The following is a 72,089-nucleotide window of genomic DNA, read 5'->3' on the forward strand; positions in this document are numbered from 1 at the left end:
GTTAAGTTTATCTAAATTATATATTTTAATTTATTTATTTTTTATACATATTTTTACATTCTACATGTAAAAATATAACATTTTAAATGTGATCATATTTATAGGATAAATAAGTAAACTACTGTTAAAGTGAATTATCGCAGTGCTTGAAGTGTGCTTACTTTTTACTGTACAGTGTTTTAGCTTATTACACATTAAAGATGTGCGCATTATGCCATAAAATGAAAACGATAGAAAGGTGGATTAGCATCATTAGCTAACTAAGGTCGCAAGCTCCGTCGTTACCAACATTATTCAGTGATTCTGTCTTTACGAGAACCACGGTTCCAACAAACATTTACAAACGGCATCGCAAACTAGGAAAGCTCTCCAGTCGTGGCTAGAAGCATGTAATGCGTCCCAGTGTGTGTACTTATGCTCCATTCAAAGACATTTTTAATGTAAATAATAGTGCAAGTAGTGTGTTCACACTGAAAATCTCTACAAGAAAAAGTGCACTTTAAATTCCCAGATGATGCACTAATTTAACCATAAAAACTAAGTATGTATTGTTGGACACTTCATGCACTCGAGAGTCCCAGCGGCCTCATATATGTGTTACTGGTTCAGGACGTCCCTTCATAGTGTAGTCGTAGTGGAGTTCACATGAGTATATATCATTATATTATAACTTCTGATGACTGAGATATAGAGTCTGTTGAATCAACAGAGATGACAGGAGTGGCTTCTGCTTCTTTCTCAGTATCACTCGCTCATCGTTTGGGATGCTGTTTATACTCTGGTAAAATCTCAGCACTCCCGTTTTAAGTTCTGTGTAGAGTAAGAGTTCTCCCACATTAATGTCATCCTCCAGCACTGATCCTTGAAAATTATAAACGTCATGAATAAAGTTCTCCCATGGTCCTTTCTCAAACACAGCTCTTGGGAAGAACAGTTCCTCGGCTTGACTTAAAACGTCAGATTTCTTTGCATTTTTAGAGATTTCAACGCTTCTAGTTCCTCCACCTGAGCACTTCCTTATTTGTTTACCCTGGTGAAACCATCCTCTCTCTTTTCCTTGTTTTCTCTAACATCTTGTTGTTCTTCATATGCCGTCTGTGTTTCGGTTCATAGACCTCAGCCTTCGTCAGCTCTGTCTAGTATCATGTTGTAACAATCAGCCTAATCGGTTTAGTTACATGAGCAAAACATGGGGTCAGATTAAACTGTGTGAGGTTGGGAAGTGTTTTAAAAGATGGGACGACAACAGAAATAAAGTGAATAAATGAAGTGTATTTACAATTTCTACAAGGAACTTAAACCAACACAATACAACATAGAAGCCTTAGGCTGTTAAAAGCATAGAGTCCATTGGTCCCATACCATAAAACAGCCCTCAAGAGTCCTTGTGTGCTGTAAGTCCCAATGTGTAAGTGTCCAGCGGTGTATATACAGTCCAGCTGTAGTGATAATCCAGTGAAAGTGATGGGGTTTGCTGGAAAGGAAAGTCCTTAAAAGAAACTCCTTGATCCAGCTTTGGTCGTCTTGACAGAGACCCTGTTTGTTTGCCATGCTGCTTCCTTTATGTTGGCTATTTCCTGTCATGTGATCAGTCACATTTTTGACAATACTTTTTTTTTTTTATCTTGGTTTTAACATGGTTAAGCAACAGTTAGCTGGACAACAGTTTTTACAATAACCACCACCTATCCCTAGTGTTGTGTTAGTTACTCTAAAATATAATTACTACTGCTACTTGGGCGGAGTGATTTGCTCGCAGCGCCAGAGAACAGGGCTGGACTGGCCAACATACACAGTAAACAATGACTCTTTTAGCAGCCATTAGCAATCATGGGATTCTCCAAGCACATGCAACCCTGGGGCCATACAATACTGAACATCTTCTCACATTTCTGGATGCACTGGATGCTAGCATTGCCTGTGACGTAGATGAAGTCTTCTGGCAGAACCCAGCTCTAAGACATGATCCTGAGGCAGAATAAACGTCCTCATTTTTAATTATTTATTTTTTGAGAGTAACATGGTTTCAGTATATTCACCATACTTGGGTGTGATTTTATTTAGTTTTACGTGGTAAAATGTGTTTACTATACACAATAAAGATTTTTCTTTGTAACTACATGCTCTGGACACTGTGTTCTCCATTTCTTGATGTAGTGTCTATTGCATGATCTGTAGTGTTTATATATTGACCGGCTGTGTATATGATTTGAAAGCACAGAGTAAAATGGTTTTGAGGCAATTGGTTAAATGTAGTTGTTACGATCTGCTCCAAGACACGAGAGTAGAGGATCCAAATGCAGCTTTTATTAAGAGGCAATCCAGACACGTAATTCAATAACAGGCAGTGGGTCAAAACACAGGTAGGCAGTCCAAACAAACAAACAAAACAAGACAGGCAGGGGTCAGAGGCAAGAGAATAGTCCATGGAACAGACAATAAATCCAAAAACCAAGAAACAGGAAACCAGGGAAAACACTCAGAGATGCAGTGCAACAACATACAAAACTTCACAGTGAGTGAAGGGGTGAACCAGGCTTATATGGGGTGAACTAAACAAGAAGATGAGCTACAGGTGAATGTGATAATGAGTGTTGATGAGTACAGGCAGAGAATGATGGGAGATGTAGTCTGTGAGTGAACATGAGTCTGGTGTGGAGTGCCCTCTGGTGGCTCTCAAGGGCACTCCAGCTGGTGACCGTTACAGTAGTTTAAAGATTTGGTTTTGTGTTTAAGGTTTTGAGAAAGTTGGTGAAGCTTTCAAGAAATGTGTTTTAACAATTCAGAAAAATTGTTCTACAAAAAATAAATATTTTAAGTTCAAGTAAAAGCTTGTTAGCAATTGTAAAAAACGGTATTTTTTTCTCAGTACTTTGGCTGATTTTTAAAAAGAGTCTTAACATTCTCTAAACTGTAAGTGTACGACTGATCAATGGGACATCAGAACTCTGTCTGCAGAATGTAGAAACACACACAAAACATTTAAAATATCATTCACACAGAAAACATTTTCAGTCACTTTGGTACATTTCTCAAATCAATTCAATTTTTTCAACTTTTACCATTTCCTTCTCATGAATCTTGTTTTGTGTGGTCAAGTGTAGCGAGATGGGATGTTTTTTTGTTTTTTAGCACAGCTGACTGTAATAGTGATGTTACATTTGACACTGAAGCTTCAAAAGTGCGTATCAAGTACGCAGCGCAATCTCTCATGAAGCTCCGTGCCGGAGCACGTATTGTTTTCAGAGAAACACGAGATCAACGAAAAACGAAGCCTCACTTTCTTTCCAGTCACGTGAACGCTTCACTTTGCGTGTCGGACTGTTCAGTGACATCAGTGCTTCATGAGGCTTCATTTGCCCATCCCTAGACTGTAATATAAGCCCACTGGAGGCAAGTTTGAAGTGAGAACCCAAGTGCAGCTTTATTCCCAAAATGTGATCAAACATAAAACAATGGCATTGCATGAACTCGAGACCAAACCAAGAACATTGACATGGTGCTCACCAACAGTGGTTACATGTAAGACTACTTGACAAAGACACATGGCAAACATGAGGGCTTAAATACACAAGACTAATGACTAGACAAGGGACACCTGTGAACAATGAACCAATGACAACAGAACACATGGCAGGATCACATGACTAGAACAGGGGATCACATGACAGACACGAAACAAGAACATGAAACCAAACCAAAACGTGACACTGACATTTGCTTCTTCTGTTTCAGTCTTTGCTTAAGTGTCCTTCCACTAAGTATCCAAAGCTAAATCCATTCTTTCTTATCCAAATCCAAGTCTAATTTGTCTTTATATGTCTTATCACCAAAACTGATAACATCGCTCCAAGGTTTGGCCTTTCTCACAGAACGCACAAGGTTAAGTGAAAGCACTGGTAACTGGTGCTCTGTTGTTCTTCATCATTGTCAAGTCTTTTTGAGTTTCACCAGCCTGTTTGACGTCAGTTGCAAAACTTCTTTTTCCTTCTCTTTTCAGCTTGGTTCCTTGAAGACTTGTTGGTGTGTTTTTCAGCCTCTGCCAAAGCATCCAAATCTCCAAAAAGTGGGTTTGATATTACCTTTGCTTGGCGATCAACAAACTCCACCGACTGAATGAACTTGGCTCTTCTTCTGTTGTGCTCCTCACACTCGTAAGCATGAGCTCTACATCTTTCACACGACTTGTAGGGCAGCTTTGAGATAATAATCCTCTTGTTGGTAGGATTTTCCAACTCTGTAACCGACCACTTTTCCAACCATATTCAATGTCCTCCATTACGCTGCGCCAAGTGACCAAGAACAATGAAAATGCACTTCAAGATTTTCCATCCTCTAGGATATATTATGATAAACGATCAAAAGCTTTGTGTTCTCCCTCTGTGCGTCTGCACTTATTACATGTGTGTCAAACTCTTTTACATGCGCTACAAAATAGACGTCACTGAACATGCTCAAAATATAAATCAAAGAAATATATTCAACAGTAAATTAATAATTAACAACAATAATTATTATACCAAATTTGTGTAATAAAAATATGAAAATATACATTTTGAAATTTGAAATATGGCTCTTACATCAACTATATTTAATGTACACAACTAAGAACAGTGTGAAAAGAGTTTCCTTATTATATCTGTCTGAATTCATAGACAAATCAGGTTATATGTGACTTTTTGGAGGGCTTTTATTTTTATTTTTATTTTTATTTTGTTCTGACATTGTGTGAGTGATTTCTACTATCATTGTACTTTCATTCTGAAGTGAAATTGATGTTTGGAAACAGGGAGTTTCCTTTTATATAACTTTTCATGAATGAGCAAAAAGGCAAAGAAATACACATTCTCTCATACAGTACATATGCGCATATACATCCACATACATATTTACACAAGGCACACATTAGAGATAATGAGACAAAACATTATTGTTATTGAGTTTAGCAGGAAATATTATATCAGCTTCAAGCTCACCGCTTACCAGGGCCTGAAATTAACACCCGACCACACGCCAAATGCGGGTGAATTCTGCAATTGGCGGGTAACACTGTCAATCTACCTGCCACATTGGCAGGTAGCCAATGAGAATCAACCGAAGGGGAGTTTGATTGACAGGCGATCTGGCCAATCATAATCCGCCGAATCCGCCTTTTTTGTCCGACAAAGCAGTCAGGAGAGTTCAACGTTGGAGGATTTGAACTTGAAAAAACGGAGTGTACTGAGTAGGCCTACTGACATCTTTCCGCAGTTAAAACTACATTCCTTCTTATGTTCATTCATGTTTATTTGATGCTACTAGAAGGAAGAGATGATCGGTTCACGAGCAGCTTTAACGGAGGCACCACAGCGATCTGTCATGACACATTACAGAGCCACAAAACGGTATTGCCTAAATTTCTTTAAAAATGACCATATTTTAGCGTTGAGACTTTGTTTAATATCAAAAGTAACCACTGTCTGTCAGCGTGTTGTCAGTGTCTCTGCTGCGCGATGTGTTTTTCATTGCGTGAGATCATGGTTTGGCGTGAGCGCGGTGTAGCTTGTGGGACATAGCAACAGTAACTAAAGGGGCCGGGTCTTTGCAAAGTTTTTTTTTTTTTTTTTTGCAACTGTTGTTCTTTGACATTTAAACGAAGTCAGCCATTTCGTTGGATTTTAGCTAAAAAATGTGGCGGCACATTACTGAAGTAAAGAAAGCATCTGTGAAAGCAGCGCAGTTTGAGTGTTTCGGAACGTATATGTGATCGGAGAGAAAGATGAGGCCCTTCTCTGACTACGTTTGAATGTGTGAGTTAAGTATTAAACTGTTGTAGGTGAGATGAGATGAGATAATGCAACGCTGACATAGGCTACAGTACAATGACAGTTGCACAGATGTTGGGAGTTGGGAACCGGTGAGAAAATGTCTGGTAGCCTACCCTGTAGCTTTACCAGTAATAACAATATTAATTTAGTTCTGCTTAACGGTTCCTGAACGCTGTAACTAACAGCTGCCCAGCCATCAACACAGCCGCGTGTGATTTGTTTACGAGCTGCACTAGGTCTATATCTGTATTCTAAGACTTATTATTACTTGTATGGATCTCGTTAATAACTTGACAGCACTTAAATGTGTATTCTTACAAGTTAAAGAACAAATGTTTGTGCAAATCCTTTTTTTCACCTTTTATGAGGCCAAAAAAAAAAAAAAAAAACTCTGGTAAAAAGTCACTGTGGCGGGTGGATTTTTAAATCCACCTGCCACAGTGGCTGGTGGTCAAAAAAGTTAACTTCAGGCCCTGCCGCTTACTCAACCATAATCTGAACATGTTATTAACGTAATAAAGAGAAAGTAAGAGACTTGATTTATCATGCAGCTCAAAGCATTATGGGTAGAGTCTCTCTACAATCTATCCTGATTCATCAACACAGTTTCACTGATGATCCAATACGATAAACACTAAACCCAGGATAGAGCGGTTGAGTGAATGTGGTCTGGACTGTGTGGATGAGGCTCATCATGTCAGAGACTCTGTAGAAGGACAGAGTTCCTGCACTGTGATCCACACACACTCCTGTTCTACGTCTGATGGACTCTACAGGGAGTTTAGTCTCTATGTTATTGTGTCTGAATGAGTATCTGGAGGAAGAGCAGAACAAACTCCAGGACTGATCATTAGATCCAAACACACACTCGTTACCCGATCCCTTCCTGCTGATGCTCTTATATGACACTGATATACACACACCATATTCTCCACTCCACTCAATCTCCCAGTAACAGCGTCCACACACACTCTCTCTACACAACACCTGACGATACACATCAAATCTGTCTGGATGATCAGGATACGACTGAATCTCTGGGAAAGTGTAAGTAATCACTCTGTTCTTCTCAGACAGACGGAGGTATTTATTCACTGTGTTCAGATCCAGATTGAGTTGATGAGAATCTGATGGAGATAAAACACATCAGAATCAGGAATTATGAATCTGTCTGATCTTTTAATGTATCTGAACTCTTCATGTTCAATATATCATCAGTGTCTCCGTGCAGTTTACCAGATATCCTGAGCAAATCATCATTTACATGATCAACTCTAAAACTCTTCTGTCATGTTTTCTTTCACTTCTCCAGGAAGAACATGAACACACTCAGTGAGTTTTTCTGCTTGTTTTCTCAGTGACTTACATTGTAGGAAGTCCTTCCTGGTCCTGGGAACAATGTTGGAGAAAGTGACTGTGGAAATCAACAGACATGAAGAGTGTGATTATCATGTCAAGAGAAAATGATCCCTGCATCCGTTTCTAAGACATTTCTAATATGATCTTCTACATGATCTGAGATGATGGAGGATCATTTCTGAGAGCAGAATCTCCAGGACTTTACCTCTGTCAGAGATCTTCTTCAGCTCCTCTTTGCAGAAATCCTCCAGTTTGTCTCTCAGCTGACGGACAGATTCTCTCACACCATCAAAAGAGGAGAGAGAACTGAAGGGATTGTCATTTACGTCTGTAGATTCAGGAGGAGCTGAGAGAGACTGGAAACTCTAGAGAAAACAGAAATCAAAGCTCATCACCTCCACACTTCATCAATAACCTGCTCTACTGTCAGATTTGTGCGGCTCTTGTTGATCTTTAGTAACTCTCCTCAATCCAGCACTTTCACAGCATCAGCTTCATTCTTCTCTAGGGATGGGTACCGAAACCCGGTATTAAACGGGCCCCGGTGCTGAATTTTGAAAGACCGCTGGATCGATAAGCTCGGACGTTATCGGTTCTGCTGTCGGTACTGGAGGAATTAAGAAAGTACACGTGCCATTTATTATTGCTATTAAGAAATTATTATCTTGCAAATGTAATCTCGCCAGTCACTTCTATATATAATAATATTGAACCATTTGTCTGTGATGCATTTTTGCTAAAGAGAGAGAGAGTGTGTGTGTGTGTGTGTGTGTGTGTGTGTGTGTGTGTGTGTGTGAGAGAGAGAGCGATCTTTCACGCGGAGCCACGGCGCGCACAACACAACAGCCCTGCTTAATGAGTGACGAATCATGAGGACAGAACATTCAAACGGTTACACTTTAGATCTTTGATATTAAATTAATTTTATTTTAGATTTAGATTTTGGCTTCCAATGATTATAAAAAAGATGATATTTGAGGCATTAAAAACTAAGCCGCATTCTCTCCAACGCAACTTCCTTCCCCTCACAGCGGTGCGCTGTCATTTCTCCCTAAAACCCAAACGTAACGTCAGAATCTGCACGATCTGTGATTGTTGTAAAATGTAGTCTATACTGTTGCTAAACTGCGGGACGCGTTTGATAATAAAAGGCTATTAAAAGTACAAAAATTGATGCAATAGATGCTGTTCCAAATGCGACGCGCGCTCCGAAACACACCGCAACGAGACAAGCAACGTATATTTTGGGCTTTGTGTGCGCATCTAAACGATCAAATATACACACAAATATGTCAAAAAGGCCGTCTTGGAGATTCACGTAAACCGTTTATTTACTTAAATACAGTTTATGTCTTAAATGGGCGTAAAAGGTTTTGAGAAAATATATGGTATGATTAGATCTGCATTTGGTCTTAAAGAGGCATCAGTCTAATAAACCTGCTGACGATTGCTCCATTAATGTGAATCAAACAACAAAAGGCAAAGAGAAAATCAGTCGCAGCTCTTGAATGAATAATTTAGGCTTTTATAAGCTTTAATCTATCTATGATAAACTATGCATTGTTATTTTACATCTGACTTTATTAGATGTCTTTTTAGCCCATTTTAGGCTATCCTGAAAACTCACTGAAAATTAAAGCACTGGGTATATAATTTGTATATTTGTTTTATTGTATACTTTTTTTTTGTTTGAACATGTGTTTGTACTTTGTTTTTGGTGTCCTATGTCTTCTGTATAAAACACAAAAGCCTGCACCCTTCTACATAACATGTTTTATTTGTTTTGTTAAAGCATTGCTTTTATATATATTTAACATTTCAGAATATAAAGCAATATTAATTATGTTCTAAATATTTTTTTCCCCTTTTTTAATATAACAAAAAGAACCGATAAGAATACCGTTAAAGTACCGGATCGATAAGGAGTATCGGTAAGAGTAGTAATACCGTTAAAACCTTAACAATACCCATCCCTATTCTTCTCATATTCATTGTGACATTAGAGACACAAGTTCTAGCGTTTGCCTTTTACACTATATGTGAACTTCCTAGGAAATCAATTTAAGCTCAATATTAGCTTGAGAAATACAGTGGGGAGAACAAGTATTTGATACACTGTCGATTTCTCAGGTTTTCCCACTTACAAAGCATGTAGAAGTCTGTAACGACTACAAGAATGAACCAAATGCAATTGAAGCTTTTAGGTGATTTTGTTCATACATAATCCCACAAAGAGTCTTCACATTCCAAACTCAAATCAGCAACCCAGAGCCATAAAATCAGGCTCCAGCCAGTCTCCGCCAGCCAACGAAAACCCCCAACTAAGAACTTTATATGGCCAAACGAACAGGAAGGACTTGTCAATGTGAGGGGGTTTTTAAAAGAATGATTGGTTTCAGAGATGGCACAACTCAGGGCCCTACCGAGAGGTCACCTGACCCCTGCGACTAACAGACCCCATCTTTCTTAAGGACCTCTGAATGACCTCAGGGTGTAAAATCTTTTCAAACCACAGAACTGAGATTTTACCTATATCTATACATAAAATCATTCAAGAACAATTTTCGGTGGACTTATAATCAAACATCGTTTCAACAACATAATTCTTTGTTGTCTACTGTTGCCTCTTTCGAATGCGCATGCGTCGTGTCTGAACGCGTTGTTGTCTTTGGAGCTCCATCGATTGATTTATAATTCTTGATTTCTCTTTAAACTCACTTACAACGAACATTTTCTACTTTTCCTCACCTCATAGTTACAACGCGGACTGTTGAGCAGACGCGTCTCAAGCCTAGTGATCCAATGCTGGATACTCCTATAGGTTACGTCCGTGGATCACGGCTGAACGCGTCTTCTCCGCACTCATTTACAAACAAACATTTTTTCGCCTATCGTGCGTCTACTCTACACCCGTACCACTAAAAAGACGGATTATATCCAAGACTTCAGCCATAAATTAGTATTAATATTGATAGCATCACTGGTAGCGTCGTTGCTAACTTAACGTACTGTCCATCTGTTAAAATGGCGAATATATCAGATGTAAGTAGTCTACCTTTTGGTGCAGGTGAGGACACATTTGAGCTGCACGTGGTGCAGTCCGAGCTGGAAGCTGTTGAGAACCAGATCCACGACCTTTTAGTGAGAAAAGCCGAGCTGATAGATCGGCGTTTGGCTCTTGAAACATCACGCGCCGATGCACACAAATCAGAGATTAACGTTACTAACCCGCTGATTCCGACCTCGTCTACTCCGTGCGTTACTCAGCATCGGTCCCGAGCGTCGAGGTCGCGATCAGCCATGGTCTCGTTCACTCCGGCTCCAACACGCCACCACGAAGCCTGGATATTTCCGCAGCGGAAGACGCGAGTCAGGTCTAGACCAAGAAAACTCTCTCCGACCCTCCCGGTTTTCGAGATATCCACACAAAACCGCTTCTCCCCTCTTCGCGAAACAGAACGCGATGCTGTGATCATCGGCGATTCCATCGTTCGACACGTACACGCTACGTTAAATAAAAGTAAGGTGCATAGTCACTGCTTTCCCGGTGCTCGTGTTTTTGAAATCGCCGCTCGCGTTCCCGAGATTCTGAACGAGCGCGTCGGAACTGTGGTCCTGCACACGGGAGTGAACGACATCAGGCTGCGCCAGACGGAAGTTCTGAAGAAAGACTTCAGGAATCTGATCGATACGGTACGCAGCACATCGCCTGAAATAACGATCATTGTGTCAGGACCGCTTCCCACGTACCGACTAGGTCATGAAAAGTTTAGTAGATTATTCACGCTAAATGAATGGTTAATGTCATGGTGCAATGAGCAGAAACTGCTCTTTGTAAATAATTGGAATCTGTTTTGGGAGCGTCCTAGGCTTTACCGTGCTGATGGCTTACACCCAAGCAGATTCGGATCGGATCTTCTGTCAGATAACATCTCCAAAATGTTAAATACCTTTTGACTAGTAACCAAAAGTCCAAATCATAGTCTCTGCTGCACCAATTTAACTGATATAAATAGTGTTGAACATTGCATAGAAACTGTGTCTATTCCTCGTTTAGTGAGATCAAATAATAAATCTACTGCAGGATCTAGAAAAAATCTAATTGTTATTAAACCAGAAAATGTTGCTATTAGTAATCAAAAACAATTTCTAAAGCTAGGTCTTCTAAACATTAGATCACTCACACCTAAGGCAGTTATTGTAAATGAAATAGTCACAGATAATAGCTTCGATGTACTTTGCCTTACTGAAACCTGGCTTAAACCAAATGATTATTTCGGTCTAAATGAGTCTACTCCATCAGGATACTCCTATAAGCACGAGCCCCGTCTGATTGGTCGTGGCGGCGGTGTTGCAACAATCTATAGAGATATTCTCAATGTTACTCAGAAAACGGGCTATAAGTTTATTTAGTTTGAAGTACTTGTACTAAATGTTACGCTCTTAGATGTTCGAAAAACATCCCTATTATCTCTAGCCTTGGCTACCGTATATAGACCGCCTGGGCCTTACGCTGATTTCCTAAAAGAGTTTGCAGATTTTCTCTCAGACCTATTAGTTAATTTCGATAAAGCATTAATTGTTGGAGACTTTAATATCCACATAGATAATTCAAATGATGCGCTAGGGGCTGCGTTTACAGATTTATTAAACTCCTTTGGGGTCAAGCAAAACGTTACAGGACCAACTCATCGTTTTAATCATACACTCGATTTAATTATATCGCATGGAACCGATGCAACCGATATAGATATCATTCCACAAAGTGACGATGTCACTGACCATTACATGGTAACTTGCATATTACGTACTCCTGTAATATATCATGCTGCGCCGCGTTATCGATTAGGCAGAACAATCCTTCCATCCACCATAGATAATTTTTCAAATAGCTTATCTTATCTGTCTCAGCTGCTCAGTGAACCCAAACAAACAGATGAACTTGAGGAGTTAACTAGCACTATGAGCACCATTCTCTCTGGAACATTGGATATTGTTGCACCCATTAGATTAAAAAAGGTCAGAGAGAAAAGTAAAGCACCATGGTACAACAATACTACGCATGTTCTAAAGAGAGAAACCCGTAATTTAGAGCGTAAATGGAAAAAAACTAACTTAGAGGTCTTTAGAATCGCATGGAAAGACGGTATGTCACGTTATAAAAAGGCCCTAAAAGAGGCCAGGGCTGAGCATCTCCGCAAACTAATAGAAAACAACCAAAACAATCCTAGGTTCTTATTTAACACCGTGGCTAGACTAACAAATAAACAGATGTCTCATGAACAAAATATTCCGTTACAGTTTAGTAGTAATGATTTCATGAAGTTCTTCACTGAGAAAATAGAAAACATCAGAACCACAATTGTAAACGTTCAATCCTCAATCGCGCCTTATAATTCAGCCTCAATTATCACCCCACAAGAACAATTACAGTGCTTTACAACTATATAACAAAAAGAGTTAAATAAACGTATCACTTCATCTAAAACAACAACATGTTTACTAGATCCTATACCAACTAAAATATTGAAAGAAGTGTTACCTATGGTGGAAGAGCCTCTCCTCAATATTATTAACTCGTCTTTATCTTTAGGTTATGTTCCAAGAACATTTAAACTGGCAGTTATAAAACCTCTCATTAAGAAACCACAATTAGATCCACATAATCTAGCAAATTATAGACCCATTTCAAATCTACCTTTTATGTCTAAAATACTAGAAAAAGTTGTGTCCGCTCAACTGGGCTCTTTCTTGCAAGAAAATGACACCTATGAAAAGTTTCAGTCTGGGTTCAGGCCGCATCATAGCACTGAAACTGCGCTCGTTAAAATCACAAATGATTTACTTTTAGCTTCTGACCAAGGCTGTATCTCAATATTAGTTTTACTTGATCTTAGTGCTGCGTTCGATACTATAGATCATACAATACTCTTAGATCGACTACAAAATTATACTGGTGTTCAAGGACAAGCATTAAGCTGGTTTAGGTCATATTTATCTGACCGCTACCATTTTGTCTATTTAAATGGAGATCATAACTCCAGTAAACTATGGAGTGCCGCAGGGATCTGTGTTAGGCCCTCTATTATTCTCAATATATATGTTGCCACTTGGAAATATTATAAGGAAATATGGAATTCGTTTCCATTGTTATGCTGATGACACTCAAATCTATATTTCATCACGGCCAGATGAAAACGCTAAATTATCCAAATTGACAGAGTGTGTTAAAGATATAAAAGATTGGATGACGCGTAATTTTCTTTTATTAAATCCAGACAAGACAGAGGTACTAATCATCGGTTCAAAAAACCACCCACAAAACCTCTCACAATACAACTTTAACATAGTAGGATGTCCTGTTACTTTATCCTCTACAGTAAAAGACCTGGGTGTTATATTAGACTGCAACCTGTCTTTTGAAAATCATATTTCATATGTTACAAGAACAGCCTTTTTCCACCTTAGAAACATTGCTAAGCTACGTAATATGCTATCTGTTTCTGATGCAGAAAAGTTAGTTCATGCATTCATGACCTCGAGACTAGATTACTGTAATGCTTTATTAGCCGGTTGTCCTGCAACCTCAATAAACAAGCTACAGTTAGTCCAAAATGCTGCCGCTAGAGTTCTTACTAGATCAAGAAAATATGATCATATAACACCGATATTATCATCACTACATTGGTTACCTATAAAGTTCCGTATTAATTACAAGGTATTGCTACTGACTTATAAAGCCCTAAACGGCTTAGCTCCAGTCTATTTAACGGATCTTCTATCGCCCTATAATCCATCGCGCTCTTTAAGATCACTAAATTCTAGGCTTTTGGTCATACCTAGGATATCTAGGTCCACCAAAGGAGGGAGAGCATTTTCACATTTAGCTCCAAAACTCTGGAATGGCCTTCCTGATACTGTTCGTTGCTCAGACTCGCTCTCCCAGTTTAAAACTAGATTAAAGACGCATCTCTTCAGCCAGGCGTTCATATAATATTTTTAATCTTACAGTTAAATCCGGTCTCTATAGTTCATAAACGCCAGAGGAGAACTGGCCCCCGACTGAGCCCGGGTTCTCCCAAGGTTTTTTTTTTCTCCATTAGGTCACCTGATGGAGTTTTTCGGTTCCTTGCCACTGTTGCCTATGGCTTGCTCAGTTGGGGATATTTGTGGATATTTAATTTAATTAATCAATCAATGATACTATTGATCAGCATTACCAAACAATGATACTATTGATCAGCATTACCAAACGTGGACGTTCCACTAGAAACAAACATTGATGTATTGTTTTAATTTAATACTGTGAAGCTGCTTTGATACAACCTATGTGGTGGTGTGGCGCAATGGATAAGACACATGCCTTTGGTGTGAGAGACCCGGGTTCGAATCCACTGTGAGACACCAATGTGTCCCTGAGCAAGACACTTAACCCCTAGTTGCTCCAGAGGCGTGCGACCTCTGACATATATAGCAATTGTAAGTCGCTTTGGATAAAAGCGTCAGCTAAATGAATAAATGTAAATGTATGTTGTGAAAAGCGGTATATAAATAAACTTGACTTGACTTGACTTGACTACAATATACTTAGAGGCCATATAATTCATGTAATGGTTATAACTATTAGATGTGTGAATGAAAGTGTGTACTGTTTCATATCAATGTTATCTTGCGAACACAACTAGCAAGATGGCTGGAATTAAATCTGTGTAAAATGTTTCGTATTCTTATAATACTAATGATGGCTAAACTGTAGCCTCTGTTCTCTCTGCTAGTAAGGAGATCCCAGATAACGCATGATTTACGATGAGACAAATAAAGCCAGTGTCTAATTGGTCCGATCTCTTCAGGAGATGGGACAAACCTTGAGTTTAAAATCTTAGACCCAAAACAAAGCTTTCTCTCTCTGTTCTCTCTCAAGAAACTCTCTGTTCTCGCTCTCAACAAGTGCAGAACAAAAATGCAGCGGGAGATGAAGATTTAAACCAGACCAGTAACCATGTAAACGCGCAGACGAAAGAACCCAAATCAAGATCAGAAGAACATGGGTTAAACAGCTTCATTCAAGCCATCATCTACTCTCGTCTCAATTTCCTTTCTTTTCTTAGTTCCTTTCTTTTCCGTTGTGAGTCTCGGTTCTAAGTTAAGTTTTGCGGCAAGATTTCGATACGTTTCTTCTGCAAAGCCAGCTTCAACAAAGACTTTCATTCACCCGCCAGCACACCACGTGACGGGCCGCCCCAGACATCAGGCATGAGGAGACCAGCCAAGAACGAACTCGGGAAACCCCTTTTACGCAGACAAAGGGAATCCCCAAAGTAAAGACAAGCAAGTACTGCCTCCAGACTCTTAAGCTGAACTGGTGTACTGATATAAATGTAATAACCTACGAAACGATAGAAAGGTTAAATTAATGTTTGATGGTTCGTTCAGGTCATGTCTTATAAGTGCATACAGAAACTTGGGATTTCATCATCTCACTCTTAAAACTCATCCTTTCCTCACTCTTTTTCTTGCTGCAACTCGTATGAATGTGTGCGTGTGCTTGTGTTTGTGTTAGATATTAGTTGTATGTGTTAGTATATAATCAATAAAGTATTGTTTGTATTTGAAAAGATAAGTATTACTTGTGTTATGTGCTTACGAATTTATTGTCTTGAACTTCGATCTAAGTTACCTATGCTTTTACCCTTGATTATTTTCGGAATTTACTGTTAGCTGGGGATTGTTCTTTCTTAAGATATTATATTTCCTAGAGTTAATAATTGTTTATGCTTTCTGTTCATTGGATGAACTGATAAAATGATCATACTATTGATTCTGCTACGGTGAATTCTGAAAATAATTAAATGATTAATTATTGTTCATAATCCGTTATGAATAATAATTAATTATATTTATACTGGCGTATAAACGCTGCAAGTCTGTAATTTGTATCATAGGTACTCTTCAACTGTGAGTGATGGAATCTAAATCAAAAATCCAGAAAATCACATTGTATGATTTTTAAGTAATTAATTTGCATTTTATTGCATGACATAAGTATTTGATACATCAGAAAAGCAGAACTTAATACTTGGTATGGAAACATTTGTTTGCAATTACAGGGATCATACGTTTCCTGTAGTTCTTGACCAGGTTTGCACACACTGCAGCAGGGATTTTGGCCCACTCCTCCATACAGACCTTCTCCAGATCCTTCAGGTTTCGGGGCTGTCGCTGGGCAATACGGACTTTCAGCTCCCTCCAAAGATTTTCTATTGGGTTCAGGTCTGGAGACTGGCTAGGCCACTCCAGGGGTCTCATTTCTAAAACTGTGCGTAGGAACCTTACTAAAAGTGTACGTGCGCCCGAAAGCCAAAAATGGCGTACGCAAAAAAATATTCAGATTTATAAAACCGTTCGTACGCCAGAACCTGCGCAGAATTCACTTTATAAATCCCAGTCAGCGGAAGATTGTGCGCACATGCGTCTCCTCCCCGAAATAACCATATATGGAGCTTACAACGCCTAGTTTTACTATGCAGATCCTCATCTGCATATCATTTGCATATGATTATTCATCCACGTGATAACGTTTAACTGTAGGCTACAAGACACATTACGTTAATAAAAATCAAGTAGTTGCCTATCCTTGCCTTGTTTTTGAATACATAAATCAAATAGTGTAAAATACATTCCAGAGAAAGTTTTTCTCAATCTTTTCCACTGGCCGAATTGTACTTTTAATTGATTTATATTTTTAATGGAAACAGATAGGCCTTGGGCATTATTTGCACGAAACTATTTTCTCAGACAATCTGGTATTATCATGATAAGCAATTATCTCTGTGGTTAAAACATTAAAACACAGCATGCCAGAGGAAAAGTGTTCAAAAACACCGCATCCACAACACATATTTCTATTGACTGAATTTGAATATAAAAATGTTGTAACTTCTCAGTAATGATTTCATGTTTAAGTGCTTAACTCCATTAATTTGAATGGCATATTTAATCTAAATGTTTATATCAGAAGTAAAACATAGTTTAAATCATTATTTTATTTATTTAAACTGTTATTTGCGTCAGTTTCACTAAACGGCCCAACGCGCTCGCTGGCGCGGACATTTAAGAAGGGATGGATATTTGCTTCAAGTGACAGGCTTGGTGAGTGAAATTATATTTGTATTATCTTTCTGTATATGTTTAATTTTCTTTAGATTTTCTGTCTAAAAGTGACCAAAAAGACACAACTCCAGCTCACCATCGGTGTCGCCAATTCCCTTTGTCTCCAGAATGTGCGTACGCACGGCTCAAAGTTTGCTTAAAGGTGCGCACATTCTCCCGTCAAGTTTGTTTTTTATAGATCACAACCTTTGCGTGGGAACTGGCGTACGTACGTTTCCAGACCCGTTTTGAGCGTACGCACGCTTTATAAATGAGACCCCAGGACCTTGAGATGCTTCTTACGGAGCCACTCCTTAGTTGCCCTGGCTGTGTGTTTCGGGTCGTTGTCATGCTGGAAGACCCAGCCACGACCCATCTTCAATGCTCTTACTGAGGGAAGGAGGTTGTTGGCCAAGATCTCGCGATACATGGCCCCATCCATCCTCCCTTCAATACGGTGCAGTCGTCCTGTCCCCTTTGCAGAAAAGCATCCCCAAAGAATGATGTTTCCACCTCCATGCTTCACGGTTGGGATGGTGTTCTTGGGGTTGTACTCATCCTTCTTCTTCCTCCAAACACGGCGAGTGGAGTTTAAACCAAAAAGCAATATTTCTGTTTCATCAGACCACATGACCTTCTCCCATTCCTCCTCTGGATCATCCAGATGGTTATTGGCAAACTTGAGACGGGCCTGGACATGCGCTGGCTTGAGCAGGGGGACCTTGCGTGCGCTGCAGGATTTTAATCCATGACGGCGTAGTGTGTTACTGATGGTTTTCTTTGAGACTGTGGTCCCAGCTCTCTTCAGGTCATTGACCAGGTCCTGCCATGTAGTTCTGGGCTGATCCCTCACCTTCCTCATGATCATTGATGCCCCACGAGGTGAGATCTTGCATGGTGCCCCAGACCGAGGGAGATTGACCGTCATCTTGAACTTCTTCCATTTTCTAATAATTGCACCAATAGTTGTTGCCTTCTCACCAAGCTGCTTGCCTATTGTCCTGTAGCCCATCCCAGCCTTGTGCACGTCTACAATTTTATCCCTGATGTCCTTACACAGCTCTCTGGTCTTGGCCATTGTGGAGAGGTTGGAGTCTGTTTGATTGAGTGTGTGGACAGTAGGGGTGGAGCCGAACCCGAATACGGTATTCGGAAAGGCACAAATAATGTGTTTTTTACGAATACTTATTTCGAACAAATACTTTAAAAATATTTGTATTCGGGAACAAGAAAAACTTTATATCAAAAACTGCGTTTCCTCATGAGACATGGCGATCGGCGGTGCTGCTGATGTCGTGGCTGTAAATCCACTTGTTGATAAGAAAGGAGGAAAGAGCCACATATGGAAATATTTTGGATTAGGCTAATGTCACGTTGTCATAAGGGGCCGTTCACAGATTTCCGTGCAGATTTCAAATGTAGGCGCGCGGCAAGCACGCTTATAATAGAAGCGAGCGGCGCGCTCGTTTTTCCAGGCACGTCTATGTCCATGTTGCATAGCAACGACAGACGCCACGAGAGAGCAAGCGCTTGTGGAAAGGAGAAAGCGGTGCGAACTGTGCTCTCCATGATGACGACGAGGAAGTATCAGCAAAGAATTAATTGATTTCTAGCCCTTGCATTAGCTTTAGTCAAGTCAAGTCATCTTCATTTATATAGCGCTTTTAACAATGTAGATTGTCTCAAAGCAGCTTTACAGAGACAAACGTATAATTTAAGGTAAGATTGTTTTGGCTTTATAGCGGTTCTTTAATAAAGTTATTTTCCAGCTAAAGTTAGTTTTGATTGATTCGCTTCCGTCGCAACGATCATTTATTATTAAATTAGGGGCCGCCAAGACGACACCATTCTCTCTACACAAACTTTAAACGCGATCCTGTGAGAAACGCTGATGGCGTTCACATGCGCATTAAGAATTGGTTCTATAGTTATGTGCGTTTGAATATATGTGCGCAGGTTTGTAATTCCCTACAAACCAAGCCTAAACAAATTACTGGTGTTTCCTTATAGTTTTGATTCAGAATTTTATTTTATTTGATCAATTCGGGGTAGATACGCAAATTGAGTTTTCCCGATGACGCTTTATCTGTAGAGTGGTAAATGGATCCTCCATAGGGAGAGACTAGTTGGCACTTCAGCACTGCGTTGACATCGGGTCCAGGCGAAGGTCCTTCGTCAGATCTGGATACGGCCTGGATCCGGCAGGCTGCGGGAAGACCTCGGGATAAACAAAGACACTAAAATTAGCGTAGATGCCATTCTTCTCATGATGTAACAAGTACATCATGATTTATAGGAAGTGTTCCCGGTTCCAGCTGACCTAATCTATGCAGCCTAACATTGAATTATAGAAGTCTATAATGTGTTATGTGAATGCTAGGTCAAAGAGATGTGTCTTTAATCTAGCTTTGAACTGACAGAGTGTGTCTGCTTCCCGGACAATGTTAGGAAGATTGTTCCAAAGTTTTGGTGCTAAATAGGAAAAGGATCTACCGCCAGCAGTCGATTTTGATATTCTAGGTATTATCAACTGGCCGGAATTTTGAGATCGCAATAGACGTGAAGGACTATAATGTGTTAAGAGTTTGCTCAAGTACTGCGGAGCTAAACCATTTAGTGCTTTGTAAGTAATCAGCAATATTTTAAAATTGATGCAATGTTTAATAGGGAGCCAGTGCAGTTTTGACAGAACTGGGCTAATATGGTCATACTTCCTGGTTCTGGTAAGAACTCGAGCTGCTGCGTTTTGAACTAGCTGTAGTTTGTTTATTAAGCGTGCAGGGCAACCACCCAGTAGAGCATTACAATAATCTAGCCTTGATGTCATGAAAGCATGAACTAATTGTTCCGCATTTGTCAATGAGAGCATATGACGTAATTTAGATATATTTTTAAGATGGAAAAATGCGGTTTTACAGATACTAGACACGTGACTTTCAAATGAAAGATTGGTATCAAAGAGCACACCCAGGTTTCGTTAGGTTTTGAAGAAATATAGAGCTGAGTATCGTCGGCATAACAGTGGAAGCTAATTCCATGTTTCCTAATGATATCTCCTAATGGTAGCATGTACAGAGTGAACAGAAGCGGTCCTAGTCCTGAGCCTTGTGGTACGCCATACTGAACTTATGATCGATGAGACATCTCTTCATTTACTGCTACAAACTGATAACGGTCAGATAAGTATGATTTAAACCATGCTAGTGCAATTCCACTAATGCCAACATAGTTTTCTAGTCTATTTAAAAGAAAGTTGTGGTCAATGGTGTCAAATGCAGCACTAAGATCGAGTAACACTAATAGAGAGATACAACCACGATCGGATGATAAGAGCAAATCATTTGTGACTCTAACGAGAGCTGTCTCGGTACTATGGTACGGTCTAAATCCGGACTGAAAATCCTCGCAGATATCATTTCTTTCTAAAAAGGAACACAGTTGTGAAGATACTGCCTTTTCTAGTATCTTTGACAGAAAAGGAAGATTCGAGATCGGTCTGTAATTGACTAATTCTGTAGGATCAAGTTGCGGTTTTTTAACAAGCGGTTTAATCATAGCCAGCTTAAAGTTTTTTGGTACGTATCCTAGAGACAAAGACGAATTAATGATATTAAGAAGAGGATCTATGACCTCTGGAAGCATCTCTTTCAGTAGCTTAGTCGGTATAGGGTCTAACATACATGTTGTCGATTTAGATGATTTAACAAGTTTAGTAAATTCTTCCTCTCCTATAGCAACGAATGAATCAAATTTTTCCTCAGGGAGACTACAATGCACTGCCTGATGCGATACTGTAGTAGACGGTTGCATAGTTATAATTTTGTCCCTGATATTATCAATCTTATAAGTGAAGAAGTTCATGAAGTCATTACTGCTGTGCTGCTCGGAAACTTCTGTGTTTGAAGCTTTCTTTTTCGTTAGTTTAGCCACTGTTTCAAATAAATACCTAGGATTATGTTTATTTTCTTCTAATAGGGTTGAAAAATAAGCAGATCTAGCAGCTTTTAAAGCCTCTCTGTACGTAATCGAGCTCTCTTTCCATGAAATGCGAAATACCTCTAGTTTTGTTTTCTTCCAGTTGCGTTCCATTTTTCTGGCTGCTCTCTTAAGGGCCCGAGTGTGCTCGTTGTACCACGGCGTTGGATTATTTTCTTTAATCTTCTTTAAGCGCAAAGGAGCAACTGTGTCTAAAGTGCTGGAAAAGAGAGAGTTAAAAGTTTCTGTTGCAATATCAAGTTCTTCTAAGCTATCCGGGATGCTAAGATGATGAAACTGATCAGGGAGATTATTAATAAAGCAATCTTTAGTGGCAGAAGTGATAGGTCTCACATATTTATAACACTGAGTCGGCTTTGCAGCCTTGGCTAAATGTAATTTACACGAGACTAGATAATGATCTGAGATGTCATCGCTCTGCTGCAGAATTTCAAAGGCATCAACATCTATTCCATGTGATAATATTAGATCTAGAGTATGATTACGACGATGAGTAGGTCCTGACACGTGTTGTCTAACTCCAATAGAGTTCAGAATGTCTTTAAATGCCAATCCCAATGCATCTTTTTCATTATCGATGTGTATATTAAAATCACCAACAATTAGTACTTTATCTGTAGCCAATACTAACTCTGATAGAAAGTCCGCAAATTCTTTGATAAAGTCTGTATGGTGCCCTGGTGGCCTGTATACAGTAGCCAGCACAAATCTCAAACGTGATTTATCATTCATACTATATAATTTTACATTAAGCACTAACACTTCAAAAGAATTATATTCAAAACTTGATTTCTTAGTGGTTTTGAAAATATTACTATAAATTACAGCAACACCTCCCTCTTTGCGTTTCAGACGAGGCTCATGTTTATAACAGTAATCTTGCGGGGTAGACTCATTTAAAGTAATGTAATCGTTTGGTTTTAGCCAGGTTTCTGTCAAACACAGCACATCTAGGTTATTATCTGAAATCATATCATTAACAATCAGTGCTTTTGAAGTAAGCGATCGAATATTCAGAAACCCAAGCTTTAGCATTTGCTCATCTGTATTATAGCTGTTTTTTATTTGTTGAACATCAATTAAATTTTTAACCTTAGATGGGTTTAAACGTTTTTTGGATTTCCAAATTCGGGGAACAGACACAGTCTCTATATGATGATAGCTAGGTGAAAGAGGCTCTATGTGATGGGATTTATCTGACCTGGGTGACGCGAGGCCGCTAGCAGACGGTCGGTTTAGCCAGTCCAGGGGTGATAGTAGAAAAAAATCCTGAGCCTGAACTTTTTTCCCTGGGAGGTAAGCGGGCCCCTAAGCCAAGATATATGCCCTGATTAACATAATTGTCAAGCGGGATCCAGGGGTGTGCTTCCCTAGGAGAACATTTTGATAAATAGTCCCTTAAATGATAGAGTCTTGTGACTTTTGTGGATATAAATGGACATCATTCAGACATGAGATGAACAAACCCAATACAAGCCTATATTACAGTAGCAGGTTTCAGTAAGTCAAATTTAAGACCTTTTTAAGACATTTTAAGACCATAAAGATTTAAATTTAAGACCTACGACGCATTGCCAAAAAAATATTCAAATCGAAGAATTAATTTTATTTCAATGAATTCAGTAATTGAAAAAGCATTCATTTAATTTACAGATAAAGCAATCACATTAGTAACGTTCCACACCCAACAACGTGTGTCAGAGAAAAGAACAGAATCAGATATAATTTTTTTTATAGAAAATTGTACTTTGCATATTATACTATTAAACACATAATTAGTTGATCATAGTTGATCATAACTAGAGATGAAATGGCATGAACATTTCATTTCATGATTATAGTGACAAAAATGATCACGGTTATTACAGAATCCTGATCAAAAAGTACTAATACTACACAATGAAATCAATTCACCAAGTTTTATGTCGAAAACCAGCAAATAACAAATAAAATAAGCATCAATATGCACTTTTTGTTTACATAAACATTAAAATAATACCATTAAATATGATAGCCAGATTTTAAAAGTGTCTTGCATATTATATACTAATGTACAAGTTCAAAAAGTTTTGACAAAAAAGTTTTTTATAAACAGATAAACCTCACATATTTCAGCCTTTAAATGATTATTTATAAAAAAGAATGAGTCAAAAAAAGATAAATTACTGACATTTACAATGCACTTTAGATTATCTTTTATTATTAATAGTAAAATTAGGTCCGATTTTCCCGTATCGTCTGTCATTGCTATGCAACCGTGCTCTGCGCTCTCCACAACGACAAAAACGTTTTAGTGGCTAATGGATTTCCACCACCGAAAAACATGGAAAAAAACGAGCGCGTCGCTTCAATTATGAGCGCGTTTATTACCGCTTACCGCGCGCCTACATTTGAACGAACTTGAGCGCGCAAAAGACGCGATATATGAACGAATATGTTGGCGAGCTACCTCAAATCAGGCCACGAGCTACTGGAGCTCGCTAGCGATAATTTTTTCATCAAGTTTTCCACCTTTATCGACAAGTTTGGTGTCTTCCCCTGGCTTCATAAAGTTGCACTCCATGACTTTGGCTATGTTTCGCGCTGCCGGTGTGGGAAACACAGTGTGTGGGAAACACAGTGTATGGGAAACACAAAACAAATTTGCACGTGGAGTGACTGCTGAATCAATCTGATTGGCCAAAACCCAAGACCAGCCCCTGCCTACCCTATTACCGATTGGCTGAAGTAGGCTTACTGGTGTGGTTTAGTGAAAGCAAAGCACCTCTCACGCGAACGCGAACCTGAATTTTTTATTTTTTTTTTTGCCTGATTTTTTTCTTTTGCGGACGCGTCTGTACGCCGGAAATCCGGCGTGGCGCCGGAGCGCTATCAGGCCTGCCAGTCTGTCTGCTTCCTGAGCTGAGGCCCAGATTGTCATGTTTGAGCTCTAAGACTATGTGCCATATTACTAGAGAGAAGAGCAGCACCATCCCAGGAGGGATGAATACCATCTCTTTTCAACAGGTCAGGTTTGCCCCAAAAACTTTTCCAATTGTCTATGAATTCTATATTATTACACGGACACCACTTAGACAGCCAGCGATTCAGTGAACACAATCTACTAACTATCTCATCACTCCTGCGAACAGGAAGGGGGCCAGAGCAAATTACAGTGCCTGACATCGTACTTGCGAGTTCACACACCTCTTTAATATTAATTTTGGTGATCTCCGACTGGCGGAGTCGAACATCATTAGTGCCAACATGAATAATGATCTTAGAGAATTTACGATTAGCATTAGCCAGCACTTTTAATTTTGCTTTGATGTCAGGCGCTCTGGCTCCCGAGAAACATGTGACTATGGTGGCTGGTGTCTCTATTTTCACGTTCCGTGTGATCGAATCACCAATTACTAGGGCACAATCAACAGAATTCTCAGTGGGTGTTTCACTGAGCGGGGCAAATCGATTTGTTATGGTAATCGGAACGGAAGAGTGGTTTTTAGATCCGCGACTAGAGCGATCCCTCACTGTCACCCATTTGCCCGGCTGCACAGGCACTAATTCAGCTGAAACCGCACAATGTAAAGAGTTCACGTTAGGCGCATCCAAAATAGTATCTAAAGCTCTAGCACTCTTACTATCCTCAATTAAAGTTTGGATGCGTGTTTCTAATTCTGAAATCTTCTCTGTCAGCCTAACTGACTCCTTGCATTTATCACATATAAATCCTATATTGCCGACAGAGAAGGCTATGCTAAACATGTGACATGAAGTGCAGGTGACAATAACAGGACAAGACATTACTCACCGTGTTTGTTGACTGATTCTTACTCACCTGGGGCCTGTACCATGAAGGTAGCTGAACAAACTCGGGGTTACAGGATTAGTTTTGAGTTAACAAAACCAAACCGATGCAATCAGGCTTTATTGGTACCATGATGCAGCTCATCAACTTTCTCTGTCAACTCAGGCTTTGATCCTCAAGCTATGATTACTCCACGCGCGCGTGCACATAAAAGAGTGACGTCGACACTGAACAACCAATCGCGGGTAGAGCGAGAGCGATTTAGGCCTATTTTTCCGCGGAGGAGCAAGAGATAATCATTCAGAATTACGATGAATTTAAATATGTATTTCAAGCTCGAAACAATACGTTCTCTGCTGCCAAAGCAAGAGAAGACTGTTGGAGAAAGATTGCTGATTGTTAATGCGTAAGTTAAACAAATACGTTCTATATTTATGTAAAATTATGTATGTACTGTATGTATGTATATGTATGTGTAATATAGCCTATACCCTATTTTTATCATATATAAAAAATGTGCATGTATGTACTAAGAAAGATTAATATTCATTGATTTTTAGATGCAACCCCTACTCCAAATGTTCTTGGCAGCAGATAAAGACAAAATATAAAAATATAATTCAAAGTGGTGAGTATTTACCACAACCTTTTATTACTTTTGTGAACATTTTATCACAAACACTTGTTTGCAGCAAACAGAAATAAATAATTAAATTCAGAAAACCAGAATACACTGTGGCGGAGGATTTGGCTCTGAGTAGGCAATAAGGGATGGACGAATATGGATGGGATTACAGGTGCTGTACAATCTGACCCTGGTGCTGGCTCCTCTAAGCAAGTAACACTGGGTGTGCAATACATTACCACTTTTTTAAGTTTTAAATATGGCTGACTGTATGTTCTGCAGTGGAGGGAAATACAGTGTCCCTGTTGAAGCCAGCACACATGCACACAGTCTCCCACACAGAGGTCAGTATGCAGCAGACAGAACACCAAACATAACCTGCTTTACAACAGTTATGCTTTACATTGGCCTATTTTTATTTATTAGGGTGGAGGAAATGAAGACTCTCTGTGAATGTGTAGCATAAAAAAGGGACTGGCCCTTACACATCTCTTTTATTGTAGGATTTTTCACAACCTGCCCCAGAAACTGAAGCCTCTACCTCAATGGGCTTCAGAAGAAATGTGTAAGGATTTAAAACCCTTGACATAAATTACAGTCAGTCATGTGTTTGTAGGAAGTCAAGGAACTTTTTGTGATTTTGATGAGCCTCCAGAAAACTTGTAAATAATCATGTTTGTGGTGGAATTATGTTTCAGGTGGAAACAGACTCGGTCAGGGCCCTGTACAAAAGGAGTCTCGAACTAGACTGCACACTAAAGGAGTCTTGAACTAGACTGCACACTAAAGGAGACTTGAACTAGACTGCACACTAAAGGAGCTGACTGTGAGCTGAGGAGGCTCCAAACAAAATCAAACAGCTTGATAAAACTGATCTCAGTATGTATATAGTTATATTATATTATATTATATATATTAGTATAACTTATTTAACCAAGTAACACTTTAGTATGAATATTTATTAATGCAACTTTCTCTTGCTCTCTTTCTCCCTCCCATCCCACAAAACCAATAAAACAGTTTGAGACCTATCAGCAGTTTCAGTGTGCTTTTATTAAGTGTAATATTGTATGGTGATTGCATCTACATCTGCACCAGCTGGGTGGTCAAGTGTGATCGGGTCAGTTTCATCGGGGAGAAGCTGGTTTTGTGGTGTTTCTCGCTCCTTTCTACTGGTGGCTATATTGTGCAGAATGGCACATGCAGCCACTATCTGTGATGCCCGCTCTGGTGACTCTTAAGGGCCGAACACAGTTGAAATGTGCCTTTAGGATGCCAAAGGTCATCTCTATCTTCACTCTGGTTTTACTGAGGGCCACACTGAAGCGGTGCTGTGGCCCTGTCTGAGGGTCATGATAGGGGGTTATTGTGTAGGTTTTTCTAGCTCAGTTCAAATTAACAGTGTTTTGTACTGTACCAAATTTAACTTGCTTTCCTCAAAGTGCTGACACAGACTCATGGAAAATTTGTGAGTCAAGCACTGGAGAGCCAGGCCATTTGGCATCCAAACTTGATCATATGTTCATGACCACAAGTCGTCTGCAGATGAAATGTTTAGTAGATCATTGTTATATCTGTTAAAGTTACTATTAATTTAAAGATTCATCTCACAGAAAATAATCATCTAACATATCTCTACCTGAACATTATGGCTGTGATAGGACTTCCTATTAACACAATCTGCCTCATGTTCCCTAGAGCAGTGGAGATTGGAGCAATAGACTGCATACATGCTGCAATGACTTGGGAATCCTATCATAAGATTAACAGAATAATAATAAAAAAGATTCAAAATAATTCTTAACGTGTATTATATTGTATAGTACATTTGTGAAATTTGCTTTTTTTTTTTTTAAATGTGTTCATGTGATGTCACTCTATAAATATATCTTACTGGCAATTTTATAAAAGCCCTCTTTTATGGACATGGTCGATAAATGTCCGGGGAACACTATTATGAAAACTTTTCATGTAAGTTACTCCTGCAGAGCGAGGACCACCTTGCGAATGGTTTGACAAACCTTGTTTTCCCCTATAGCTTCTGTGCGTCACCCACCGTGCAAGAATGTACCACTTGCAAAAAAAAAAAAAACACAACGCAATACAATTTGCGGTACAGTAAGTGCATGAATTCGACGTGTTAAATTCTTTATGTGCGGCTCAAGAAGTTCGCAAAGATAAGACATTCCTTCCGCGGAAAATCTGTATCTTTCATACAAGTAACTATCAGTTAAGGCAAGGGGATTTTGTCTGGCTAAAAACTCTTTCTCTACGAAGAGCTCGTCAAACAATTTGCGCTGAGATGTCCACCGGATTTGGAAGAAAAGGTGAAGTCATTGCAACAGACACTTGGAATAAGTTACGTCACCTATATGTTTCTTTGCTCTCAGCTGATTGGTCAAACTTCAGTCTGAGATCTTGAATCCAGAACATAACCTGCCCCGGAGCAGGTTAGCCGTGCAGCGTAAGATACCATGGCGACGAACACCGATTAAAGCCGAGCTACTTTCATAGTACCTAAAACCCAGGGTTGGCGGAAACTAAACTGAAACATACAGTAGCTGGCTAGCCACCTAATCCGGCTTCATGGTACAGGCCCCTGAGCTTTATGAACTCAAAGGCGCGGGCGCGCGAGAGAAAAATAAATAAATAAAACAGCTGAGCGCACGGGTGGCGCGTTAACAGGCTAGCAGTAGCGAATTACTAGCGTGTTGTGCTAGTAGTAACGGAAGCTAGCGATGTCAGGTTAATCTGAGATGTTGGGAAAAGCTGTATTTAGTATAAACAACTACAAATTGTAGTAAATGATGGTTCAAAACAAAGAAATACGAGGCTAAGACGGAGCTTACAGCACCGAAGCAAACAAACTCACAGCAGGCAGAGAGGCAGACAGGAGCAATCAATCAGCGATCAGCCATCAGCCATCTGTTGTGATATGGAACTACAGGTTGTGGGAGTCACGGAAAGATGACGTCAGCGCGTCGCCGGAGAGCGCTCTGATGCATGTGACTGTGTTATGCTCGAGTAGCTTAGCGGTAGCAATAAAAGGCCAGTTAATAAAACAGTTCATTCCCAGCAAGACGACTCGGTTCCTCTTTCATTTTAAAGTATCGACACATGACATGGTGTCAGAAGTGGCCGACTTCACGCTCTGAAAAAAATAAGACATGGCGAAGCTCGGACCTCCGGAATCTTTTGACTTCACGCGCCCGGCAGAATGGCCGATGTGGCGCCGACGTTTCGACCGCTTTCGGGTGGCGTCAAAGTTGGACAAAGATAGCGGTGAAGTGCAGGTAAACACGCTTCTCTACGCCATGGGGAGAGAGGCGGAAGCGATTTATGATTCCTTTGTGTACGATGACAGCGGAGAGGTTGACGAGGAAGAGGAGAGAGGTAGACCGGAGTTGGATTATGACACGGTGATAGCCAAATTCTCCGACCATTTTGTGCCCAAGAGAAACGTGATCCATGAAAGAGCATGTTTTCACAAGAGAGCACAAAAGCCCGGTGAGTCAGTAGAGGCTTTTGTGAGAAGTTTATACGAACTGGCACAGTATTGTGAGTTTGGGCACACTAAAGATGAGCAAATCAGAGACAGAATAGTTATTGGTATATCTGACAACGATGTATCACAGAAGCTACAGCTCGAGCCGGAACTCTCTCTTGAAAGAGCTATTCAAATAGCGCGCCAGAGCGAACAGATAAAGCAACAGAATGTGAGCCTGCGCTCGGAGTGTGCAGTGGACACCATAAGACAGGGGAGGCGGCAGTTCCATGGCAGAAGGAGCAGCAACGATGGACAATGGCAGAAAAAACAGGAACACAGTGAGTCAAAACAGAATCCTACCTGTCCCCGCTGTAACAGACAACATGGTAAAATACATCCTTGCCCAGCCAAGAATAAAAAATGCAGAAGGTGTAATAAAATTGGACATTTTGAGGCAGCTTGTCAGACGAAGATGCTGAAAGAGGTGGTTACAATGCCAAGCAGCACCACTGACACAGATGAGATGTTTTTCCTTGGAGAAGTTACTGAACATGTGTCAGACATAATGGATCAACCTGATTCAGAAAATATGTGGCTTGTTGACTTACCTGTTAATGGCAGCACTGTGAAATTCAAAATAGACACTGGGGCAGACATCAGTGTAATGTCACAGGCTGCATTCAAGAGACTGCCACAGCGCTCCCGCCTGGTCACTGCAAGGAAAGGACCCATCACCAGCCCCGGCGGCGAAGTTAAGAGTATTGGCAAGTTCCTGGCAACAAGTGAGTACAAAGGGGAAAAGTACAGATTCTGGATAACTGTAATTAAAGGGCCATACTCTCACAACCTCCTGGGACGGAGCGTTGCCACAAGGATGGGACTGGTCATGAGAGTAGACGGGATGGACACTGTAATGTTAAGTCATGTGTTTGGGGATATTGGTTTGCTCAAGTGCGACCCCGTAAAAATCGAACTTAAAGCTGATTGTGAGCCCTACTCACTGACGACGCCACGTCGCATCCCGTTCCCCCTCCTGGCTAAAGTTGAGGCTGAACTCAAACGCATGCTTGCCCTGGGCATAATAGAAGAGGTTACAGTGCCTTCTGACTGGTGTGCCCCGATGGTTCCAGTAGAGAAGAAGAACAAGGAGCAAGTGCGAGTGTGTGTCGATCTAAAACGCTTAAACAAGGCGGTTAAGCGAGAGAGATACATCATGCCAACTTTGGAGGATATTGCTCCCAAGCTAGCCAGAGCTAAAGTGTTCTCTACCCTGGACGCCTCCTGCGGATTTTGGCAGATCCCCTTGGATGCTGCCAGCCAAAAGCTGACAACCTTCATCACCCCGATGGGGAGATTCTGCTTCCGACGGCTGCCATTCGGTATCACGTCGGCTCCAGAAATCTTCCAACGACAGATGTCGACACTGTTAAAGGGTCATGATGGAGTTGTTGTAGTAATGGACGACATACTTGTTTATGGAGCAACAAGGAAAGAACACGACACACGTCTTGATGCGGTGCTGATGACCATAAAGGACAGTGGTTTAAAGTTGAACAAGGCCAAGTGTCATTTTGGCAAAACAGAAATAAAGTACTTTGGCCACCTCATAAGTGCAGAAGGCATGAGACCTGACACTGACAAAGTAGAAGCCATCACACGGATGCCAAGCCCAACCAATGTTACAGAGCTTAAACAGGTTTTGGGTCTTGTCAACTATGTTGGAAAGTTCCTGCCTGACCTCTCCTCAGAGCTGCATCCCATCACTGCCCTGCTCCGGAAGGAAAATGAGTGGGTGTGGAGTGATGTACAAGAAGCGGCGTTTGAGAAAGTGAAAGCTATGCTTGTGTCAGCACCAGCACTTGCATTTTATGATGTCAACCGCAAGACTGTCATCAGCGCCGATGCGAGCAGCTACGGATTAGGAGCAGCATTATTGCAGGAACACGAGGGTGTGTTAAAGCCAGTTGCATTCTGCTCCCGCACATTGTCAGATGCAGAGAAGAGATACTCCCAAATTGAAAAGGAGTGTCTTGCAGGAGTGTGGGCCTGTGAGCGCTTCGCTCGCTATGTGCAAGGCATGGAAAGCTTCCTTCTACAAACAGACCACAAACCATTGGTACCCCTCATAAATACATACGACCTGGACAAAGTCCCTCCAAGGTGCCAAAGACTCCTAATGCGCCTACTGAGATTCAATGTCGTGGCTGTGCACGTCCCGGGGAAGCAGCTTGTCGTAGCCGATGCTCTCTCTAGGAGCCCACTGACCCACCGTGGTGATGAACACACTGACCAAGAAGTACAAGCATATGTGGAGTCAGTGGTAGCAAATGCGCCTGTTTCAGCACAAAAACTTGACAAAATCCGCTCCGCCACACTACAGGATGAAGAGCTGCAAAAGATTGTGCAGTTCATTAGGAACGGATGGCCACCAAAGACATCGCTGTTTCCGTCCCTGCATGGATATTATTCTGTCAGAGTTCACCTCTCTGAGACTGATGGACTGGTGTTGTATCAAGATAGACTGGTTATCCCAGCTGCACTTAGATCAGAAGTGCTCAAACAGCTACACGAGGGACACCAAGGTCTAACAAGGTGTCGCGTTCGAGCTAGGATGTCAGTATGGTGGCCTCGCATCAGTGCAGAGATCGCAACGGCAGTGTCAACATGTAAGTTCTGCATTGAAAATAGACCCACTCAAAGACGTGAACCGCTCCTCACCACACCTTTACCTGGGGGACCCTGGCAGCGCATTGCTGCTGATTTGTGCGAGCTAGAAAGACAGAATTATCTCATTGTGACTGATTATTATTCCAGGGACATTGAAATTGCCCACCTGTCTTCAACATCCAGCCACCAGGTCATTACCAGGCTCAAAGGCATGTTTGCAAGATGGGGGATACCGCTGGAGCTGGTGAGCGACAATGCCACACAATTCACCTCGGGTGAGTTTCAAGACTTCTGCCAAAGCTATGGGTTTGCGCATACAACTACCAGCCCTCATTATCCTCAGGCAAATGGTGCTGTCGAGAGAGCTGTGCAGACTGCTAAGCGCATCCTGAAGCAGCCCGATCCATATCTTGCTCTAATGTGCTACAGAGCCACCCCTAGTGCTGTTACGGGGGTGAGCCCAGCTTTACTTATGGCTGGAAGAGACATTAGGACCACACTTCCTATGTTGGAAGGAAAACTACAAACTTCTCCTGTGGACAGACATCAAATCCAGCAGAAGGATGCTCAGACTAAATCAGCCTACCGGTTCTTCCATGACCGCCGTCACTCTGCTCTGCCACTTCCGGAACTCCAATCTGGGCAGGCCGTTAGAGTGAAATTGGATGGAGAAAAGGGGTGGAAAACGCCTGCTAAAGTCATTGATAAGTGCAGTGAGCCCCGGTCTTACATCGTGAAGACAGACAAAGGTGCAGTGCTGCGACGCAATAGAAGACATCTGCAGGCAGTCCCGGAGCTTGCTGACCCTCCAGACCAGCAGCAGCAGTCTGAGGGATCTCCGCTGCAGCTGCTCAGCAGCCCTCCTTCTGTGGCTAGACCCAGTCATGGTGACCCTGCTTCTGTCCAGAGACTAAAGGATTCACCTGTGGTGTGTTCACCACACCAGCCGTCCCCTCAGAGGACTGTTCAAGTGACATCCAGAGGTCGTGAGGTCAGAGTACCTCTCAGATATAGAGACACTTGAACACTTAATGACACTTATCTTCACACTGTCTCCTCAGTAATTCTGTTTTGAGTGATAAGTACAGTTAATAAAGCTACATTATGTTCCCAAGTTAAGTTATGTTCCATAGGAATAGATTGTTATGTTTGGGAAATATCCGATAATTGACAGGATAAATAGGAATTAAGTGCCTGAGATCACAATAAGTAATGCTGATGTAACACAATCACCCAGAGACTGTTATGTTCATGTTTATCTTTATTTGATGTGCAGTACATCTTGTTTAACTGTTTGAGCGTTAACCTTTGAAAAGGGGGAGATGTTGTGATATGGAACTACAGGTTGTGGGAGTCACGGAAAGATGACGTCAGCGCGTCGCCGGAGAGCGCTCTGATGCATGTGACTGTGTTATGCTCGAGTAGCTTAGCGGTAGCAATAAAAGGCCAGTTAATAAAACAGTTCATTCCCAGCAAGACGACTCGGTTCCTCTTTCATTTTAAAGTATCGACACATGACAGCCATCTAACACACAGACTTTAGAAATATTTATGGAGATGAGAATTGAAATAAAAAGCCGTCATAATGTCATTAATATCAGTCCGTCAGAAAAGCAGTTCTAGGCTTATTATTGGCTGGATAACTCTTAGCAGGTTTAAAAAGCCCTTTTAAAATTAAATATGAATGCAGTTTTAGATTAAATAAAAGTACAGTCAAGTCAAATAAAACACGTTTTATCTCCTGTATACTTTGGTAACACTACAATAAGATACCATTCATCAACATTACTTAATGCGTTATCTAACATCAACACATTGAGTGAACAATATATTTTTACAACATTAACTAATGTTTGTGAATGTTATTTAATACAAACACTTGATTGGTCATGTTTGTTCACTTCATTCATTGTGCATTAAATAATGTTAACATAAATAATGTTAACTTTTGATTTTAAAAATGCATTTTTAAATGAACCCCAAGGAGAATAATTGCGACAGTATATAACTATTGTTTATTGTTAGGTCATTTTATCTAATGTTGTCTAACAAATGGAATCTTATTGTAAAGTGTATTTAATACTACAGTTTCCATCTTTGTAACCGTGATATACACTTTAATATATGTAAATTTAATCTAAATTAAGCTTTGGTACCGAAATTGGTACCGAGAACCGTGGATTTTCACTGGTATTGGTACCGAATACTGAAATTTTGGTACCATGACAAATAATAATTTTAAATAAATAATTTGGTATCGGTAATTTAGACAATAGGCTGTTTACAGAGTAACGTTAACGTAGGTAATGGCTGTTATGTTATTTTCTTTTCAATGACGTTCCTTGTTACATGTTCATTGCTGGATTTATGGGAAAACATCAACCAATATTGCATATCCATAATTATTATAATGAATATAATTAAAGAATACTTACACTATAACGTAAATTAGAAGTGTAACGCAAAAAAAATGGATTTTTACACCTATTTTGAATTTTACTCGAATACAACAAATCTTACCCCCCTCAACAAATACAGATACAAATACCGGCTGCTTTGCACACCCCTAGTGGACAGGTGTCTTTTATACAGGTAATGAGTTCAAACAGGTGCAGTTAATACAGGTAATGAGTGGAGAACAGGAGAGCTTCTTAAAGAAAAACTAACAGGTCTGAGCTGGAATTATTACTGGTTGGTAGGTGATCAAATACTTATGTCATGCAATAAAATGCAAATTAATTATTTAAAAATCATACAATGTGATTTTCTGGATTTTTGTTTTAGATACCTTCACTCACAGTCGAAGAGTACCTATGATAAAAATTACAGACCTCTACATGCTTTGTAAGTAGGAAAACCTGCAAAATCGGCAGTGTATCAAATACTTGTTCTCCCCACTGTGTTTTGAAATTATATATTTAAAAAATTAATGACAGTAGCAGTGAAATAAAGCAAATAAGAAAAGAAAAAAAATTGTTCAGGAAACAATGAAAGTGATTCATTCACATGTGAATATAATCTAGAGGTCAGTAATATACCAACATCTCTCTCACATTAAATATTATAAATAATCATATCATTATCCTGATGAAATGCATCAATCTCCATCTTAGCTGTATTGTATTGTGTAAATTGAACTCTAAACAAGTTTAATACACTGGAAATGTCATTTTTGTTTTATTCACCGAATTAAAGGGTAAAGTTTGCTAAATTCATATTTGTGTGATGAAAAGGCATTAATATGTGATTTTTTTCCCGTTAATTTTAATTTCTATGAAATGTGAAGTACTATATGATTTAGTATATGCTTGGGTTTGGGGTCATTTAACTTTTAATAAAGCACTTTAAGTTTTTGAAAAAACAATAGGCTACTGTTGCATTATTGTGCATAAGTGAAGAAACGATACTGCTGTATTAAAGGAAATAATATAACATTTCTCATTTTATTCTAAGCATTTTTCATTCATTTTTCGTTGAACACATCGTGTGTCTAGAGATTGGCTTTATTTAAAAGCACACTGAATTAATTTTGACATGGAGTGAATACAGAGCTAGGTTTTTTATCAGTGATCGGGCAGCGAGTGATGAGGAGAGAGAAATGATCAACTAGAAATCTCTATAGAAAATAAATTGGACAATCAATTTACTATAAATGAGTTTAGATTTGGATACTGTGAACTGGAACCTGTGAAACTTTCATTGCTAACAAACTACGCTGAACCACCGAATGCTAATGTTGTTCCTACAACCAATATGAGAACAGAAAAAAAATAATGAATGTACATCAGTTGGGAATCATTTCAATGTTAAGAAACAACTTATTTAATTAATTTGTAAAAAGTACCATATCAATGCTTAGAAACGTTGCTATTTAAGTTTTGAGTGTGTAAGTTTTGGGAAGGGGCAAAATGTTCAGAAATGGCCCTGGTCTCATTGTAGACTTGAGTAGATTCGCTCAGGAAAAGCAGTTCAATATCTATGAGCAGATTGAACATTATTTATAACGTTTGAGCAGTTAATGACACTGAAATCTACAAGGTCTCTTAGGTCACGATCCCAAGGTCAGGTTTTGTGTGTTTCAGTATGTTGAAGCATTGCTAATATACAGACTTCATGTTCAGGGTCTTCATGGTCAAATTCATCAACATGTTAAAGGCAAACAGTTATGAAAATACTGTCAATTCTGTCAAGTTTGAAGATCATCTGATGCAACTTTGATGAATATTACTCAAATTGCTACCATGAAGTTCATTGATTCCACCATTATATAAGAAATCAGAAGGGAAAATGAGGTAAAAAAGTTGAACTGTGAGTGAAGATGATCAGATGAGAGTCTGACTGATGATTATATAATAACCGAACACACAGATCAACACTTCAGTCAGCGGCTCATTCTGCTCTCATGAAATGTTTCTCTGAGAGTCTCTTGCTCAAGTCCACTATGATCCTGTTCTTCTCGATCGTTCTTATCCTGATGAAATGCATCAATCTCCATCTTAGCTGTATTATATTGTGTAAACTGAACTCTTAACAAGTTTAATACACTGGGAATGTCATTAAAACCTTTGTTTCATTCACAGAAGTAAAGGGCAAAGTTTGCTAAATTCATATTTGTGTGATGAAAAGGCATTAATATGTGTATTTTTCTCATTTTTATTTTCTATGAAATGTGAAGTACTAAACAATAATTTAATATATGCTTGGGTTTGGGGTCATTTAAATTTTAATAAAGCACTTTAAGTTTTATTTTATTAGCGGCTCATTCTGCTCTCATGAAATGTTTCTCTGAGAGTCTCTTGCTCAAGTCCACTATGATCCTGTTCTTCTGGATCTCTGTTACCTGCAGGAAATGTATGTGATCCTGTGTGTGTGAAAGCTGCTCCAGCTCAGCGTCTCTCCTCCTCAGATCATTGATCTCCTGCTCCAGTCGCTCCAGTCGTTCTTCAGCTCGACTCACTGCAGTCTTTTCCTGATCTCTGATCCGCTGTGTCGCCTCAGAGCGGCTTCTCTCAATGGAGCGGATGAGCTCAGTGAAGATCCTCTCACTGTCCTCCACTGCTGTGTGTGCAGAGCGCTGTTAGGACACACACCACAATCACACAGTGAGCTTCAGTGAGTCCTGACTGAGACTTCTCAAACTTCTCTTCTTCTCCAGACTCACCTTATGAGCCTCTACAGCCTCTCTCAGCTGCTGAAGATCTTTCTCTCTCTGCTGGATCCTCTGCTGGAACGACCTCTGCGTCTCCTTCAGCTGCTTCTGCAGCACAAACCAATAACACAGATGGCACTTTATACTGTCACTATATCATCATGTGAAGAGTTGAATCCAGTAACAGTAGAATTAATAACCAATGGCTGGAGGTTCAAACTCCTGAAGGGATGATTGATCAGTTTTACCACCATTGTATATGAATTTACATGAAGAATAAGGCATAGTGTTTATCGTGCAATTTATACGCAAATGAGTTTTTACATTCATATGATACGCACTGTAAACCCCTTGGGTATGATTAGGGTACGTGCGTATTATATGTTTGGGTAGGATTAGTTATGTGGGGTACGTGATAAATAAATCAATGCAATAAAGTGCGCATCATATGAACTTAAAAAATAATGTTCGCGTATAAATAGCATGATAAACACAATGTGTAGATACGCATTTCTTGAGATCAGGCTTGGCAAGCATAAGTATCAAGGGTTGATTGATCAGTTACCACTAGGGGTGTGACGAGACACTTATCTCACGAGACGAGACACGAGATTAGAGATGGTTTAGAAATAACCATCAAGCAAAATGTCACTGGTCCCACTCATCGTCTTAATCATACACTAGATTTACTTATATCACATGGAACCAATCCAACCGATATAGATATTATACCGCAAAGTGATGATGTCACTGACCATTACATGGTAACTTGCATACTACGTACTGCTGTAATATGTCATGCTGCACTGCGTTATCGACCAGGCAGAACAATCCTTCCAACCACTATAGATAGATTCTCAAATAGCTTACCTGATCTATCTCAGCTGCTCAGTGAACCCAAACAAACAGATGAACTAGAGGAAATGACTAGCACTATGAGCACCATTTTCTCTAATACATTAGACATTGTTGCACTAGATTAAAAAGGTTAGAGAGAAAACTAAAGCACCATGGTACAACAGTGCTACGCATGTTATCAAGAGAGAAAGTCATAATTTAGAGCGTAAATGGAAACAAACTAATTTAGAGGTCTTTAGAATCACATGGAAAGACAGTATGTCACGTTATAAAAAGGCCCTAAAAGAGGCCAGGGCTGAGCATCTCCGCAAACTAATAGAAAACAACCAAAATAATCCAAGGTTTTTATTTAACACCATGGCTAGACTAACAAATAAACAGACATCACCTGAACAAAATACTCCGTTACAGTGTAGTAGTAATGATTTTATGAATTTCTTCACTGAGAAAATAGAAAGCATCAGAAACACAATTGTAAATGTACAATCTTTAATGGTGTCTTATGATTCAACCTCAATTATCGCCCCTCAAGAACAATTACAGCGCTTTACAACTATAGAACAAGAAGAGCTAAATAAACTTATCATTGCATCTAAAACAACAACATGTTTATTAGATCCAATACCCACTAAACTACTGAAAGAAGTGTTACCTGTAGTGGAAGAGCCTCTCCTCAATATTATTAACTCGTCTTTATCTTTAGGTCATGTTCCAAGAATATTCAAGTTGGCAGTTATAAAACCTCTCATTAAGAAACCACAATTAGATCATAATAACCTAGCAAATTACAGACCCATTTCAAATCTACCATTTATGTCTAAAATACTAGAAAAAGTTGTGTCCGCTCAATTTGTGCTCTTTCTGTCAAGAAAATGGTATCTATGAAAAAATTCAGTCAGGATTCAGGCCACATCATAGAACAGAAACTGCGCTCGTTAAAATTACAAATGATTTACTTCTAGCTTCTGACCAAGGCTGTATCTCAATACTAGTTTTACTCGATCTTAGCGCTGCGTTCGACACTATAGATCACAAAATACTCCTAGATCGACTACAAAATTACACTGGTGTTCAGGGACAGGCATTAAACTGGTTTAGATCGTATTTATCAGACCGCTACCATTTTGTCTGTTTAAAAGGGGAAAAATCTAAGATAATGTCAGTAAACTATGGAGTGCCGCAAGGATCTGTGTTAGGCCCTCTGCTATTCTCAATATATGTGCTGCCACTTGGTAAAATTATAAGAAAACATGGAATTAGTTTCCACTGTTATGCTGATGACACTCAATTATATATTTCATCATAAATATATACCTATAAAGCCCTAAATGGTTTAGCTCCAGTGTATTTAACAGAACTTCTATCGCCCTACAATCCATCGCGCTCTTTAAGATCACTAAATTCGAGGCTTCTGGTCATTCCTAGGATATCTAAGTCCATTAAAGGAGGGAGGGCGTTTTCACATTTAGCTCCTAAACTCTGGAATGGCCTTCCTGATATTGTTCGAGGCTCAGACTCGCTGTCCCAGTTTAAAACTAGATTAAAGACGCATCTCTTTAGCCAGGCATTCACATAATACTTACCTTTTATACTACAGTTGAATCAGATCGAATGCATTAATATTATGAACAGCAGCTATGCTAATTATTTCCCATTTGCTTTTCTGTTGTTATCTCAGGACACTAGTCCCGAGGTAAATAGCGTTCGTCAGCTCCAGTTTGTATCCAGTCTCTCATGGAAACTTCCCAACACCCGTGAAGAGACGACTCAACGCTGGCGATATGTTATGCTGTAAATTAATACATGATTAACTAACTGTATTTTTCTATGTACACTGTACATTTCTGAAATGCACTTTCTGTAAAGCTGCTTTGAAACAATATGTATTGTGAAAAGCACTATACAAATAAATTTGAATTGAATTGAAATAGAAAATCCTCAATGACAAAATTCATGACTGGAAAATTAGACTGCAGGTTCATTTGAAATGTTTTAACTATCTTTTAATGGATGTCATTTCAGTTATGCTTTTGAGTATGAATTCAACTGCCACAAACTCAATTGACTGGCTTTTCTCCTGTATGATTTCACATGAGTCTCTTCAGACTTCACTGTACATTAAATATGAGCTTCCAGAACTTCTGATTGAGGCTGTGTGTGACCTCATAATTCAACTCCTTTCCACATATTGAACAGAAATAAAAACAGTATAAATAACAAAAGTAAATAACAGTTTATTCTTAGTCTATATAATTCCTACAGTTACGTAGCTATTACAGATTATAGGGTAAGATCCCAGTAATTCCATGGAAATAAAAAGGCTTCCTTTTACAGTACAGTTTCACTTTACTTACTGAGTAAATTGTCATGTTTTCCTTGGTAACGTTGCAGGACATACGAGGTAAAAAATTGTGACTATATGGAAAAGGGGAATGATCAGGTTATATGGTACAATTCTGGTAATACCATGGAAATAAACAAGGCTTCATTTTACAGTACAGTTGCACTTTACTTATTGAGTAAATTGTCATGTTTTCCTTGGTAACGTTGCAGGACATACTAGGAAAACAAATAAATAAAAATGTGACTATGGAAAAGGGAATGATATGGTACAATTCTGGTAATACCATGGAAATAAACAAGGCTTCATTTTACAGTACAGTTTCACTTTACTTACTGAGTAAATTGTCATGTTTTCCTTGGTAACGTTGCAGGACATATGAGGTAAAAAATTGTGACTATATGGAAAAGGGGAATGATCAAGTTATATGGTACAATTCCGGTAATACCATGGAAATAAACAAGGCTTCATTTTACAGTACAGTTACACTTTACTTACAGAGTAAATTGTCATGTTTTCCTTGGTAACGTTGCAGGACATACTAGGAAAACAAATAAATAAAAATGTGACTATGGAAAAGGGAATGATATGGTACAATTCCGGTAATACCATGTGTAGTGTGTGTAGTGTGTGACGTAGATGTCACTCATTGGTTGTCAAATCAGGAAACGCGTATTTAAGTAGGCTGCGCCTGTGTTGTGATGCGATCGGTTGTAACACCCACCCTATTGTGTTGTCATTCCGGCTCGACGTGCTGCAGGGAAAAGGTATGTGTAAGTGTTTGCGGTTGATCTATTTTCTTAGGATATGACTATTAAATATTCTCTGTTGGTGCTGGTATAGACTGGGAGCTAGCATGCAAATCAGTTGGACCATTTGATACAGGAGCAGATAGGTTGGAGTTGGCTGGTTTATTCAGGTGAGTGGCGTTCACGTGGGCTTAATGTTGGTGTGCGTGCGTTTATAATGTGTATTATTGCAGCATTCTGTGGCGTGGGTCGTTTAGTGGCATTGGTGCACCAGCTGCAGTTCACCTAAGTGAACAGAATCGTCATCTTCGGTATGTATTGAGCGTTTATTCTACTGTGATCGATTTGACCATACTCTGACTCTTGATATCTTCGTGTTGGGTTGTTTAGTGGCGTCGGTGCACCAGCTACAGTTCACCTAGGTAAACAGAATCATCGTCGGTTGGGCATGACGTGCTGCAACATTTGGCAGTAGTGCGAGCGGCCCGGCCAGCGCTGTTGTCTCGCTCGGATTTTTGATTTTCTTTTTTTTGTTTTTTTTTTGTTTCCAGTTAATCTGGTTTGTGTTGTAGTTTCTCCTTTTTCTTGTCCTAATGATACGTTGTCTGGTTGTTATTGTGTCTGTGACTTGAGTTGATTTATTTAATATTTTGTTTTTTTTGTAAAGACTAAAAGGAGTTATTCTCCTGTGTTTGTAGATTTATTATCGTGATTATCTCTTTATATCTGATTTTGATTACATTATTGGGGACGCTGGATTTTTGGGCTGTGTAAGTCCAGTGTAACTGTGTAATTGTTCCATCTTGACTCTATTTATTGTTGTTTTGTATTAGCCTACACTGCTAGTGGTGTAAAATTGTTATTGTATTTGTATTCATTTCTTTTCTTGTATTTCCATACAGGAGCTGAGGGCCACTTACGTGGGTGTCCTGGGGCTGTGGTAGTGGGGTCTCCCGTTCACTTGAGAGTGCTTTATTTCACTTGTGTGGTGTGGTGAGGTGTGAGTATGGAGTGAGCTTTCCTTTTTGTTTTCCTTGTAGGCCACTTCCAGCCGGGGGTGCCCAAAGTAGATGTCCTCCAGCCCTGTATGGTCATGTTGATGAATGTTTTTCTTTATTGTTTTTCTTTGGTAATTTACCGTTGCCGTTATTGACATTTCAACTTTGGATTTATTTCTTTGTCAATTATTGTGTGTATGTTGAATTAGCATTTTGTCTAATGCCCAGTTGAGGAGTGGTTTTATAGTGTGACTGAGGCTTATTGTAATAAAATATTCTTTTTTGTAGAACCCATGACTCTGCCCAGTTACTCGCTGATAACGAACCTGTGTGCTCTGAGTAGATAAAAGCCGTTGGCTTGTAATTCATTCTTAGGGTGCAAGTCCCTAGGTGGCGTAGTCGACAACCAAAAATTATATTAAGAATTATTTCTTTAGGTTAGGCTGACTCTCGCCTTGTCGGTAATCGCTTGGTCACACATGGAAATAAACAAGGCTTCATTTTACAGTACAGTTGCACTTTACTTACTGAGTAAATTGTCATGTTTTCCTTGGTAACGTTGCAGGACATATGAGCTAAAAAATTTTGACTATATGGAAAAGGGAATGATCAAGTTATATGGTACAATTCCAGTAATACCATGGAAATAAACAAGGCTTCATTTTACAGTACAGTTGCACTTTACTTACTGAGTAAATTGTCATGTTTTCCTTGGTAACGTTGCAGGACATATGAGGTAAAAAATTGTGACTATATGGAAAAGGGAATGATCAAGTTATATGGTACAATTCCAGTAATACCATGGGAATAAACAAGGCTTCATTTTACAGTACAGTTGCACTTTACTTACTGAGTAAATTGTAAAAACATCTGCAAGAACATACCCAGTATTTAAGATGTGCCATGACATTAGGGAAAACTGTTCCTGCGGGATAGTTACCAGGTAAGTGTAAGGTAAATTATTTGATAAACCCTCTATAAATGGGTGAAGCAATGAACAACAACTATGTAAGACAAGGTAATTTATTGGAAACTACCGTCTTAATTTCAAGATAGTAATAAATAAACATGGACTGTTACCAACATAACCCTAGGATAACTACACACCTAACTTGAATTGATGGGTAATACTGGAGGTGTTTCTAAAAATTGGTTGCCTACATTCTGAGGAAGTACACAATTAAATCTGAGTTAATACCAACTTAAACAGGTAACAAGTACACAGTACTTTGTTGAGTTGATATTTAACAGTGGTGTTTTTTTCCCTGGTAGTTTCTCTGTAATTGCATACTAATTACCTTAAGTAATTACACACTAAAATACTATAATTTACCATATGCTTACCAGGTAAATACTTAGTAGTTAGTTTGTAGTTTCTCTGCATTTACATACTTGTTACCTGTGGTAATTACCAATAACCAACTATAACTTACCATATATTTACCAGGTAAATACCTAGTAATTAGGGGACTGTAAAAGGAAGGGTTACCCCATAATCAAAGTACTCAAAGTGCAAACAGAGACCAGAACTAAGAGGTGGTTACAACTACACAGTCCAGAGACAGGTTATTGTGAGCAGCCTAATTTGTGTGCATCAGGGAGCTCACGTTTTACTTTCACTTTCAAATTCCTGATCACGCGTACTCCGTGTAAAGGGAGCAGTGGTGCTGAGTGCGTGTTCTACAAGATAATACATTTATCAGATGCTTAGGCTCTGTTGCACAACAAATCCTCTGCCATTGTCACGCGATCAGTGAACTGTGCAACTCGTGCTGGATGAGCAGAGCAGTCGTTTACAATGTTTTTTATTTTTAAAAACAGCAAAACGACAGTGGAGGCGGTGCAGCGGTGGGCACTGTAATGTAGTGAATGTAGCAGTGGTGATATTGTGAGACAGATTTTCACTCGACGAGAAATTTTGTCACATTTTATTCTTGCGAGATCGCATTAGATCTCGTCACACCCCTAGTTACAGTTTAAATGAAGCATAAGGCCTGTTTCACAATGCAAGCAAAAGTATCATAAAAGTGAAACGGACACAGATGTAAAGCTTCACAATGACAGTGTTTCTGCTGAATAACGGTACGGATCCACTTTTGCACACGACTGAAGCGTGGAGTCGCGACGCCTCCCCTCATTTGTACGTTGATGGGCGTTCCTCAAGTTTACCGCTATGGGCGTGGTTTTGAGCCAGCGGGCAATGATGTGTTTTTAAAACATAGACTGTAAAAAAGATGGACAACGCCCCTTCACTCTCTTCCATTGGTGAGAAGTGAAGCTGCCAGTGTCCCGATATGGCACTGACATCTCGGGACCAGATCTGCGCAGTAGCGATCTCGTGACCGTTGTCTGCGCAGTTGCGATCTCGTGACCAGAGTCTGCGCAGTAGCGTTCTCGGGAGTTGAGTCTGCGCAGTGGCGATCTCGGGACCTGATTCTGCGCAGTAGCGATCTCGGGACCTGAGTCTGCGCAGTGGCGATCTCGGGACCTGAGTCTCCGCAGTAGCGATCTCGGGACCTGAGTCTGCGTAGTGGCGATCTCGGGACCTGAGTCTGCGCAGTAGCGATCTCGTGACCTGAGTCTGCGCAGTAGCGATCTCAGGACCTGAGTCTGCGCAGTGGCGATCTCGGGACCTGAGTCTGCGCAGTAGAGATCTCGGGACCGGAGTCTGCGCAGTAGCGATCTCGGGACCAGAGTCTGCGCAGTAGCGATCTCGGGACCAGAGTCTGCGCAGTGGCGATCTCGGGACCTGAGTCTGCGCAGTGGCGATCTCGGGACCTGAGTCTGCGCAGTGGCGATCTCGGGACCTGAGTCTCCGCAGTAGCGATCTCGGGACCTGAGTCTGCGTAGTGGCGATCTCGGGACCTGAGTCTGCGCAGTGGCGATCTCGGGACCTGAGTCTGCGCAGTGGCGATCTCGGGACCTGAGTCTCCGCAGTAGCGATCTCGGGACCTGAGTCTGCGTAGTGGCGATCTCGGGACCTGAGTCTGCGCAGTAGCGATCTCGTGACCTGAGTCTGCGCAGTGGCGATCTCGGGACCTGAGTCTGCGCAGTGGCGATCTCGGGACCTGAGTCTCCGCAGTAGCGATCTCGGGACCTGAGTCTGCGTAGTGGCGATCTCGGGACCTGAGTCTGCGCAGTAGCGATCTCGTGACCTGAGTCTGCGCAGTAGCGATCTCAGGACCTGAGTCTGCGCAGTGGCGATCTCGGGACCTGAGTCTGCGCAGTAGAGATCTCGGGACCGGAGTCTGCGCAGTAGCGATCTCGGGACCAGAGTCTGCGCAGTAGCGATCTCGGGACCAGAGTCTGCGCAGTGGCGATCTCGGGACCTGAGTCTGCGCAGTGGCGATCTCGGGACCTGAGTCTGCGCAGTAGCGATCTCAGGACCTGAGTCTGCGCAGTGGCGATCTCGGGACCTGAGTCTGCGCAGTGGCGATCTCGGGACCTGAGTCTGCGCAGTGGCGATCTCGGGACCTGAGTCTGCGCAGTGGCGATCTCGGGACCTGAGTCTGCGCAGTAGAGATCTCGGGACCGGAGTCTGCGCAGTAGCGATCTCGGGACCAGATGGGACCGGAGTCTGCGCAGTAGCGATCTCGGGACCTGAGTCTGCGCAGTAGCGATCTCGGTACCTGAGTCTGCGCAGTAGCGATCTCGGTACCTGAGTCTGCGCAGTGGCGATCTCGGGCTGTTTTCCATTATTTTATGTTGTCTGCGCAGTAGCGATCTCAGGACCTGAGTCTGCGCAGTAGCGTTCTCGGGACCTGAGTCTGCGCAGTAGCGTTCTCGGAACCTGAGTCTGGGCAGTAGCGATCTCGGGACCTGAGTCTGCGCAGTGGTGATCTCGGGACCTGAGTCTGCGCAGTAGAGATCTCGGGACCTAAGTCTGCGCAGTGGTGATCTCGGGACCTGAGTCTGCGCAGTAGCAATCTCAGGACCTGAGTCTGCGCAGTAGCGATCTCGGGACCTGAGTCTGCGCAGTAGCGTTCTCGGAACCTGAGTCTGGGCAGTAGCGATCACGGGACCTGAGTCTGCGCAGTGGTGATCTCGGGACCTGAGTCTGCGCAGTGGCGATCTCGGGACCTGAGTCTGCGCAGTGGTGATCTCGGGACCCGAGTCTGTGCAGTAGAGATCTCGGGACCGGAGTCTGCGCAGTAGCGATCTCGGGACCAGATGGGACCGGAGTCTGCGAAGTAGCGATCTCGGGACCTGAGTCTGCGCAGTAGCGATCTCTATATAGTTCAAATGGACTGAGTCAGATTTACTGAACAGAAACTCTGTGTTCAAACTTGCGTTATTCTTGACAGAGATATATTTTGTTAAACAACAGGTGAATATTTTCCATTATTTTATGTTGCTTCATTAAAGCCTGTTTTACAAAAGTTTGTGCTGATCAATGTTTACAGTTAATTAGGGGCCAAGCCCCGAAGGGGCTGTGGCACCTATTGTATCCGTTAGTTTTCTTATTATTATTCTTCCCAGTGGAAGTCTATGGCAGCCCTATGAACCGTAAGTAGGAAAATGATGAAATTTGGCACACTTGTACATATGGTCATGAAAAGTAATTGGACCAATTTTGGAGTCTCTAGGACCAACTCTATAGCGCCACCACCAGTTCAAAAAATCAACATTCAAAGGGTTATACATTTTGAACCATTTGATCTAGATTAGAAAAATGAAACTTAGTACACTTGATTCCTCTCATCATGGTGATCAAGACCAATATAGTCCATTAAGACTCCGCCCATTACAGTAGTGGCCATTTTGAAAAGTAGAGTATTAAGTTTTTTCGCTACTCCTCTTTCAAAATTTGACCAAATTTGACAAAAATTTAGTCAAATGATCTATGGACTGAGACGCACAGAAATGACTGAACAGAATTTTTTTATTCAAGTTTGTTCAAAAGTTAACGAGGTCGACCCAAAATTGGTTCAGAGGCTGTATCTCAGCCAAAAATGTATCAATCGAAAACGAAAATTGGTACACTTTATCGGAAGTATGCCCTGAGGTTCCATGCCAAAGTTGGGGACAGCGCCACCTACAGGTCATGAGATATGGAAAATGGCTATTTTGGCCAATAACTTTTGAACAGTTTGACAGAAAATCATAAATTTGGTATCTATGGATTCCTTGGGTCATGCCGAATCCGTGGATACCGATTTTTCCAGGATTGAATTAACCACTTGTCCGCCATTTTGAATTTTGTCATAAATGGCAATATCTTATAAAGTATTTGACATATCGGCACCAAAATTGGTAAGGATCATCATTAGCATGGCCTGAAGGTACCTGAGAACTTTGAACACAGCGCCACCTAGTGTTCCAGAGGTATAAGGTGTTTTGCAAATATGCTTATAACTTTTGAAAACATAGGTTAAAATTGGATTTCTTAATGTCATTACGTTCCTTGGATTGTGCAGATTCCGACGATATCTCATTTGTCATTTTCCAACAATGTGACTGTCCGCCATATTGAAGCAAATGGTAAACAGTTTTTTCGCTACTCCTCCTTCAAATCTTGCTCAATTTTGCCCAAAGTTTGCTCAGATGATCTTTGGACCAAGCCGCACAGAAATGACTGAATAGATTTTTGATATTCGCTACCGTTCCCGAGATATTCGTCTCCAAAGTTGACCTAGCCTGTGTTTGTTGCCTTATGCTAGTTAGCTTATCATAATAATTGGTTAGCATGCTAACCAGATGCCATTCTTTCTAATGTGGCTCTTCAGCTATCAGGATAACCATAAGCTACATTAGCATTAAGCTAGCTTAGCATGCTAATCTCGTTAACATGATTTTGTGTGCTCATTCATACACTGGAGTGTCTCCTCAGCAGCTGTGTAATTCACGTCCTCTGAGTGGCGCAAGTTGCTAAACCACATGTCACAAGTCCCGAACCATTCCGGTTGTGGGTTCGAATCCTGTGTGGGACAACTTTAAAATTGTGTATAAAGTTGTCATTTAAATTCCCTCTGGCTCTGCACTGCTGTTGGTGCTTAAATGCTATTGTGCTTGATGTACATTTACATGTATATTCAGTTTGTGCTGTTTTTGTTCTTGCGGCTCCGCACTGCTATAGTAAGAATACTTTGGTTATTAAAGTTTCTTATAAAGTTTTGAAAGCAAAGTATTTTTAGCTACTTTTTGAACCCAGGGAACCATTGGAGGGCTTGGCCACTTTGAGGCAGCTTGCAGATTTAATTTCACTATATTTTTGTTAATTTCAACGCGGAGTTCAAATACGCTCAGCAGTGAAAGTCCACTTACAGCTTCTGTTAAATTCTGTGGGGCTGTTTACACCTGGCCACTTCATGCGTTTTCTCAGATCGGATAGCTATCCGATCGTGAAAAGACCAGGTGTAAATGCCCTCCGAAACGCATTCGAGACGGATTTGAATCCGATCGCTCAAACCACTTCAGGAGGAGGTCTGTGCCGCATTCCAGACAAAACTGGACAAGTGTAAATTCATCTGGTTGTTGAAACCACATATGTAAATTGTACTCCTCCCAAAAATGCTAAAAAATAAACATGTGAGAGCGTGTTATAGGCTATATGTAGTATTATAGACAGATATGACGACGCTACTGGAACACGCGCGTCACCGCAGATGAGAAGCTGAGCATCTATTCATTAAGCCAACGTGCAAACTATCGCAAATCAAAGTGAAAGTAAGTCGCAGACGCTTAACACACAATCATCAACATTAAAAGTAAAGAAACGAAATGATCTTACCAGGGCTGTTACTGCTCTCTCTTATTGCGGTCTTTGATTTTGAAATTTTAGCTGATGAAATAAAATGCAGCTCATATCTGTTGCTTTCGTGACGTGCACTCCATTAAATCTGCATATAGCGCTGGAATTGAAGATCGGATTTAAATCCGTTTCGCAAAAACACATTTATGTGACCAGGTGTAAATGGAATCGTTTTGATAAATCAGATAGCTATCCGATCTGAGAAAACGCATGAAGTGGCCAGGTGTAAACAGCCCCTGAGACGTCTGCAGTGTGAATGATGTTTCCTGATCATATGGTGCCAATATAAATAGTGTCAGCATTATTTAATCGTTGTCTAGTTTCATACCTGTTTCTCTGTCCTCTGTGCTGCAGCTGATACAGTGTCGTGGTTTTTATGATCGTCCATCGTACACAGCACACATATAAACTTCTGGTCAGTGCGACAGAAAACCTCAAGGAGTTTATCATGTGTTTGGCAGATCATCTCCTGCAGTCGTCCAGTGGCATCAGTCAAATTGTGTCTCTTTCCTTTAAACAAACTCTCATGTTGTTCAAGGTGACTTTGGCAGTAAGAGATCAGACACAGCAGACAGGACTTGACGGCTTTGTGTTTTCTTCCAGTACAGACGTCACACTGCACATCTCCAGCTCCAGCGTAACAGTCAGCAGGAAGTTTAGTCTTCTTCAGTTTCTCCACCAGTTCAGCCAGCATGGTGTTTTTAGCTAAAGCAGGTCTTGGCCTGAAGGTCTGTCTGCACTGAGGGCAGCTGTAGACTCTCTTCTGATCCTCCTGATCCCAGCAGCCTGTAATACAGATCTTACAGTAACTGTGTCCACAGGAAGTGGTCACTGGATCCTTCAGGAGATCCAGACACACTGGACACAGGAACTCATTCTGATCCACTGAAATTCTTGCTTCTGCCATTTTACTGCATGAGACACACAAACACACAACAGCTCAACTACACTTCAGTTTCTCTTTCACAAACTCTTCCTGCTTCCTGCTTCTGTGTTTGAGTGACGTGTGCAAAACAGGTTTATCTACAAATCTGTAAAGCAGATTCCTCATTCCTGGTCCTGGACAGCCTTATTCCTGTAGAGTTCAATTTCAACCGTACTCCCACACACCTGGATGTTATTTTAAATGCAAAAAAACTTTCTTAGTTGATTCAGGTTTGTTCAGTAACAGTTGGAATGAAACTCTAATGTGTCTCTCCAGGAATAGAAAGATGAACCCTGCTGTAAAGTCACAGATCATAAAACGTCCACTAGATGTCAGTCTCAGACAGTCACTCAAAACACTAAAAAAGTTACTGAGAATCAGGAAGACTGCATACTAATGACTACACTTGTACAGCATTAAAAGTGTGTCCAGTTCCAGAGGTGAAAAGTAAGTAATTATAAATACTTCAGTTACACTACTAGTACACTAGTACATTTTCCAATTTTTATCTACTTTCTTGAGTATAATTAAATGGTGATATTGATGTCCCAATATTTATGGACCTGACTGTATATATATATTTTTTTTTTTTGTAATTTTTTTTTTTTTTGTATCTATCCATCCATCTTCTTCTGCTTATCCGGGGCCGGGTCACGGGGGCAGCAGTCTAAGCAGGGATGCCCAGACCTCCCTCTCCCTAGACACTTCCTCCAGCTCTTCCGGGGGGACACCGAGGCATTCCCAGGCCAGCCAGGAAACATAGTCCCTCCAGCGTGTCCTAGGTCTTCCCCCGGGGCCTCCTCCCGGTGGGACATGCCCGGAACACCTTCCCGGGAAGGCGACCAGGAGGCATCCGGAACAGATGCCCAAGTCACCTTAGCTGACCCGTCTTGATGTGGAGGAGCAGCGGCTCTACTCTGAGCTCCTCCCGAGTGACCAAGTTTCTCACCCTATCTCTAAGGGATCACCCAGCCACCCTGCGGAGAAAACTCATTTCGGCCGCCTGTATCCAGGATCTTGTCCTTTCGGTCATGACCCACAGCTCATGACCATAGGTGAGAGAAGGAACGTAGATTGACCGGTAAATCGAGAGCTTTCTTCACCACGACAGACCGGTACATCGACTGCATTACTGCAGAAGCTGCACCGATCCGTCTGTCAATCTCCCGTTCCATCCTTCCCTCACTCGTGAACAAGACCCCAAGATACTTGAACTCCTCCACTTGAGGCAGGAACTCTCCATCAACCTGAAGTGGGCAAGCCACCCTTTTCTGACTGAGAACCATGGCCTCGGAATTGGAGGTGCTGATTCTCATCCCAGCAGCTTCACACTCGGCTGCAAACCGTTTCAGTGCACGCTGAAGGTCCTGGTCTGATGGGGCCAGCACGACAACATCATCCGCAAAGTGCAGAGATGAAATCGTGTGGTCCCCAAACCTGACACCCTCCGGCCCCTGGCTGCACCTAGAAATTCTGTCCATTAAAATTATGAACAGAACTGGCAACAAAGGGCAGCCCTGCCGGAGTCCGACATGCACCGGGAACAATGACTTACTGCCGGCAATGCGAACCAAGCTCCTGCTCCGGTGGTACAGTGACCGGATAGCCCTTAGCAAAGGGCCCCGGACACCATACTCCCAGAGCACCCTCCACAGGATGCCACCAGGGACACAGTCGAATGCCTTCTCCAAGTCCACAAAGCACATGTGGATTGGTTGGGCAAACTCCCATGAACTCTCCAGCACCCTGGAGAGGGTATAGAGCTGGTCCAGTGTTCCACGACCGGGATGAAAACCGCACTATTCCTCCTGGATCCGAGGTTCTTCTATCGGCCGTGTTCTCCTCTCCAGTACCCTGGCATAGACTTTCCCGGGGAGGCTGAGAAGTGTGATCCCCCTATAGTTGGAGCACACCCTCCAGTCCCCCTTCTTAAAAAGAGGGACCACCACCCAGGTCTGCCAGTCCAAGGGCACTGTCCCCGACCGCCACGCGATGTTGCAGAGGCATGTCAGCCAAGACAGCCCCACAACATCCAGAGACTTGAGGTACGCAGGACGGATCTCATCCACCCACGGTGCCTTGCCACCGAAGGAGTTTCTTGACTACCTCAGTGACTTCAGCTTGGGTGATGGACGAGTCCACCTCTGAGCCCTCAGCCTCTGCTTCCTCAATGGAAGACGTGTCGGTGGGATAGAGGAGATTCTCGAAATATTCATTCCACCGTCCGATGACATCCCCAGTCGATGTCTGCCCACCTCCACTGAAAACAGCATTGGTAGGGCACTGCTTCCCTCTCCTGAGGCGCCGGACGGTTTGTCAGAATCTCTTAGGCTGACTGGTAGTCCTTCTCCATGGCCTCACCGAACTCCTCCCAGGCCCGATTTTTTGCCTCCACAACCACCCGGGCTGCAGTCCGCTTGGCCTGTCGGTACCTGTCAGCTGCCTCAGGAGTCCCTCAAGCCAGCCAGGCCCGATAAGACTCCTTCTTCAGCATTACGGCATCCCTTACTTCCGGTGTCCACCACCGGGTTCGGGGATTGCCACTGCCGCCAAATCCACTACGCACTTATCCCCTTATGTCCTTACTGTAGGTGGTGAGCCCGCGGGAGGGCGGCTCCATGTCGCTCCTTCGGGCTGAGCCTCGCCCCCATGGGGGGAGGCCCAGCCACCAGGCGCTCGCATACGAGCCCCAACCCCGGGACTGGCTCCAGGGTGGGGCCCCGGCTACGCCATGCCGGGCGACATCACGGTCCTTGAATTTATCATCATCATAAGGGGCTTCTGAACCGCTCTTAGTCTGACCCGTCACCTACAGATGGTGGACAACCAGAATGAGACTTTTACCGCCGCCGTTCCCGCGGCGGCAAAATTGGGATGTGTATTTGCTGCCTTTTACCGCTGAGTGGCGCTGTAATCACAGACTTTTAAAAGTGTCAGTTCATTCTCTTTATGACGTAATCTGCCGCGGCAGTAATCTGAGCTGAGGTAATAAATAAAATTCAAGATAAATATTGTGGTTAAACGAATTCAAATTCATTAAATTTAAACAAAGTAGACACACGTTAACATTGTGTGCCCAGTTTTTCTATAATTTAGAAAGGCTATGTCAATAGGTTACTTGTCATTTACTTCGTGTTATTTTAATGTGTTTGTAGATTTATTAACTGAAACATAACAGTGAAATAAATTAAAATAATTTACCGTAAAATTAAAAAATTTTCAGGACTTGCAGTTACTAACCGATGTTAGTCGGTTTAAGCATTCTTTGTTATATTCAGAATTAAATAGGCTTACATGTTGTTATGATTATCAATTGAATTATTTAATAAATAATCAACCACAATGCCTATTACTGCCGCAGCAAAAATAAACCAGTCGAATTTCAAAGTCGTTCGCGAAATGACTAGGCTATACCGGGTGGCGCAAGTGACAGGGCAAAACAGCAGCAACTGCGGCATTTTAAAAGGTAAGTTTCCTATCTGTTTATTTAAAAAAAAAAAAAAAAACATGGCGCAAGATCTTGTAAAAAAAAAACAACAACTTTTTTTCATTATTTGAACAAAAATGAGACTGATTGAATATGTAAAAATATAAACAAACAAAGCAGAGAAAATAGTAGACCTAGGCTATACAGACTATAGCTCTGTGGTCAATGCATTAACAATAGCCTCTCGGAGCTTCAAACGATCTGAGATCGAATCTCAGTGTAGCCAACAGTGTTTATGTTTTTCCGTTCTTGATGCTTAAATATGCATCTGTTTATTAAAGTCAATCATCTTGTTTAATTATCAATTGTAGCCTACATTACAACATAAATTTGCTACATTCCAGTTGAGCCGCTGCAAAGACGACACATCTGATGAAGGAAGACTGTCAGCCGATTGCACCAGAAAATGAAGATGATGAAGCGCGTCTTTAATCTGCTAAATTATTTTTTGTGTGTGTGTGAATCATTCACGAGATTGAGATGACTGGCAGTGATACCCGGCCATAGCAACGGAAGACATTTTTCAAAACAGATCGAACAAATCAGAAAAATACTTTCAATACAGTATTGCTTTCAATTAAAAAATAAACAATGAAAATGTAAAAGAAAAAGAAAATTAATTAAGTTTGAAAACCCATCGCACATTTCAAGGTATGAATAAAGTGTCGGGACAGTTTATTTATTTAAACAGGGTTCCATCGATAGAGTTTATTCCCTTTGTGATGCAAAATAAGAAACACAGAATCTTATTCTTGCAACATTGTCAAAGAAATTGCAGCTAAATTAAAAAATTAAAACGGTACAAAACGAAAAAAGTTCAAAGCAAAATAAATTAAGAACAGGCGTTTTTCTTTGCCTCTCTCGCGCTGGATATTTTTTTAGTAAGTTTGGTCTCCCTCACTGCGCGCGGCGGGTCTTTCTCGAAATTAAGCATTTCAGCGTAAAAAAACACCATACAGCTGATAATACTGTATATGTCGCTGTGTGTCATCCACACAAATCACGAAAGAAAAAACTGTAACAAATAGCTTTTGTTCCTTCAAAGATACTGTAACGGTGGTGGCCGCCCTAACCTAAATTAATTATTTTAAAGAAAACCTTCGGGCGCCAGACAGGATTAAACCTGTCAAAAATTAACTTAACCCAGGATAGCAGAAAATGTAACCACCTGTTACACAACAAATAATAATAATAATCCCAGAAAAAAGGTCATTTCACAAGGAATATTTATTCTTCCATATGTTCAAAATCATAATCACACAGAAAACGAAATGGACAAAAAAATAAAATTAAACAAAATAAGAAATGAAGTTCACAGCGGTCTCTGGTCTTTGAGATCCGAGCCCCGTGCCAGGAACCGACCGCGTCACGCACGTTTGCAGGTATTGAAAGCACCAATGAGTATTGCGAGTCACCAGACACCAAGATAAGTGGATAAGCGGTTTTTTGCTTTGTCTTCAGGACAGCTCATGACAGTTGGTCTGGAAGTGCAATGCTTCAGTCACGCACCAGACATCATACACATGAAACAGCTGATTGACACGCAGCCGTCTTTCCACCATAACCTCACTCATACGGGCAACATCATGTGCAAACAAACGGATGACGCTTCTGATTCAGGTACGACACACTCCCTTTAAATACAACTTCCTTCCGTTGTTAATTGACACTCCACCCAAAATCACGCTAAAATGAAAGTGAAAGTAAACAATGTTGTGGGACAGATTCTCTTGTTTGCCACACTCTCCCCCCCTAGAAGAAAACAACCTATGGTTGTTTAGAAGAGAGAAAACGCAGATTAAAATCCTAGAAAATCTTCGTCATCAGAGGATTCTTGAAATATATCCAGGAGTTTTTTCTTTTCTTGCATCTCCAATTCCTCAGCCGTTGGATAACACATTTTTATGTTGCAAACATGCGCTGTACGTACGTCTTCTCCAGTGTCTTCAAGGGCTATTTGATAGTTCAACGGACCCAGCTGCTTGATAATGCGGTAAGGACCTTTCCATTTTTGGGCTAGTTTTGCGCTAAATTTACGCTGTGCATTAGACTGTGGAAAGTTACGCAACCATACTCGATCCTTGCTTTTGAATGTTACATCTCTCCTATTCTTGTTATAGTTCCTCAGTTGTCTCATTTTGGCTTTCTTGCTGTTTTCTTTGGCTTGAGTTTGCAGATGATGAAGATGATGCACTACATCATACGAGGCGGCGTCTGGGGTTAGATTAGGCCCAGAGAGTATTTTGTCCATTGGACTTTGGAGTTTTCTACCCAGCTGGAGTTCTGCTGGGGTTAATCCAGTGGTCTCTTGAACGGCTGAATTAAGGGCGAATCTGAATTCTGGTAAGAACTGGTCCCACCTCTGATGGTTGTCGTCCACATAGGCTGCCATCATGCTCTTGAGATTTCGATTAACTCTTTCTGTCATGTTGGTTTGGGGGTGATAGGATGTAGTTAATTTGGGAGTAACACTCCAGTTCTCACATAACTCTCTGAAAACAGATGAAACAAACTGAGCGCCTCTGTCTGAGAGAACGAAGTCTGGTACGCCCCACCGTGTCAGGATGTCTTTTCTGAAGATGGAGGCAACATTCTTTGCTGTGGCACTCCGAATGGGGAACAACTCAACCCATCGAGAATAATAATCAACAAAGACCAGCAGGTATTCATTTTGATTTGGGCTACGTGGCAACGGACCCATGAGGTCGACTCCCAGCATTTGGTTTGGGCGGCTTGTTGTGATTTGCTGTAGTTTTCCAGCAGGCTTCCTGTTATCACTTTTCAGAGTTTGACATTTAACACAGGTCCTCACATGCTGTTTCACCGCTGACCACATGCCTGGCCAAAATGCTACTTCCTGAAGTCGCTTATAGGTCTTGTAGATTCCTCCATGGCCACAGATGGGAGTGGAGTGATAGTACTGGAGAAGAGTGGATCGGAGACTACTGGGAATGTAGATTCTGTAATGCAGTTGGTTATTTGTCAGGTATGTTTTGTGATACAATTTGTCCTCAATTATTTCGTACCGGTCAATCAGACTGGCACAATTATCTGCAACTGCTTGCAATAATTTTGTAACTTCGGGGTCTTTGTGCTGTTCTTCCCACAGGACAACATCTGATACAGGCAGTGCTGGATCTTTTCCGCTGGTGTACAAGTTGCATCCTGGGGTAACCGAAGATCTGGATAGAGCATCCGGAGCTACATTTAGCTTCCCTTTTCGGTACTCAATAACAAAATCGAATTTCTGCAATCGCAGGACCCAACGAATGAGGCGGCTGGTGGTTTTCGTGGAGTTCATGACCCATTGCAGCGCAGCATGGTCGGTAACAACTGTAAAAAGCTTGTGCTCCAAGTAATGTTGCCACTTTTCCAGGGCCCAGATCACTGCAAGACATTCTTTCTCCGTTGCAGTATAATTGAGTTCGGCCCCAGTTAAGGTTCGGCTTGCATAGGCTATAACCTCCTCTCTGCCTACGTCCCTACGTTGTGCTAATATGGCACCCAGGCCGATGTCACTGGCATCGGTGTAAACGATGAATGGCCGCTGAAGATCGGGATGGCCCAGAATGGGAGGTGAGGTGAGGTGAGACTTAAGCTGGTCAAAAGCTTGCTGACACTGAATTGACCATTGAAAACTATGTCCCTTCTTTTTCAGTGCGTTGAGGGGTTCAGTAATCTTGGAAAAATTCGGGACGAAACGGTGATACCACCCTGCTAACCCGAGGAACCGCTGAACTTCCTTCAAGTTCGTAGGCACAGGATAGGCATGAATGGCTTCAGTCTTACATGGGTCTGCTGAAATGCCCTTGACACTTACAACATGTCCTAGGAAGGTGAGTTCTTGAAGACAGAATTTACTTTTCCTCAAGTTTATGGTGAGACCAGCAGTTTCTAGTCTATTGAGGACAGTCTGGAGGTCGTGGAAATGCTGAGTTATTGAAGACGAGTACACAATGATGTCATCGATGTACACAAAGCATATTTTTCTCCTTAGTTCTCCCAGAACTGTCTCCATGAGCCTCTGAAAAGTTGCGGGAGCATTTTTGAGACCAAACGGCATAACATTAAATTGATAGAGACCTGCAGGAGTGATGAAGGCTGTCTTGGTTTTGCTGTTGGAGTCCATGGTCACCTGCCAATATCCGCTGTTTAGATCAATCGTTGAGAAGATGGCTGCCCCAGAGAGTGATTCCAGAATTTCTGTTATATTGGGAAGAGGGTAAGCGTCACTTTCTGTTACAGAATTAACTTTTCTATAATCCACACAGAATCTAAATTTGCCGTCTTTTTTGGGTACTAAGACCACCGGTGATGCCCAACCAGAGTGGGATGGTTCAACTATTCCTTGCCTCAACATCTCATCAAGTTGCTCCTCCAGGGCAAGTTGCTTGAGGGGAGACAAACGGTATGGCCGTTGTTTAATGGGGACTTGGCTGGTGGCATAGATGCTGTGTTGGAGAACCTCAGTACGTCCAGTACGGAGAGTACACACCTGAGGGCTTTCGTTCAGGATTTGGAGTAACTGTAGCTTTTCATCAAAGGGTAAATGAGCAGCGTCCACAGCATTTTTTATCAATGTCTTTTCATCAATACCGTCCGGGTGTTGAATTTGCAATGGTGATGATGGAGGGGGCACAGAAGTTAATAAGGAAAGGTTTTGTGTGGCTTCCTTAAATTGACACCTCTCTTTTTGGGGACTTACATTTGGCACACTTGGATTTCCTGGTTGAAAGGGGTACTCTTTTGAAGGATCCAGCTTGAAGGAGTATTTTTGATCAATGACATTGAGTTGCAGCCCACTGAAGAAAATAAAGTCCAACCCCAAGACTACAGCATAGGCTAGAGCTTGGGATGAAAGTACAGCAGTAGGTAAGGTAAATGCTTGGTCATGTAAATTAATGGTGGTATTCAGCCATCCTAATGGAATCTCTGCTTTTCCATTCGCCAGATAAAGAGGACCACGGCACCATGGTTGCAGCTGGTCTGGGGATGTAAGCTGCCTCATGAGATTCTCATTGATGAGTGTGTAGCTTGCACCCGTGTCCACAATGGCCTTACCTGACCAGGCATTGATGCAAAGGGGAACAACTAGTTGTTGAGGTATCGCTACACGTTCATTAGAGCTTGTAGATGAGGAGGAGGTTGTCTTGGTTGCTGATTGTGACTTATGAATTCTTGTTGCAGCAACAGAGTTGTTGGACGGATGACCACCTAACTTGGGGTGATAAGGTTGTTTGCCGCTGGTGGAATACTGTGGACCAGATGTTTGAGGTGACTGGGGAGAGGTATAGTGTGGACATTTTCCTGGTGGATGCTGTCCTCTACATCTCCAACACTGAACTGGGATTTTCTCAGTAGGTTGGTTTGAGGAGGGTCTTTGTGATGTGGCTTGATGCTTTGGGCCCATTCGACCACAATCATAACGAAGCTGTTGCTCATAATCTCTTTCCAGTTGATGTCCTAATTTTACCAGCTCTTCCACAGTATTCACCCGGCTACGCAATTGGCTGGCAAGGTACGGCTTAATATTCTTGAGTATCATCTTCACAATCTCACCCTCTGTAAGATCTGCCTTCCATCTTTTACAGAGAGCTCTGTAAGAAAACGCAAAGTCTCTAATAGATTCTGTTTCTCTTTGGATCCTAGTACGGACACGTTCAGCCAGTTCGTCCTCATAATCCTCAGAAAGGAAAGCAGATAGAAATGCAGTCTCAAACTCATTCCAAGTGGTTATGGTGGACCGTCTGACTTCCCACCAGTCACGTGCTGTTCCGTACAAGACAGTACGGAAGGTAGCCAGGATGTCTGCGTCTGTCAGGGGATGTATAGCCAAAAAATCCTGACATTTGGTTAAGTACAATAGGGGGTCTACATCGTCTGAAGGCCTTCCAAATGTGGGGAAATTTAATTTGATATGGTCACTTTTAATCACAGATGTTAAAGGAGGGGTTGAAGAAGTTGAAGGAGTCACTGGAGCAGAAGGAGATGGCTGGGATGAAGTACTGCTAGTGCTGGGATCTGATGGTGTCAATACACTTAACTTTTGTTGATCTGCACTTTTTTTGACACTTTGAAATCCTTTCTCCACTTCACTTTTCAACTCTTTGAAACCGGTGAGACATTGGTCAGTTTGGATAACACATTGTTGGAGTTGTGAAGTTATCTTATTATGGCTTGTTTGGAAAGTGTTCTGAACAGCTTTGATGTCCTGCTGAACCTCTGCTTGGAGTTGATCAACCATGAATCGTAGTTCGGACACCAAGGTAGATTCCACCTTCTGGAGTTCTTCCGTGATCATTAACTTCATCGCTTTAGTCAGGTTATCTGCTTCAGTTTCCTCTTGTTGCTTAGTGGTAGTAAACAGGGTTAATACTTGATTTTTGTTATCCTCCACTTTTGCAGCAAGATCAGCAATCTGGCTCTGGTGATGAGAAGAGGTATCTTTCACTTCCTGGGTAAGTTCATTCACTTTTCTTTCTTGTCTTGCCATTAAGTCAAACAAGGTATCCCAGTTCCCTTGTACCCGGGCAGTGACTTCTTGTATTTCCCTTCCAGGAGTTGGTAGAATGTTGGGCAGGTCATGTTGTGCTACTGAAGAAGGAGTTCCACCTTCAGATGAGGTGCAAAGTTGCATGTTATCCACTTGTGGTGCCCAGGTGAGAGTTTGCACTGGAGTGCTCCCAGCCGGAACAGGAGTGGACATGTGCACACGGGTTCCAGGATGAACAGGGCTGAGTGGAGTGGGGGTATGGTAGAACACAGGAGCACATGGAGGTGGTACCAGAGGCATCCACGGTCGCAGTGCAGGCGGCCATACTGGAGTTGAGATGTCTGGTGGAGGCTCAATTTCCACAAAAGTAGTTTGGGAAGGAGGGGTATGCGCCATGATTGTTGTGATTGAGTGTAAGAATGTTGAGTGTGAAAAACAATAAATATCAGTAAATGTGTGTCAGTTTGTTTGTCCCTGAAATATTTCTACTAAACAACAAAATACAACTTTTCACAACTGTTCAATCAGTATTATCTCAAAAACACTAAGTAAATCAAAAACAATAAGTATTCAAAGTAAGTCACCTTCACTTATTTCAATTATTCAAACGTTTATCAATTACTGTGACACCTTAGAGATAACACTCTAATTGTTCAATTAGCGTTCACAGGTTATACACACAAAAAAAAAACAATTTGCACAAGCATAAACAATTTCAATTTCAAACAACAGACAATTTCATTGTTTCACCAATTTTCTATCAAAAAAAAAGTATATATAAAGTTTTCAAATCACAATACTGTTTTTTTTTTTTTTTTTTTCTTAAGTGTTCAACCAGGTTTCAAGCCCGGTCCCTGTTCGGGCGCCACTCTGTAACGGTGGTGGCCGCCCTAACCTAAATTAATTATTTTAAAGAAAACCTTCGGGCGCCAGACAGGATTAAACCTGTCAAAAATTAACTTAACCCAGGATAGCAGAAAATGTAACCACCTGTTACACAACAAATAATAATAATAATCCCAGAAAAAAGGTCATTTCACAAGGAATATTTATTCTTCCATATGTTCAAAATCATAATCACACAGAAAACGAAATGGACAAAAAAATAAAATTAAACAAAATAAGAAATGAAGTTCACAGCGGTCTCTGGTCTTTGAGATCCGAGCCCCGTGCCAGGAACCGACCGCGTCACGCACGTTTGCAGGTATTGAAAGCACCAATGAGTATTGCGAGTCACCAGACACCAAGATAAGTGGATAAGCGGTTTTTTGCTTTGTCTTCAGGACAGCTCATGACAGTTGGTCTGGAAGTGCAATGCTTCAGTCACGCACCAGACATCATACACATGAAACAGCTGATTGACACGCAGCCGTCTTTCCACCATAACCTCACTCATACGGGCAACATCATGTGCAAACAAACGGATGACGCTTCTGATTCAGGTACGACACACTCCCTTTAAATACAACTTCCTTCCGTTGTTAATTGACACTCCACCCAAAATCACGCTAAAATGAAAGTGAAAGTAAACAATGTTGTGGGACAGATTCTCTTGTTTGCCACAATACAACATGCCTTGCTGAATTCACCTCACAATAAAACGAGGTGGGTCGCGAATTAAAGAGCTCTGTATCTGCTAAATTGAAATTGTGTGTGGAAAACCTTTAAATACAATCAATAAAACTACAATATATAATTTAATAAGATATAAGGCCTACTGTACATAGGCTATGGACTTTTGGAGATTTTGAGATTAATCCTTAAAAGAATTTTGCCTTTGCCTGCTCATCAGGGTTGCGTTTCCCGAAAGCATCGTTGGCAACTATGGTCGCAAGTTCATCGCAATGTCCATTGAACTCTATTGGTAACGACGGAACTTGCGACCATAGTTGGCCAACGATGCTTTCGGGAAACGCACCCCAGGCTGGCTCCGACACTCTCCATATGAAAGACGGAACATTAACACCTCTGTCCTGCACCCCCACGATAAAGCAACTATTGCCTTCTCCAAACCCCCCACAGGCTAGCTGAGTTTGCAAAACAAAACAAAGAGTTTGCCACTCGTCGTGGTGTGCCAAAACACTTAGGGGAGCGCGGGGCACAACCTAACGCGGGGTTAGTTGTAACACGCTTGTTTTAAATACTTCCGCACATGCTTGGATGACGAAACTTTGTTTATTTACTAGTTGCCATATCAACACTATATAGAAAAAAAAAATCCGCCAAAATTATTTTATTTTTGGAAGATATCCATACACATTTATTAAACCATAGCAAAAGTAAATTTCTTACTTAAGTTAATTTTTCATCTCTATTTTTTGTGTTTATTTAAAATAAGACAAATCTGATATTATTTTAATCTCCAAGATGTTATTTAACAGTTGAGATAGTTATTTAATGTTTCGCTAACTAGCAGAAGACACTAGCAGGGTTTAAATCCCAGTTGTGCAGGCGGGGGCATGTTTGTAACACTGCGTTACAATGTGCCCCTATTAGAAATATGCTATTATATTCTATACTTTTATTAATTTTATTGAGAAAACGTGAGAAAAAGGTGAATAAAGACTGAGTGTCAATGTTCAGAAATTACTAATTATTTATTTGTTTTGAACTATGTTGTATAGCTGTGTTTTCATGTGTTCGTAGTCAAAACTCAAAAATTAGTTTCTATTTAATTATTAAAAATTGCCATTATTTTATATGAAAAAGTTTTTTAATTGTATTTTATTTAGAAAATATTTTAGTTTGTTTTGTATATTTTTTTTATTAGATCAGATAACATTTTAAGCTGCCATATGTTATGTTACAATGTGCCCCTCACATGTTACAATGTACCCCACCTATGGGGCATGTTGTCACATTTCACTTCCATTCTTTCGGGGTATATCAAGAAAAAAGTATATACTGTATTAATAAAACAAAAACACATAATTGTAGTAGACATGTGGGAAATTAATGTGGGAAAAAAATAAATACTCTGAACCATAAGTAGATTTACACAAACTGAGAAAGTCAAAAAGCGTTAGGTTGTGCCCCGCTCTCCCCTAATTATAAACTTCAATATTTCATTCAAAACAATCTCAAAACGCTTTGTGACATTTTGAAAAGCCGTGGATGCATTACTGCCACTGGAACCATGAACGCAACAGAATACTGGTTCTGATTTTATTGTTTGTCGTTTAAACGTCACATACATATATATATATATATATATATATTATTTATTTTTTTTTATTTTTTTATTTTTTTTAAAGAACTGCTTTTGAAATTACGATTGGAATTATTATAGGCTACAGAGGTAAAGTCATTGGTGATTTTATTTTGTAAATAGGCTATAAGCAAAAAACTATGTTTTAGAACTAGACAAATCTCTCTGCATCAACAATAGACTATAAAATGCATTAATAGGCTAATATAAAAACATCAGTAGTCCAAGTTAGTTCGGGATTCGAACCCGTGTCATCTAAATGATCGTAACGTAAGTTCAACCACTTGGCCACGATTCACTCGTTGCTACATGGCCTAACGTTCCAGTGTGTGTTCGCTCACACGAGCGAGAAGCGCTCTTCATTCAAATGAACGCGCCGCCGCGTTTGTCGAACACTAATTCAACATGCCAGAATAAAACCTGGCTTTAGAACAATGCATAGCGCCACTCGTCGTGGTGTGCCAAAAAAATTACAATAATTTAGTTTCATTTATTTCAGTGTTAATGTTTGAGTTAAAAAAATCCTCTACAAATTAAATTAACACAAAGTCGGCTATAAGAGGCCTTTATAGGCTACGCAAAAAAGCAAAGGGCTTACAGTCTTAACATTTAGGCTACTTTGCTTAAATTCGATACATTTATTTTCAGTAGGGCCTAATAAATTTGTAGGGATGTAATTTCAGTATGCTTTACCAACGCTATGTATTCAATTAAAGTTCCAAGAGGTCTGGTCTCTATATTTCCTTCCCAGCTGACACTAATATGCAAGTGCACAGCAAAAATCACAACTTGTGCTTGCTGGAACGCAAGTTATTTAAGGTGTCTCAACTGTACACAGTCTACCCTACAGTGTGAATTCGTTACAAGGTTTCATTAAATTAAATTAATGTGCAGCAATTTGTACAAATAGAGTCTATAGGCCTACTATAAATAATCTCATTTAGTATCATATTTGTTAAAATATTATAATGTTATTTTTTTCCATCTATGTTGAATATGAAAAGTGAACAGCACGAGTAAGATAGAATGCATTATATCGAGAGATGATATGGAGTGGGTCAGACATGATTTTGACCACTTCATTAAGTTTTGTTTAGTAGAAAACCTTTCTTTAAAGTGAATTTCGTTTTCTATAAATTGTATCTTAATTTTAATCAATTTTTCATCAACCAATTTCCTGGATTTAATAAGTAAGAGAAGCAAATATAACAGACACTAATCATGGAGGCGCCCGCGCGGTCACTTGCATTGCACGTCAGCTGGAGAGCATCTCATCCTCCTAACTTAACGAAACTCAGCGTATGCCTCACACAGACATGATAAATACATCAAATACACAAAGCTTGAAATGTCTTCAAACGAAATAATTCAAAACGAAAAGAAAAAGGCTACTCTCTGATTATGTCTTTATGTGCATTTCTCTCTAGGTGCGTTCACTACAAATATGGCGATCGTCAACTTCATCTTTGCAGGCGACACTGTCAGAAAACATTAGTTTATTGATAAAAATCAAGCACGCATCACCGGATTTACAAATGCACATCTTGCTTGTTGCACGCAGACATATTATGTCGAAAAAACGAAATATTATGTTGAAATAACATTATTATTAATAATACATCTTTTAGAATATTTGATTAAATGCTGATTGTTGTGCTTGTTCAATTTAATAAAATTAAAACTTTAATTGTGATAATTAAAATAATTGAAAATTAAATATTTAGTGGCTAAGTTTTGCTAATTTATTATATAGGCTATTATATGCCTATTGCCTATATTGAGTAGGTCATATTAAGACAAGGCATATATTAAGTTATTTTAGCTGTTATGAGAAAAATAAATCTAACGAAATCTAAAATCTAAATCTAATAAATCTAAAAAAAAATTCTAACGCCAATTCAACATGCCAGAATAAAACCTGATTTTTGAACAATGCGTAACGCCACTCGGCCTGGTGTGCCAAAACACTACATTTTAAACTTCAATGTTTAATTCAAAACAATCTCAAAACGCGTTGTGACATTTTTTAAAGCAGTAGCCTATATACATTAAGGGCATTGAAACCAGGATCTTAACTAAAACCCGTTCCGCGTAATCTCTCAAAAATTATACCACACTACTCCATGTATTTTTTTTTAAGGACTGCTTTTGAAATCACTATAAATTACTATGCAATTGTATCGCTCACGAGAGCTCTTCATTTATCTAATTCCTCAATAGAATAGTAAAAATATTCAGCGTCATTGCTCCTAATATCGTCTCTATTTTTAACTTTTGATTCTATTTTTTTCAGTTCTAAAATTGATTCTATCTTTGGTTCTATTCTGTTGTAGCCTAATAGGCCTATTTATATATATGAAAAATATGCCTATTAGGCTTAGGGTTTTATATTTAACCCACTTACATTTTAAAATACGGCAATTGCTGCTGTTTTGCACAATGTCCCTTTGCGCCACCTGGCGGTCATTTCGGGAACGACTTTGAAATGCGGCTGGTTTATTTTCGCCGCGGTGATTTCGCCGCGGCAGCTGGCGCGGCGGTAATAGGCATTCTGGTTGTCCACCATCTGTAGGACCTGTTTGCCTTGGGAGACCCTACCAGGGGCATATAGCCCCAGACAACATAGCTCCTAGGGTCCTTCGGGTACTCAAACCCCTCCACTACGGTAAGGTGGCAGTTCAAGGAGGGGATGGCAGTTCAAGGAGGGTTTTATTTTTAAACCCTATTAAAAAAATAAAAAAATAATATATATATATATATATATATACCGTATTTTCCGGACTATAAGTCGCACTTTTTTTCATAGTTTGGCTGGTCCTGCGACTTATATTCAGGTGCGACTTATATATCAAAATTAATTCAGACTGAGATGAACCAAGAGAAAACATTACCGTCTACAGCCGCGAGAGGGCGCTCTAGTTGGCGGAGTTGTTCAGAAGCGACACCAAGGATGAAGAAAATTATGTGGAATGAGATCGCGGGAGCTTGTGAACTTGTTTACTGGTAACTTGCTTGTTATGGCGCTTTTCCACTACACAGTACCAGCTCGCCTCGGCTCGACTCGACTCGGCTCTGTTTGGTTTTCCACTGTGTAAAAGTTGTACCTGTACCTGCTTCCAGGTACTTTTTTTCGTACCACCTCCGGCGAGATTCTAAGCGGGCTGAGGCGAGCCGAGGCGAGTCGAGTCGAGTTGAGCTGGTACTGGTAATGGAAAAGCGCCAATAGACTCGCTGGCTTATGTTAATTTAGCCTATTCAGCCTCCCAGGTATATGTTCTTTATGCTATTATGTAGCTGAATAACTGTTAATGTGTTGCGTTAACATACCGGACACCTACTCAGCCTGTTGTTCTGTCTGTGTGCTACTGTGTAGTTGAATAACTTGCCTTTCCAGATTAAATGTCTGTTCTTGGTCTTGGATTTTCTGAAAAAAAATTCTAAATAAATGCGACTTATAGTCCAGTGCGACTTATATATGTTTTTTTCCTCTTCATGACGCATTTTTTGACTGATGCGACTTATACTCCGGAGCGACTTATAGTCCAGAAAATACGGTATATATATTACGGTCATGGGTTCTAATCCTGTGTGGCACATGCCCAGACCGCAAGAGGTACTGTGGCCTTAAGTGCTGGAAAAGTTGCTGGAAAAGCCCTTACAAGCCGAACAGCCATAAGGGCCCCAGAAGGCTGCTTGAAGCTTTATTTTTATATATGGGTTTGTTGATGTTGGGTTTATCCTGGGTAGGTTTAGGGTAGGTGTGGTTAGGTAGCCCTATTTTATCCTAAAATGCTTCTTGTTGGTCCTGATTTTAACCCTATAAAGTTTTGTTGTTGTATGGATGTACTGGAAAATCAAGGAAATCGAGGATTCTCAAGATTAGCCAGTCCTATTTTAAAATCCCGAAAGATCTCTGTTTGAATAAATGCGTGGCCTGTCTTAAGGCGGGCATACACTGTCAAGTCAAGTCAAGTGTATTTGTATAGCGCTTTTCACAATACAGATTGTATCAAAGCAGCTTCACAGTATTAAATTAAAATAATACAACAAGGTTTGTTTCTAATGGAATTTATTGATTGATAAAATTAAAATTAAATATCCCCAAAATACCCCCAACACCTGGGGATGTATGTGCGATTTCAGCAAGGAACCTACTCACACTGAACGAGTAGATCGCATGTGATGTAAAGCCAAAGCTCAGGATTTATGTGCTCACACTGTACGGTCCGAACGTCGAGCTGCGACTTGACTGCTCACACTATACGAGTGAAATATGCGCGAATCAGCGCGATAAATCCTCGTGCCGGGTTGCGCCTATGGACGATATCAAGCAATAATTCATCAATGAAAATTAAAAACAGCTTTATTTCAAAAACATTTTTTAACAATAAAAAAGGCAAAGTGTACATCCGTAGGTAATGGTTAATCCATTTTGCAACATGAACTGGAGGTAAGCAACAGTAATTTGTAGCTAGTTTGAACTACACACTGCAAAAAATGCTTTCTTAGTTAGTATTTTTGTTTTGTTTCCAGTCCAAATATCTAAAAATTCTTAAATCAAGAAGCATTTACTAGAGAAGTAAAATGACATAAGAAATTCTATTTTGTTTTAAGGTAAAAAGAAACTAATTGAAGTAATTTTTGCTTAAAACAAGCAAAATTATCTGCCAATGGGGTAAGAAAAATAATCTTGTTTTCCATTCGAATTCAGATTTTTTTTCTTGTTTTCCATTCTTATTCAGATTTTTTGCTTACCCCATTGGCAGATAATTTTGCTTGTTTTAAAGGGGTCATGACATGTTTTTTTGTTTTGTTTTATTATGTTGCCTTAGGTACAATTATATTATTACTATAGTTTATTGGACAAAAAATCTTTAAAATGTAGTGATTTATGATCATTTCCCATCCTGTTTCTCATCCTCTGATTCAAACAGTCTGTTTTAGGGGTGTTTCCCCTTTAAGAGTTCAGTGTTAACGCCCACTGTTATGATTGGCTAACGTCAGTGCTTATGCATCAGTTATTAACATAGATATAGAAAGCCAGAAAATGAACCATCTGTCCACCACCAACAACTAAGAATGGATTACCCCGTGTCCACATGGACAGTGTGAAGCTATTTTGAATTAATATGTCAGATTTGTAACCCGAGACACTTGAATACGGGTTATTTTGATGCATATGCGCGATGGAGGGAGGGAGAGAGAGAGAGAGAAAGACAGTGAGAGTGCGCGGGCGCGGCCGGGGCGCTCTCGCTCGCTCTCTCTGCTCGTTCAGTAACATGCGCCCTGTCACAATCGTCTCTACACATCACTCACCGATCAAATAAGGCTTTGGCGGCCCCATAGCAATCTTGTAAAGAGACCCACTCGCTGCACGTCGACGACTGAACTCCTGTGGGGCGCGTGACAACGAATCATGCGACGATGCGAAATGACTATGAGGCACAGTAGTCTTGTGCTGGAGGCGGTCATATGCAAACGACTGGTGCGTCACTTCGTACCGTCACGTCACTTCTTACCATGGATCCAGAACGAGCTGTATTTAGAGCTTGATTAAATAAATGATTTGTTTATAATGGGGAGGGCGTCTAAAGCTATGAAACTTGCAGGAAGTTTTAATGGTACAAAGACCTCTTATATACCAAAAGATCAAGGCAAATTTGGTTTCTCATGTCATGACCCCTTTAAGCAAAAATTACTTAAATTACTTTCTTTTTACCTTAAAACAAAATAGAATTTCTTGTCATTTTACTTCTCTAGTAAATGCTTCTTGATTTAAGAATTTTTAGATATCTGGACTGGAAACAAAACAAAAATACTAAGTAAGAAAAGCATTTTTTGCAGTGCAGAACTTAAAGATCTCCCTTTTTTCGTTTTTTTTTTTTTTTTTTTTTTTTTTTTTTTGCTGCAGATGAAACTGTTTTCATGCAGGCGCAGGCGCAGGCGCAGTGAAAGGTTAATCGCCTCTCGTTTCCCTCTGTACACTGCACGAACACTGTACGACAAACGATGCACGACAAAGCTGAAAATCGGCCCGACCGGAAAAAGAGTCGCACGAGTCAGAATTCGGCTCAAAATCGGACGAAAATCACACAGTGTATGTCCACATTTAAACTCACACTTTTCAATCTGTCTAGGTTTGGTTCTTTTCACCGTCCACCACCTCCACCATACACAGTGCAATCTCCGCCAAGGTCACCATCTCAGCCTAGTTTATGTGCCAGCTAGTACATCTACAGAGTCTTCAGATATGTTGGAAGAGTAAGTCTGTATGTCAGAATGTATAACAAAAATATTTACCATTGACAATTATTTGAGCAGGTAAAAGTATACAATCTGATGTAATGTGTTTATATAAGTTATAAAGATAATACAAATAACTTTACATGAGGACTAGATATTAAGATATTGTTAATGTGCAGCCTTTGGGGTTGAATGACTTCAACGATATATTTTACCTTTTGATTTTTACTTCTGGCGACTGCATTTAGGCTTCTAAATTCAGAAAAGTTGTGTTCATCCGTGATAATTATCTTGTTGGACAAAACATTTAAGTACTGTATCATAAACTTGTGTTCATCACAGACCTTGTTTAATTTTTGATAATCCAAAAGCCAATGGGAAAATCCTATTGGGTTTTTGTCGAGGGAACCAGTGAGATGCGAACTGCCGGTCACACCTGCAACGCTCTATTATTGTATGTTTTAAGGAGCTTTTCATACATTTGCTAACAGTCATTTTTATTTTTTAAGCTTAATCACAGGCTTTGTGGAATGTTAGAAGCTCAAACTAATGGCCAGCATGAAAAGACCAATGACAACATTAAGCGGCAGGTTTTAATATTGTATGTAACTAGTGTAGGTCAGGACACAACACTACACCCTCCAAATGTTACTTTAAATACAACCAAATACACACACTTTTTTAACCTATCCTCCACTTCAAGGCTCCAAATAATAAATGCATTCTTAAAAAGGCTGTCATACACCAGGTTTATAAGCCTTCTACAAAAAACAAAAAAAAATGTCCCCTTGTTTCATTTTAGAGCCCTCAAGAAATTGGGTAAAAACCAGCTCTTTGTTTTCATTGCATTTATCAATGGGACATGGAAACACAGGTAGGACCTACTGTACTTCCAAAAATCATAAATAATAAATGAATACAAAAATAATAAATAATACACCAAAACCCGCCTCAGCATTCTTTATGGCTTGCGATCTATGTGCCCAGCAACATATTTCTGCATCAAATGTCAGCGAGTGGTGGTTCCTATGGCGACAAAAGCTTATTTGACTGGGATTTATCAGTGTGCCGTATGGACTCTTATTCTGCCAGACAGAATTAAGGCTGTACTGAGGATGCTGTGGTTTGACCAATCAGATGAAAGGGGCGTTTCAGCGCCGCCCACATGTGCGAATACAATATTGAAACCATAAACCAATTTGTAAACCACAAACAAAAAATGAGAGAGCTAAAATCTCATTTTTCGTTTGTTGAAAAAAGCAGAAAAATGGCAAAAACAGCCATCTTTTCATTGCTTGTTATTCCATTCCAGATAGGAAATGAAATTATCAAAAACGTACACGGACTAAAGAGTCTATACCAAGCAGCTTCCTGTAGTTGTAAGTGGGGATCAAAAAATATATCATAACCTTATTTATGCTGACATGACATTATATTCTAGATTATCAACAGAAAAAAACCCTCCTTCTGATCGACCCAGTGCCAAATGAAGGTTCTTATGAATGTAAAATTCATAAGAAATTTTTTAGAACTGTGTATCATCTTTGTTGATTTTCATTTGTTTCTTTGATGCTATTCTATTCTAAACAGTACAAACGTCTCGACCACATCTCGGGATTTAAACTGCCCAGTGGCGATCACAGACCCTGAAACACTGCATTCCAGCAGTTGTGTAGTTTTGGTACTGAATGTGTTAAAATATTTGCATAAGTGGCTTCAGGTCTGAACATGTTGTAATGAATTGAATTAATGTTTCAGTTTGCGGTCAGCAGCGTTCAGACTACGTCATGATGAAAGCAGCCTGCACACGTGTTAGATGTCAAGGCGAGAGCTGTTGTAATTCTCTAATACTGATGTGATGTAGTTCACCTCTGTAGATGCTGTCTACACTATGAAAACTGTGAGCAAGAATATCCAAAGATACAGAGGGAGAGATAAGGAGAAAATAAAGGAAGGCCGCAAAAAGTAATGCAAGAACGATTTAATGTAATTTCAGAAAAGGTCTGAGATGATATTTTTCATGGTGTGTATGTTGACATTTAGTACACGAAGATATCATTGCCCAATGAATTCATATTTAACAATTTAATGTTAACACATTTGTTTATAAGTAATGCAGAGGACTATCCTAACAAAAGAATGATTGAAATGGTATAGAAACATCTTCTAGTACACACACCAAAAAAACAATGGTTTTACCTTTGTGTCATTTTTTTACTTTTTTTTTTTAGTTTATCTAAATTATATTTTTTAATTTATTATTTGTTATACATATTTTTACATTCTACATGTAAAAATATAACATTTAACAACGTTGACGATGCTGACTCATAAACAATGCATCCATAGTCTAATGTTGATCGCATAAGACCAATATAAATGCCCTTTAATGACTGTTTGTCAGCACCCCAATCTTGTCCTGCTACTGCTCTCATTCAATTTAAAACTACCACATTTCTTTAATATATAATCTATATGGTCCTTCCAGATTAATTTGTCATCAAACCACAATCCTAGATACTTAAATGTTGTCACTTTCTCTAAAGAAGACCCATATAATTTTAGCATTTTATTCTCTTTAATTTTCTTCCTTGTAAATATCTGGTAACATGTTTTAGATATTGAGAATCTGAAACCTCATTCTAATGACCATTTTCCAACTACTTCTATAGCTTCTTGGATTTTATCCATATTAAAAGATATATTCCTTCCTCTTTTCCACATTATTCCATTGTCTGCATATAAGCCAGTGTTAATTCCTGGAGACAATTTTCCAAAATTATTGTTAATCATATTACATAATATAGGACTAATCACACTTCCCTGAGGCGTTCCATTTTCCACACTTAGAGTTTGAGATTCTTCCCTACCCACTTGAACTTGAATTGTTCTGTCAAATGAAAAAATTAAAACCCAATTAAACATTCTTCCTTCTATTCCAGTTCTCTTCATTTTAATAAGTAATCCCTCTTTCCATAACATGTCATATGCCTTTTCCATATCAAAG

General features: G+C 40.5%; 1 protein-coding gene across 1 annotated transcript; it reads right to left on the minus strand.

The window, feature by feature from the left end:
- Positions 1 to 4,718: 4,718 nt before the first annotated feature.
- LOC307164958 (tripartite motif-containing protein 16-like) lies at positions 4,719 to 49,687 on the minus strand. Its single transcript, XM_079882194.1, has 6 exons — positions 49,055 to 49,687; positions 37,042 to 37,137; positions 36,721 to 36,954; positions 7,372 to 7,531; positions 7,174 to 7,221; positions 4,719 to 6,934 (listed from the first exon to the last, which is right to left on the minus strand). The coding sequence occupies exons 1-6, from the start codon at positions 49,631 to 49,633 to the stop codon at positions 6,405 to 6,407; spliced, it is 1,647 nt and encodes a 548-aa protein (XP_079738320.1). The 5' UTR covers positions 49,634 to 49,687; the 3' UTR covers positions 4,719 to 6,404.
- Positions 49,688 to 72,089: the final 22,402 nt, after the last annotated feature.

Source organism: Squalius cephalus, assembly GCF_949319135.1.
Source record: "Squalius cephalus genome assembly, chromosome: 9".
NCBI lineage: Eukaryota > Metazoa > Chordata > Actinopteri > Cypriniformes > Leuciscidae > Squalius > Squalius cephalus.

What these genes read in the sequence shown, in the direction of transcription:
- LOC307164958 (XM_079882194.1), bottom strand. Translation starts at nt 49,633, where the DNA reads ATGGCAGAAGCAAGAATTTCAGTGGATCAGAATGAGTTCCTGTGTCCA. An exon ending in ATCACATACATTTCCTGCAG is followed by an intron (nt 7,532 to 36,720) that starts GTAACAGAGATC and finishes TGTTTTCTCTAG; the next exon opens with AGTTTCCAGTCTCTCTCAGC. An exon ending in CAGGAAGGACTTCCTACAAT is followed by an intron (nt 6,935 to 7,173) that starts GTAAGTCACTGA and finishes TATCTCCATCAG; the next exon opens with ATTCTCATCAACTCAATCTG.